At 34.4% G+C, this 72,089-nt stretch overlaps 1 protein-coding gene and 1 long non-coding RNA gene across 2 annotated transcripts; both read left to right on the top strand.

The window, feature by feature from the left end:
* Positions 1-23: 23 nt before the first annotated feature.
* LOC132066682 (uncharacterized) lies at positions 24-1,709 on the top strand. The gene is made up of 3 exons (XR_009416908.1): positions 24-98; positions 457-592; positions 1,501-1,709. It is a non-coding gene; the product is annotated as an uncharacterized LOC132066682 (long non-coding RNA).
* A 27,631-nt stretch (positions 1,710-29,340) lies between these two features.
* On the top strand, positions 29,341-29,925 carry LOC132066099 (uncharacterized). The gene has a single exon (XM_059459484.1). The coding sequence runs from the start codon at positions 29,341-29,343 to the stop codon at positions 29,923-29,925; it is 585 nt and encodes a 194-aa protein (XP_059315467.1).
* Positions 29,926-72,089: the final 42,164 nt, after the last annotated feature.

Here is a 72,089-nt window from a genome sequence, read left to right on the forward strand (position 1 = left end):
GGAGAAACAAAAGAAGAGAAAGGTGACAATGTTGTTAATGTTAAGGCAAGAAAATTGCTAAAGCCAAACGTAATGTGGATGAGGATGATGATGAAAAGGTATATTTTTGTTGTATTTTCGATATTTAGTTCTTTTTTTTTTTGTTCGCTTATTACGGATCTATTAATTAAATGATTTATATTTTGTGTGCATTTTAAGTATATTTTTTCTGTGTTTTTTTTACACTTGTTTCTTCAGTTATTTCGTGCGTATTTTTCTTCACCATAACTGTGATTTTTAAGATTTTTAAGTACATTCAGTTATTTTTGTGTATATTTTGTTGACAGTTATTACAGTGATTTTTAAGATTTTTAAGTACATTCATTATTATTTTGTTGACAGTTATTTTGTGTATATTTTTAAGTACATTTAGTCAATATATGTTAATCATACGTGTTTTTTGGCATGTTGTTTCAGGTATCTAAATTTTTGGTTACCAAGCACCCTGCTGTGGCACCATCTATGTGTAGATACACGAATGTTAATGTAATGCAAGATATTAGAGGCAAACTAACAGATCCACAGATGGATATGTTTAGGAATTCTTGTTTTGGTAAATATCTCAGAATGGCAATTGGATGTACGAAACATTTTTCGGTGCTTTATGGTCAAAGAACTTAGGGGCGAGACATATAGGTGCTTTACATTTGAAATAAATGGTAAAGTTCTGCGTTTTGGCCTTAGAGAATTTGCACCGATCAATCGGGCTAGATTGTGTATCTGATGAAAATGATTTTGTTTATGATAACTCAAAACCGAATAGGCTTATGGTGGACTATTTTGGTAGAAATCAGGAGAATCAATTGCCAGTTAAAAGACACGAGCTTATTGAGTGTTTCAACAAGACTGTTCAGGATGATAAAGGGGATGACGCAATCAAGATGGCAATATTGTATTTCATAAATACGTGGGTACATTGTGGTGAGAGCCGAACTCAACAAACATACCAAGGATCCATTTTGATGTTGTAGAGGACGGGAGATATAATGAGTATCCTTGGGGTAAAGATTCGTTTAGAGAGTTGGTTGTAAGCATCGGCGTAAATATGCTTTGGTTTTAAGAAATATTATAGGATTCATGGTTTGCCGCTTGCTATGCAAGTATGGTTGTATGAATGTTGCTCAAAAGTCCCGTACACCATTGCAGTTAAGACGGGAATTTAATTCCTAGAATTTTGAACCGGCGAACTACGGAAGGAAAACCGAATTCAAGAAATTGATGGATGGCATGTTCGAGACGCTAAAAATCCGTAAAACAGTCTTTTAACGCTTTTGTGTCTTTTACCATTTAACTGTTTTAATATGTTTGTTTTACATGCTATATTTTGATTATATTTTGTCTATATTTATGAAATAAGTCATTTGTGATCAATATATTTTGACTATATTTTCCTCATTTTTTTAGTATGTTACCAATGTAGATATATACGGTAATATAGTTTCTATATTTTGTTGTTCACAGTCCTGTAGATTTGAGGAAGTTGTGCCAACACCCCATGAGTTGGAAACTCTTAAATTGCCTCCTGTTGCACATGACATACCAGACGTCAAACATGGAGTTGATGGTGTACATGATATTGATTTGGTAGACGATGATTACGATGATTTTAGTACCACACCACCGCATCTGTCCAGTGGCAAACAGCAACAAAGGAGTGCCAATTCTGATTCCCCGCGAGGCAAGAAACGGACGCAGTTTCCAGTTTACTCCTCCTTCCAGAAAACAACCATCACGGAAGGAATCTGGGATAAAAGGGACAAGGAAACAAGATGCACCTACAGCACCCCGAACAGATGAGTTTAACCTGATAAGGGAAGAGATTCGGATTTTCAAGAAAGAAGTAGGCGTTTTGTTTTCAATATGTTTTTTTTACTTCATATTGCTTGTGTCAAGTAATTAACGATTCTAATTCTATTTTTTATCTTTCAAAACTCGTAGGTGTTTGACTACATGGATAACTACTTCAAAAAGTTGTTAGATGCAATAAAGGGCAATCAAACACCGGATAAGGTAAAAATCAACACTAAAAATGGAAATTATTTACTTTTTAAGTTATTTTGATATATTTATTGGAAGACTTTATATTTTCTTTTGGAAAATTTTAAAGGTCGGCGACACAATGTTAAAAGTCAATTTACATAGTGATGGTGGGATTTATCAAGGCAATCAAAGTGGCAAGACAAGAAAGCTTTCAACCAAAGAGAATCAAGGTGGTGGTGCCACTTCCGCCAGAGAGTCATCCAAAGGTACTCATTTTTTCTTTCACTTTTCTATATTTGCGATATATTATTCAAAGTGAAAATATTGGATTTTTAGCTGTGTTTTGTATTACCTATAGTGTATTTACATATATAGTTTTCACATGGTGATTTGTTAGTAGTGTCCTTTTTGATGTATCTATTTGTGCTATTTTTGTTATGATTGTGTTTATATATACTAGCAGTTGCTATATTTGTTTTGGATTGATATTTTAATATTAGTTTTTCATATATGTTGTGGCTGTATTTTAATTGTATTTTGATTATTATGTTCATTTTATTTTATTCTCGTTTTGTTTACTATATTTCGACATATTTACCATATATTTTCTCTATATTTAATCGAAACTTTTAACTTTTAAAGCGATTACTATATATGTGTATATATGTATCTGTTTTTCTTTGATGCCTTTAAATTCATTTGAACCATGTTTTTATTGTTTTAGGTTGAGGGAGTTGGGTTGCCAATTAATGATCCGGTTTATTTGTTGATGTGGATAAAGAAACCGGAGTTAAAAGTGATGCACAAATGATGGAGTGCCCATAACACCAATCCATTTAAATTTTGATGTGAAGTACTGAAATGTGGCTTTTAAGTACCGAAATGTCGTTTTGATAAGCAATAATTGACAAACACCGCCGTTTTTTTTCTTGTTTTTTATTTCGGAATCTCGGCAAATCGGCGATATGGAGAATGCTAATCTTTGAATTTACCGCATCGAGGAAATGGTAGCGGACTTGCTAATCAACCGCCCTTTAGCATGTGTTATTCCTCTCGGTCCTCCTCCACCACGCGATGATCAAACCGATTTGTCAAGTTTAAGGACTCTCGCACGTGGACAATAACCCGGAACCATGTCTCGGTGGATGATTCCCGATTCTCGGATACCAATCCAACTTGGAGTACAACCAACAACCGGACAAAGTTCAACTAATGAAATCCGAACAACAAGTTGGAGTACAACCGATAGTTGACCACAGCTCAAGTGATGAAACCGGACAACAAGTTCCCGTACAACCAAATGCGGGCCAAAGCTCAAGTGGTGAGAGATCGCACAGCTTTTCAAACTCGAAAAACGAGATCATTGTCCATCCAGTCTTTGCCCGAGAAAGGAAACCAAGCAAATATAACCCGTCCCCTTATTGTCCCAATTTTAGCTCGGCGGGTTCTTAACAAAAATATCGGTCCTTGCATTTATCGAAAAAACACCCATTTGTTGACCACCCTATAAATGCCCCGTTAGATACTTCGTTTCTTCAAGAATATCAAAAGTGGCTTGAGAACGATCTATTGAAATCGCATGACAAAAGGTACTTATTGTCACAACTTGTTTTTTTATTTTGCCAGAATTCAATTATCAATAAACTTAACGTATGTTCTTTCCATTGTTGATATACAGGAAGCCAAATGAAAATCATTACAGAAAGAACAAGGGAGGACTCGATCTTTTGGATGCCGAACTTCGGTTTCATTTAGGCGTTACAACCGTAGCCGACAAAAACTGGTTCTACTTGTTATCTATGGATGGGCAACTTTGGACCGATGAGGTTTTGATATCTTTCTCGCTTGTTATCTAATTTTTTTATGTTTTATAATAGAATTACAATGTGATGTATCTAGAGTATATTTTTTACAATATTTGACATATATTGTAAAAAATATATTTCAGGCATATTTACCATATATTTTCTCTATATTTAACTGAAACTTTTAACTTTTAAAGCGATATATATATGTGTATATGTGTGTCTTTCTTGATGCCTTTAAATTCATTTGAACCATGTTTTTATAGTTTTAAGTTGAGGGAGTAGGTTGAGGTACTTATTGTCACAACTTGTATTTATAGAATATTGTCATCATTATACTTGCACTATATTTAATATACAGACATTAATTTACTAGTTCGGACAAGATCTTGTCCGTGTATACGAATTGTATTTTTACTATATATAAGAGTATATTACTATATTTACTATATATACGGCAATATTTGTTTTGAACATAGTGTTGATTATAGTCCGAATTGATGTTTTTACAAAAGATATTGATGTTATTTTCTACTACCTACGCAAGAAGGGAAGTATCACAATAACAAAGAACTATAGATTCACCATCGCCACTGTATTTTTCACACTTTAGTTGCTGAAATTTACAAATCTTGGGAAAACCCCCCGATTCATCCACATGTGTCGCCAGTAAGGAAGATGAACTGTGTGAGTACATTAACGGGCACAGGCTGTTGGCTAATGTACCATGGTATACCGTTGACAACGTACTAATTCACCGTCAACATAAAAGAGGAAAATCAGCTGGATTTTGGTTGTGATATCAATCACAAAACCGCTCTCATCCAATGAAAAGATCATTCATTTTTCTACAAATTTTATATGTTTGTTTTTTTCTTATTTTTCTTTTTTACAAACAGGTCCATCTACGTATACAACTCATACCGAGCCGGGGCATGATGTCGTCGTTAGAGTCGGAGTGAAAATGTTGGCTACTCTAGTGACACACAGTCTACAAATGACTGATTTCTATGAGAAGAAGGCGGATATAGATTTTTTCACACATCCTTCTTACAGAAATAGAGAACAAACCGACAACTTTGACATTGTGAATGTAGACAATCTCCGGCAACAAGCTCCATCTAGCATGTAAAAATCTCTTCCAATAAAAAACACAATAAATACATCTTTTTTTTCGTGGTTTTTTGATAAGTAAATTTTTTGATCATTTTTGTTCCAGGGATTGTGGTGTGTATGTGGCCGCCTTCGCTGAATACTTGAGCTCAAGTGCGATCATCCCAACCGAATTCGATGCAAAGTTACTCCGTATGAGATACGGCGCCCTTTATGCGACTATGCATGGGATAAGTCAAACAACAATGCGTCAAGTGATAACGAGCGTCCCAAGACCAATTAGACCGGCAATGATTATGATGCGATTGATAAAGAGGGATCTTGATTAGGCCACCAATTCATTTGTGTTTTTTCATTTTCATGTTGAACAATAGCATAGTTGGTTGCGACTTTTGTTGCTGTTTTTTCATTTTGGACATATTGTTTCATGTGCAGCAATCTTTTTTTTAGGATGATTAATATTGAACACCACCTTATGGTTTTTATATTGTTGTTTCTTTCAAGTATGTTATCTTTCAATGCATAAATTCCATTTTTCATTATCCGTGAAATGTATTAATTTAACAAAGTAGTATATATAACCATTTAAATACAGCCGATATATACAGAAAATATAACTCAGATATATTCCATAAGATCATTTTTAAAATTACAGTTTGTTACAAAATTTAAAATTTCAACTAAATACACTTCAAATATATGTAAAATATATATCAAATATAGTTAACAGTAAACCAGAATAAGTATTATCTACCAGATCATACAAAATACAACTAAAATATAGCCAAAATATATACGAAATACAACTATTAAATCATAAATCCAAAACAAAAGGTCTAATAAGTTAACATAGAGTAGACTTTCCAAATACCATTTAACCACCAATATAGCATTACATTGAAAAACATCTTGTTCAACGATGTGAAATACAATCATACTAGAACGATATGAATTCAAGATGAATTCATTTTTTATTTTTAACTCGAAATTTAAAGTAGAATTGTCTTAACAAATAAAATCAAAATGGACTTATTTATTCTTCTTATTGAGCGGCGGATTATCACACGAACGCCTATTATGACCAAGACGTCCACATTTACCGCACGAAACTGCGTTTACCAGTCATCAACTCCCGTAATGGTCTTGTCCCTCTTCTTTTTGGCCTCCCGGGGTCTCTTATAGATCGGTGGCATAACAACTTCATCTAATATACTTTTAGGAACATTCCACTCGGTCTCATCGAAGAGGATCAACCGGCACATCATATGTGTTCACAACTGTTTCGGCTTGAATAAATCGTAACAATATACATCAAGGTCAAATTTTTATTCTTCAATACGCCCATGTACGAGAACACGGTATCTCGTCTAGTTGGAACATCCTGCACTGCAAGTTTTCTTTTTCAAATCTATTATGAAACGCCTTGGTTCATCATTCACCGTGTACACATATTCAACACGCTTCAACTCTGAGAACCATTTAACAAATAAACAAGCATTACCTGAGCAGTTTTACCATATTAGGAATATATATAAATATACATTACATATAGTAAAAATGTAGATTAAATTTTTGTGTTGCAAACAAAGTTACCCTCATTCGTATTGATTTGTACTCGTTGATCGACAACATCTCGATACCGCCTCATCAGTGTTGTGAATGTATAGGTACCATTTTTTCTATTTGTGTAATTCCATCTACCAAACATCTTCCTCACTTCTTCAAGGAAATCAAAAATATGTAACTCTCTTAAAGCAACCAGTTTTCCATTAATACATTCGGCTATATTCGAAGTCATTGTCCATCCTCTATTAACAGGTGAATAAAGCCTAGACCATTTATCTCTTCTAGCATCTTCTAGGTATCATTTTACCCGAATATCAACATTCCCAATCTTCTCCATCAATTTATCGAACCTCATCCTCCGTCATATGCTTTCGCTAGTGAATAAAATATAGGACTCAACACCTCACTGTTTGTTGTGTATTGCTTTGTCACATTTTTCCACAAATGCCATACACAAGCCAAATGAGGAACAGTAGGATACACCTTAGAAACTGCGTGTATTATGCTTTCATGTCTATCAGACACGACACACATATTTTGCCTAACACCATAAGCCTGCTTGAACAGTTCAAAGAACCACGTCCACGACTTATTATTCTCAGAATCTATCACACCATACGCTAGTGGTAGGATATTACCTACAAAAATCGCCTTTATATTTATATTATATTCAAAACATATTTCAACCGAATTTGATCTCACAATGTATTTTTAGCACCATCATTTATAAAACAACAAGATATATTTACAATATATTTACCTCATATTTACAATTGTATTTCATCATATAATATTCACAAATTTACACCAATACATCCGTAGTATGTTTTTAGCAAATTTTTTATTTGCAAATCAATATGCATAATGTTGTATTTATAAAAAAAAACATTCGTAGAATAGAATTACACATACCCTCCGTCCAAAGTACTTGCCGACACAAATGTACCATTATACGTTGATTTAAGGTGTGCACCATCCACTACAACTATTGGTCTACAACACTCGAATCCCTTTATGAATGCTTTGAGTGCTACAAACAAATACATAAACTCATTTTCTGGTGATTTATGCATTTTAACGAGCGATCCAGATACGTTTTATCAAGTATGTATATATATCACGGCAACTTCTTGTATGAATCAGGGATCACCTCTGAAATCTTTTATAGCCTTCTCTCTAGCTCTCCATGCCATCATATAAGAAACATCTACGCCGAATTCATTCTTAACATCATCTATTATATCCCCAGGTGTGACCTTCCTTTTATGGTTAGTTATTTTCGCCTTCACAACCGCTTCTCCAATAAACCAACTTGTTGCCTGCCTTTGTGAATACACCTTGTCCTTCAACGGACATGTATGTTCGTCATCGAAAGATCTAACCCTGAACATTTCAGAATATTCTCGACGCAATTTCCATTTACATTACGGCGATATAGTGTAGCTACATAATACAATTCAAATAGTACATATTGAATCAATTAAATACATAAATATATATAAAAAATATATCGAATATATTGCATCAAACATTTTTAAAATTAACAAGTGTGCTAAATAAGTTAACAGATATATAAATACGTACAAATATAACAAAAATACATAGTTAATACATTTAGAAAATCATACCTTATAGCATTCGATCTCTCTCGTTTTGAAATTGAATCTTTCACGAATTGCGTATTTCGTCATCGCAATTTTCAAAGTTTCCTTATCCTGGTAAATATGATCGACAAAAACTCCTTTCGCTTCCGGTTTCGAAATTATCAAATTGTTATCATTCCCAAACAAAACAACAGTGTTTACAGTAGAATCACAAACTTTCATATCATCCCGATTCTCGCTATATCCAATTTGCAGCACATCATCTCCAATAATACGATTACCAGTTGCACAATCCTCAACATCCAAATCATGAATACTAACGCACATTGGATACATCCCCAAAACTCTGTTTTCTCTCTTAAGCTCAACGTACACACGAACTCCCATATCGTTGTGTATTTCAATTGGTTGAAAATCGCCTTCAACAGTATATTTTATTGAAATAGTTTTCCTAACGGATCCACGCCTAATTGATTTATAATCGTACAAACTAACTCATCGTAATTGCAATTATCAATGAACACAACAGCATCAATTTTGTAATTCACAAAACAGTTCTGATCGTTTCAAAAGCCAGAATGACGGATCAACGCAGTTACGCTTGTCATTATCCTGTTGTTTTCGAATACAAAGAATGTGTTAAATTCAATTTAGCTAAAACAATTTCGGAAAAGACGAACAAAAAAAAAAAAGTTTGCGTGAAAAAAATCGTTACCTCCTCAATTATGAACTCAACTTGATGAAATCAAATATATATTCGTCAGATAATCAAGCTATGTTCATCGTTTTGATATTGTTATTTTTCAAAGGGTTTTCAACCTTTTTATTTTTGGTTAAAAATATGATTGTCTCGTTTGAATTCAAATTTTTTTGAATTTGTTAGTCATTTGAATGAGATATGGAATCGAGATATGGAATGGGAGGATATTTGCGTGAATCGTGGAACAATATAACCGATTCTAATTAAAATTGAAACGATTTTGTTTCCATAAATATAGCATCACAAGAAAACTCGTTATTCGTATTTCCGCTATATTTATGCTATATTTTGGTATACCCGACTACTAGATAAATATAGGCTCCTCTAGTTACGAATTGTAAATATAGAATATGTAGTTATAGGTTGTTAGAAAGAGTTAAAAGGTAGCTGTTTGTGAAAATTTTACATGTTAAATCGCTGTCAATAAAATTTAGGCTGTTATGTAGTAAGTGGTAAGGTTTAAAGACTATTAGGTCGCGCCAGTTACAACTTACACGTGTTCTTTGACCAACACATAAATTTAGAGATAGAAATTTGCATGGTCACTCAATTTTAAGTGATTGACGCCGTAGTCACTTAAATTTTTTCTGTTTTACAAAAGTCACTTAATTTTGCCTAATTACCTTCAATGGTATCTATTTCATGATGTGACAATTACAAATTTTAAGAAAAAATGTTTAAAAAATTAAAATAAATTTTTAAATTTATTTAGGATCCAATTCATTGTTAATACATAAAAATAATGAACATATAAATATATACTTATACGAGATGTCTCAAGCAATATTGTAATGCATAAATAATAAGAGAATTTATTCTATATAGATAAATTGAATAATCAAAAATTTGGAGCGTGAAGTGCAATTAGATCCATTTTTAAAGGGATTCATATTACTATTCTCAATTAGAATAATTTATGGTTGGCTTGGTTGGACTAAAAAAATGAAGTATTCGTGCTCCATTTGGATTGGTAAGATACCTATGATTACTATTCATATTTTTTCTTTGTAAAGAGATCCTAATTGTCGAGCAAAGTTATCTTAAAGAGATCCTTATTGCCAAGCAAAGTTATCTCAACTCTAATAAATACTTGTATAAAATGAATATGTGTGTGTGTGTATCATGTATGTATATATAATTCTATTATTAAACAACTGAGCCAAATTTGAGTTTAACTGCATAATTACATTTGCATATTTTAGAGGTTGGAATTTTTTTGGTTTATTGGCTCAGTTGTTTAATTTAATAGAATTTTATATTGTTAGAATAAATTCTTGTATTATTATGTCTTACAATATTACTTGAGACATCTCGTACAAGTATATATTTAAATGTTCATTGTTTTATGTATTAAATGACGAATAATATTCTAAAATTTAGTATTATATGCTCTAATTAATTAGTTACTTAACTAATATAGTTTTTTTAATAATGTGTTAAAGTTGCTTTTTCAATCTAAATTTTTATATATATATATTATTTTTTTTTTATGAAGAACCCGCATCGCTACCCTCCGTTCCATGGGAACGAATTTCCGTGTGTAACGACTCGCAAAACCAACAGAGAGATAAACTTCGAAGAAAAAGGCGACGAGCTCAAGAATTTATATATATATATATGTTCATTATTGTTATCTATTTGATGAATAATATTATAAAATTTAGTATTATATGCAATAATTATAATGAATTGAATCCTAAGTAAATTTACATATTAATTTTAATTTAAAATATTTTTTTCTAAAAATTTATAGCTGTCACATCATTAAATAAATACCTTTAGATTTTAAAAACGACCATTAAAGGTCAAAGTTGAGTGACTTTTGAAAGACAAACAAAAGTTGAGTGCCTAGGGTGACCAATTGCCCAAAGTTGTGTGACCATTGAAGCTTCTAACTCAAAGTTGAGTGACTTTTGGAAGACAAAACAAAATTGAATGATTATGATGGTCAATTACCCAAAGTTAAGTGATCATCCAAGCATCTAACTCACCTTGCAATATTATTTATAGGAAAAAGGTTCAAAAATATCTATGAAGTTATTTAAAATAGGTTGAGTTTATCCTCTGTTATGTTTTTAGGTCAAATATGCCTCTGTTGATGTCACCTGAATCAGGGATAACACGGCACTCGTACATCAGCCCCCAAAACCACGTGGCTTAATCATCAGAGGCATAACATGAGCTGAATATAACGTGAATGCATGATGAGCCTTTTATAAAACGCAATAAGTCATAATATTTATCAAAAATACTTGTTTAAACATGAGTGCGAAAATAACATGAATGAGCCAAAATGGCCATACGACTCCGAAAGTCCGACATAACATATGACTTGTCTAGTCTATGAAACCTCAACATAAGTCTAACATGAAAACATACTCGCTGGACAAGGCCCCCGGCATTGATGCATAGTTAATCATAAAATAAGAGAGTTGATTAAACCTCGAATGAGACCTCACCAATAAGCCGATACGAATACCACATTAATCTAGAAGAGTTAAAAATGCGTTATTAACACCCGGCGTACAGGACGTCAAAGACATTAATGTACGGGTATGTAAAGCAATCTAAGAAATAATGGGACATGGGATAACATGATAAGAATCGAAACCCGGAGAACTTACGAGCATGGATACATACATATATTTTGATTTAGATTGTAAATCGACAACATGATATCACCACGTGGTATGTGGAGTCCGGTACTCACACCAAGTGAAGAAAGAGGTAGAAGGATAACGTAGGATCCATTCAAGATAAATTAAGGAATCATCCTAAATGGGCGGGTGATCCTTGTCCCTACGGTTGCTACGTAGTTTCATAGCCTTCCTCGGAATTCATGCAACTCCCAAAAACAAACATGATATAATTGGCTTAAGAAGCCCATAATTTTCGTGAATTAACTTGTACTTGACTTGTAGTCATGATTTCGCTAAATAACTTGTAAACATGGTTTCAAAGAGTTTGTATTTAGCATGTAGTATTTGTATCATGGCACAAAAGTAATTATATAATATAGTTGCATAAAAACTTGTAGACATGTAGGATATTCATGAACTAATCATTTTTATTTAAAAATGCATGAAAGAACCCATGGAATACAAGATATGGGTTTTCATGGATTCTACGTGATTCTCAATAATCATATGGAGTTATTAAGAACACAATGATAGAATAATAGCAATTCATACACAATATAATCATAGACATGGACCTAGAGTTGTCAATGGTATAGAAGAAACCCTAGTTTTCGTAAGGATTCATACTCTATGGATTAAGAGGCGTGGGGAAGAACAATGATGTTCCCACACGTAGATAGCAATCCTACATACTTGGTAATGCTCTAAACTTGTATTAAACATCTGAACTTGAAAGAAGAATTCCAAAGTCTAAGTCTTAAGTCCTTTAAATGGATTTTCTTGAAAACCTTATGTTAAGAACAATGATTTCATTGTTAGATTATGAGAACACATGCTAGAATTCACTGAATGGTCTAGACTTATCTTGGTGTTCTTGGTGATGGAGGGGAGGAATGAAAGGTTTAGAGACTTGTAAAATAAGAACTAGAACTCGAAATCGAGCATTTATAGTTTCTAAGTGAGAGTGAAATACTGGAGCAAAATACGGTCTGTATTTAACCATAAAGGTTTCCTGAGCCAATTTCCAGAATGCTCAGTGGTTTTAGATGTCAACTTATGATTTGAAAGATGGGCCATCTATTGAAATACGGTCCGTCTTCTGGAGCGTAAATCCCCATCTGACAACTGAAGCAAAATTTCCATTTCCCACATTCTCTATCTGGTTTTCTAAGTCTAGGATCATGCCAAAGCTTAAGTTAAAGGTACGGGGTGTTACAATTGACACCTAATTTTAACCCTCATTTCTTCCATTTAATTTCTTTGAGCTTTTTGCCATCGATAATTTAAAAAAAAAAAAACTATATCTTGCCGAGTTTTGTCGACAATTTTTAAAAATAATAATAACTTATTAGTATCTCTTCAAAATCTTGATAGTAAGTTATTAATAGTTAGTCCTTTTATTTTCATATATATATATATACGGCATTATATACATGTTGAAAATAATTTTATCTCAGTCCAAGTTGTAAGACAGGAATCTCAAAGTATTCTTGAATTAAGCTCAAATGCCTTCGCAAAATCTGTCTGCAATTCAACTGAATAAATGGCTCACCTGAGCATCTCTTGAAAAATCAGTCCAAATATGCAGCCTTCATCTCCGTATTGGCTAAATTTTTTCTTTTTTCTCAACTATGAACAAAGGTTGTTCACCCCATTTCTGTGCAAGCTTTGACTTTTTAAATTTATCCCCCTTTTTAATGTATTGATATAGTTTCATTATTCATTATCGTTCAGATGGTACGCTTAGGATTTATTTTTTTTAAAATTAAGTTACAATCATTTAGTGCAAGAGTTAGACATGAAAATGGAAAGCCAGTCTATTAAAAGCCTAAATCTCTTCCTTGATTTTTCTTTACTGTTAAATATGATACACTATTTGGACTATGTATAAGTATAACTAAGCTTTTTTTGTTAAATGTTTAGAAACCATGTTTTAATAAGCTTCTCTTTGTTAATACAAAAATAGCATTGCTATAGGAAATAGATACACTTTATTTTTCTTCTAGTCTATTATAGATCTTCTCTCGACCTTTTGTGTGCAAAGCTTTATTTACTGGATGATGAATGAAACCACTTGGTTTGTTGTACTTTTAAATATTTCGCTATGATTAGGAACATCGGTTGCAAATTTTCCTCATGTTTGGCTTTGAGTGTTTTATTTAAATACCCTTATGAGGTTGTCCCGCTAATATTTATTTCCTCTTCTTTTGGATGTACACTTCCTGAGCAACATGGAGTCTTCATAAAAGACTCTCACTGTTGCATAGCTAGTCTCTTGCCGTCATTATTCTGGTTCACAAATCAAAAAAATTCGATAGAATCAGAAAATGTTAACTTATTGACATTATTCTATTATGTCAACCCCACGATTTATGTCCTTGGTGGTATTGACATGGTATGCCCTTGCTGATATTGATATGGTAGTTAGTGAAATATTCACATAACTCATTCCGTCTTGGTAAGGACTAGTTGATTGAACTACTAATTTGTTGAGGTTGATCATATGTCTTTCATTATAAGTCATGTTCATTAATTTCGTGAACGGATGTCACTTGAAAGGTCGTGACTTTTCATGATAAAATGCATCTGTTGAAAGACAATTCTTTGAAAAGACAAGACAATTCATTGAATGTATAAATTCATTGGTTTATAAATCGCAGAACCAATTGATGATAATGATAAAAATCGACAATGGCTTATTTTTTCACATCGGTGAATGTGCTATCAGTTAGATATTTGAAGAAGTAGACTTATAAGAAGTGGAATGGTTGAGAAATATATATATTTTTAAAAGGTTTTGGCCACAACTGATGTCAACCATCCACGAGTATCATGATGTCACTATAAGTGTAGTCAGCAGTCTGCAATATATCCTATTGTATAAGCTTTATTTTGCATTATAATAAATCTCACGATTATTGAGGGGTATAATGATGAAAATCGGATCCCCGAGTCAACCGCTATAAAATCCGCAAGTGGATATGTTGTTACCATTGGTGGAGGAGCAGTGTCTTGGAAATCGTCCGAACAAACTTGTATCGCCCACTCCATAATGTAGTCTAAGTTCATAGTTTTAGACATGATCGGTGAAGAAGTTGAATGGCTTCCGAATTTCTTAGAAGATATTCCATTCTGGCCTAAACCATTGGCACTAATATGCATACATTGCGATAGCCAAACAACAATAGGAAGGGCAGAGAGGAAATCTCGTCACATACGATGGAGACACAATACCATTCAACAACAACTCTCTAGTGGTGTTATTACAATTGACTATGTAAAGTCAAGAGAAAACGTGTCAAATCCACATACAAAAGGCCTAACTAGAGAGGCGGTTGAAAGATCATCTAAGGGAATGGGGTTAAGGCCTAGGACAGGTCATCATGGTAGTAACTTTACCTAGTAGACTGGAGATCCCAAGAGCTAGGTTTAAAGAGATCAAACAATGTTATGAATGACGCAAAACATTGTCAAATAACTCAACCTATTCTCATGATGAAGACAATGTTCAGAAACAAGGATAAATCATTAAGGCTTTTTAACAAGTTAATAAAGCTTAAGTTTTTTAATGGTTTCTAAGTTTGGCAGGTATGACAAAATAGTGTATCTACGGGATGACACGTTTAGGAATCACCTATGTGAGTGTGAAGTATAAGCTGCTTCAAGGAGTATGTTAGGTAAAGGCCCATGCTCTACGCACTCATGAAACCAGGCGGTGATCATGGTTGAAACGAACACAATAGTGAGAACCAAAGACGGTTAAGGGTTAATTGTGCGACATATGGCTGTCTAGGTATACACCAAATCTCGACGATTCAAAGATATCAAATCTACCGATTGACCAAGTATATCCGACATATGTTCACTACGGAAAGTACAAAGGGAAACTTACTTATCCAGATGCAATTAATCTTTACTTGCAAATCATACACTTGTCTGTGCATTTCTTTATCATAAAGCCATTCCCCATTCACGTGGGGGATTGCTAGGATTTAATGAATAGGTGTGAATGGGAAATGGTCCTTTGCACCTTTTCATGGAAAAGGCTTCACACCTTTTCGGAAAAGGCTTCACACATTTTCATTCCTTTACTTTGTTGGCTATAAATACTTCATTTCCATCAGATTTTCCTAGTGACAAAATGAAAATTCTGATCATCTTCTTCTTTCTTTTTTGTACTTCAATATTTTTCTGTGTGTGATTTTTGCCGTCTTTTGCGTTCGCCGTTCACTGGGTTTTAAGGTACCTCTACGCTGGTGAGTTAATTTTTTCTATCCTGAGAGGATATATTCCTTAACCTCGGGTATTTCGGGGGAATAATTTCCTTACGGACACATTGTGAATTCAGTGGGCTCGAATTTATTTTTCCGTTCTTTCCATATTATGTTTTAGATTGTTTCTTCTCTTTTCTAATTCTGTTTTAGATTATTTTTCGAATACATATTGACAGCAAAAACTGCCCTATTTTAGAATAGTTCAAGGGCAAAAGTGACCCATTTTCTCTTGTTTTAGAGCGATCGTGTAAAAACCCGGTCCATCGTTTTGAGAACCAATGCTCTATTTTACATGTCATATGTTCTAGAAGTTTCGTAATAATAATTTTGACTTGCTTACAAAATTTGAAGTCAAACAGATATCATTTGGTTCACTTTGGGAGAAGGTTTCATTTTGAACATTCCGGTATTTAATTATTTGGATTAAATGATCGTTTGGGGAACACGTGCTCTGGTTGGCGATCTAAAGATTTCATTAGATTTGTAATATTATTTGTGACCTGTAGAAATTGACGGAGCTAATTTTAAAGTTCGCTTGGTTGTTTTTTTGACAACTAAGTCCGTTTTAGTATTTAATATGCCTATTTATGGTGAAAAGATGGTCATAGAAAGCAAGAAGATCCGGATTTAAAAGTTGTTAGTTCGATTAGCTTCGTATTGATGTTTATGACTTGCAGGGATGGGTGACGTGATTCTTGAGGCTTTCAGATGAGTTTTGGGTAAGAAGAATGATATTTTGGAAATTCCTAAGTTAAGAAATGGAGAAGTTTGACCAAAGTCAACATCGGGGGTAAACGAGTATTTTTCAAAGTTTCGTTGATTCCATTAGATCCGGAATGTGATTTATGACTTAATTGAGGAGCTGGTTCGGTTCCCGAGAGGTTCGGGTGTGATTTAGATGGTTGGTTGAGAAACTAGCTTTTGAGATGACTTGGAGTTGACCACGGTGTTACGGTTCACTTTTACGCGAGGCATAAAAGCTACTTCTAGGTTGTGGACTCTATTGGAATTTTGTATTTTTTAGAGTCGCCACCTAATTTATATGGGAAATTAGGAAAACCAAGTAAAAGGGTTTAGTCAAACAAGAGGTAAATCCTTTTTAAACCAGAGTTCGAGGTAAGGGTTCTAGTAATCCCCTAGGGAAGGTTTTAAGCATCCTAGTATTAAGGATCCGTAGAATGCGGTTGACCTTTGAGCTTCAGTGTGTGATTTATTGTAATTATTTGCTAAAATGATTTTCTTTCTTGTATAACTTGTCATGGCATATCATAGAATATTTTGGCAAAATTCATTATTTGAGGATGAAACGAGTTGAATTTTCTTTGGAATTGTGTATAAGGTTTTAAAAGTCATTTCATTTCCGGACCAAACACACTTAAGATTTCTCTTAAATAGAGTTCAACTAACTTGGTCCAATGTAATGCCTTTCAGTCCTTATAGATTTTATTGAAAAAAGTTTTGAGTATATCTCCTTTGTAAGTATGCCACGGGTTTATACAAGTATAATTTTTTTTTTTTTAAAAGGAAATGTATTTGTCCACTTTAGTCATTTTTTAAGGTCAACCATATCCTACTTTCAAACCTTTCCTCAAACTAAGTAGGCGTTTGGCCATAGAAACCAAAAACTTTTTCACTTTTTTTGGAATTTTGGAGTTGGAGTTGTAGTTGTGTTTGGCCATAGTTTTTTAAATTGTATTTTTTGTTGAAATGTAGTTGTTTTGGTTGTGAAAAAAGTGAAAAACTTGAAAAATAAGTTTTTCTTATTTTTCAAATTCCGAATACAACTTCAAGTTGTATTTGGAATTTTCATGGCCAAACGCTGATTCCGGAAAAAAGTGGAAAAAAATTCTGGAAAAAAGTGAATAATTCTTATGGCCAAACGGGCCCTAAAGTTTAAGTGTATTTCCTCTATTTATTTAACTCAAGGTTGGGCTTGGCCCAAAAAAGATTTAAAAAATCATTAAGTTATTTTTCGGTTTAAAAAAAAACATTTTATTTATACAACACTTTGTGATTTTTTCATAAATCAGTTTTCAGCAACTTTAAGTCCAAAAATACTGCAAATTTATCTCAAAACGACTTAACATGCTTTTGTTTTTCTACTGAAAAATCGTCTTTGTTGAAATGTTGACTTATTTTTTAAATACGCAACTGTCTAAAGTTTCCAGTTTTGAATCATAGTTCACAAACTTATTTTTTCCCAAGTCTTGAAAGTGTGATTATTCATCTTTGTTAGGTCTTATTGGCGCGAATGCCCCTCTTTTGGGCTGGTCTTTAGATTTTGCCCCTCAAAATGGTGGTCTTTAATTATTGCCCTTCCGAGCAAAACTAACATAGTAAAAAGACATTACTACCCCTAACCGTTACATATAAAACACAACAAAAATCGTTATTCTCAAATCCTTCTATCGTTAACCTAGCCCAACTTCGTTCCCAAACCAGATTTCTCAATTATTCAAATCGTTGTTTCAAGCCAGATTTCTCCATTGATTTTGCTACAACATCGTCGATCAAAAGGTACAAATCTTAATTCAACTCAATTTAACGATTTTATGGAGTTTAGATTGTTAATATTTGAAAAAGATCATCTTCTACGACGATTATTAAGAAACGGATGACATACAACTCGTATTGAACATTACGCACTATAAAATTATTCAAAGAAATAGAATCGATTGGATTTAATGCTTTGCTCTAATTTTAATTACTTTATACCTTAATTAAATTAGTATACAATGCTTATTTACTTGAAATTGTAATTATAGTAAATTCAATTTAAATCAGGCAATGCTTATCGATTTAAACTTGAATTAAGGTAAACTGTGTGCAAATTTAGAACAAGTATGCCGGAGGAGGCAAAAGTTCAATTTGCAAAAGAGTAGAGTATGCCGTTAACGGCAATGTTTTGAACCAATTTCATAACAAGTATGCCGAGAAGGCAAAAGTTCTGTTTATGTAGAAGTATAAATTAGTCCGAGTTTATCGCATTATCATCAAGAAAACAAAAATTCATTATGCCGGAGGAGGCAAAAGTTCAATTTACAAAAAGAGTAGAGTATGCCGTTAACGGCAATGTTTTGAACCAATTTCATAACAAGTATCCAAAAGTTCTCGTTTATGTAGAAGTATAAATTAGTCCAACAGTAATCCTCTAATTGAATAATCATAGGCATTTGATTTTATTTGGATGAAGGTAGAGGAGGTTTTCATTTTTTTTAATTTTTTTAACCAAAAACAATTATCGCATTATCATCAAGAAACAAAAAGTGCTTATGCCGAGGAGAAAAAGTTCAATTTACAGAAGAGTATGCACGTTAACGGCATTGTTCGAACCACCTTAATAACAAGTATTGCCGAGACTCGCAAAAGTACAATTTACAAAGTAGTAGGCATTTTGGCAAAGTTCTGAACAAACTTCTGAACAAGTATGCCGTAAAAGGCAATATATATATATATATATATATATATATCCACAAAACATAAAATCCTAACTTCATAAGTACCAAACTACCATCATCAGTTCTAATTTCACGTGTACCCATTCCAAATTGCCCCATCGTCAACTTGGCAAGAAGTCCGGAATAACCTCTCGCCTTACAAATCGTAATTCTCTTCGTAGATCATCATTTTCTCTACTTAGAGCACCGTAAAGAGCCCTTTAAAATCTATATCTCTTTTGATATCGCAATTTCATGAGTAATTTGCAAATTTGCAATATTAGGATGGATTTGGTTATGAGGATGGGCATGTTCATGTGCTTGCCCGTGGCCACCATTAACATGTACAATATGTTGATTTTGGTTCATTTTGTATGTGATTATATCTCGTTTTCTGATAAAGTGTTTTTTTTTTCTCTTCAAAGTTGTGTTGGTTTATATAAAGTATAAATTAGTCCATTTTAAATTGAATAACTTCATGGATTTGATTTAAATTGATAAAGACAGAGGAGGTTTTTCGCCATGAAAATAATCAAGTTAATTTCATTGAATAACGCACAGGTACGCCATAATGTCACGTAACTTCACAAATGGTAGAGTATGCCGTTTCAGGCATAAATTTGTCATTGAAGAAATGAGAAGCAGATATGGCTTGCACATTGGTTACCACAAAGCATGGCGTTCCCTCCAACACGCTTATAATGTCATAAGAGGAAGCCCAGAAAATAACTACACACTTCTACCGCAATATCTTCACGATGAAATTAAGAAATCTGGAACAGCTTGCTAACATCAAATGGACCGACAATAAGTTTAAATATGCTTTTTTCGCGTATGGAGCATCAATTGAGGGTTGGAAACACCGGGCATCAAGAATGACGGTGGATGCAACCTTCTTGAAATCAAAATACCGCGGTGTGCTCATGATAGTCAGAGTAAAAGATGGAAACAACATCATATTTCCCTCTCGCATTTGGTATTGCCGACTCGAGAATAATGAATCCTACAGTGGTTCTTCGTACACGTGAAAAAGGTGTTTGGCACGCGCAAAAGACCTATCAATTCTTTCCGATCGCCACTCGCATCAATTGCAACTGCAATCAAAGAACCAGTATCCAGATACCAAAGATGGAATATGCATCTACCACATGGAGAAGAACTTGCAAATATTTCCCATCCGAAGCGATCCTATCACTGCTTCTACAATGCAAAGAACTACCTACAAACAGCAGAGTTTCGTACCTATATGTCACGTATACAACAAATCGACCCAAAAAGTCAGCAATACATAGAAGAAGAACCACCGGAAAGATGGGCACGTTCATTCCACACCAACAGGCGTTACAACATGCTCACAACAAACAATGTCGAGACAATGAATTCGTATCGAGGAAAGCAAGGGAGTTGCCAATAATGGCATGTATTGATTACATCCAACAAGCTCCAAAATTGGTTTTACCAAGAGAAAATTGATGCAACAGACCGTCCCATGACTCGACGTGTCGGGCCGAAAAGATTCGTCAAAAGATAAGTAGAGGCTTCACAATGAAAGTAAGTACATTTTACCAACACACACTTCAATATTAGATTTGGTGAGCAATGAATAGTTTAATTTTAACCAAACACAAAAGTTATGTCAGATAAAGGAAAAACTATCACCCTATTTTTATACTTAGTTCCGCCTAAGGCGTAAACTTATATTAACTAGCATGGAATTATGCCATGAGGGCATAACTATTACATCGTTTTTATGCTCACAATGAAAGTAAGTAGATTTACCAACACACACTTCAATCTTAGTTTTATGAGCAATGGATAGTTTAAAATTAACCAAACACAAAAGTTATGCCGACAAAGGAACAACTATGACCCTATTTTATACTTAGTTCTCATTTTAAGAGGCGTAATATTATTTTCAATGTATGTGAAGTATGCCTAAAGGGCATAACTCTCATATAATCGAAAATTGCCACAAAAATATCACTCATTTATATTGTTAATTTCCACAGTAGAAAACATAACTCCCGTCAAATTTGTTGTGAAAGATGAAGGATATCAATACAATGTAGACCCGAAGAATATGACTTGTGAGTGCTTGAGTTCCAAACCGACGAGTTACCGTGCACACATGCCATGGCAAGTTTATAGACAAAAGAAGTTTGCCAAAATCTACATACCGTGCGGATCGGTTCAAGAAACAAGCCCGCACAAGAGACATACAAAGGTGAAATACTATCGCTGGAAATCAAGACTCATGGATTATTCCACAAAACATTTTGGATATTAAAATAACGCCGCCCGATGTTAAAATAAGACCCGAAGAAAACAAACAAAAAGATATCGCCCAAGCAGAGAATCAACAAAGTACACATACAATGTGGTAGATGCAAGTTCTTTGGACACACCAGGGCAACCCGTAACCACAAATCCCAATCCATATTCAAGAAGATACAGGAAGAGGAAATTGTCATCCTAACATCACACTCTTATACATGGTTTATATGAATTTATCTATGATTCTTGGACGATAATGTACACTCGCCGAAAAGAAATGGCAAAACTTTGGTATTACTAAGACCGAGACTTCAAGCATCTTATCACTCATTTATTCTTCTCACATTATTTCTTTTATTATTTTCTTTTATTAAGTTGTTATCTTCTTTTGTCTTTGTCATTGGGATCGCGGCAAGTTCTCTCAACTTAATTTCTCATCGAACTTCAAAAAGCATAAGTTGTGATGCAAATGGCATAACTTTTGGTTTTCAACAAAATAACAAAGATTACGTCACAAATAATCCCCAATAAATGCATTTGTCCGGTCAATAACTTCAAAGGGTTTGTCTTTGTTGCCGAAAGAAATTATGGAATGTGGCAACTTCTATTTATAAAATGAGAAACTATGCCGACCCCAAGTAAAATTCGATTACACAACCACCATGAAGTTGTGACTAACTTGGATTTTCAACAAAATAACAGCATGAACAAGATAAGTTGAGATTAAAAATGAACACCATCAAATTACAAAAGGGGCTTAAATTTGAAATTTATAACACAAACAAACTATGCAAACTTAATTTATGCCGGAACGGGCGGAACTTCTATTCTTTCTTTTATTATTTTCTTTTACTAAGTTGTTATCTTCTTGTTGTTGATAATAAAAACTATATAAGAGAAAGAGATAAATGTCCCTACATGAAATCTACAATTCTCTACCATAAAACATTGAGGAAAAAGAAAAAAAATCATCAAATTTAATTATCCAGCTTTATAATTTATGCCTCCGTATAGGTGTATACGCTTTTTGTGGGAAATAAAATTGGTATCTCAAATACTACATCCTGGTAAGTTTAATAGATGTATGCCTTGGGACATAACAATATTATTCTCTCGTTGTTTTCATGTTTCACATTTATGCCGGAATCGGCAGTGTCTTTCGCTATAAAATAAATAAGTATGCCGTTAGCGCATACTTATGGGCTTTGTTGCTTATATAACATTTTAAAATGCCGGAAAATTGATAAAACATTCAAGACAATACAATTAACACTAAGTAAAATATTTCATTCATTCATAGCAAAAATTCATTCATACTAAAACAACCATTATGGCGTGCTCAACTAATCCCAATAAAATGCGTTCGATCGCTCGTAAAAGTTAAAAACGTTTTATCTTTGTTGGGTTTATTTCGCGCTTATGGGTGGAACTTCAAGCCATAAAATGAGGAACTATGCCGACCCCGCAAACTCCTATTAAATAACCACCATAAATTTGGTTTTCAACAAAAACAAATTTTCCGTCACAAATAATCCCCAATAAATGCATTTTGGCCGGTCAAATAACTTCAAATGGTTTGTCTTTGTTGTTGGTTATGGCAAGTTTTCTTAACTTAAATTTCACGAATGGGCGGAACTTCTATTTACATAATGAGAAACTATGCCGACCCAAGAACTTATTATATAACAACCATGAAGTTGTGATGGAAACCTGATAACTTGGATTTTCAACAAAATAGCAAATTTTTATGAACAGAGAAGTTGAGATTAAAAATGAACACCATCAAATTACAAAGGTGGTTAAAGTTGAAATTTATAACACAAAACAAATCGTATAATCTTATAACATTTACAAAAAACACAAGGGCGCACCAAAAAAAAACAAAATTACATAGTGCAAAAATAACTAAGACAAACTATTTTTTCCTTTCTTCAAGCGTATCTTGCTCAACTAAAACAATCTATTTTTTTGCTTTCTTCACTGCATCTTGCTCTCTTTTTCATGTCATACTCACAAATACCCGCATAATAGAAGAAAGAACCAAAACACATAAGATTGCATAAAAACAAAAAATTATTAACAAGAAAACACCAAAAAACAAAGACACACATAAATTAACTTAATTCATGAAGTAAGCCGGAACAAATAACTTTATGCCGTAACCGACATAACTTCGCTCTAAAACCAATAATCCCACGACCCGCATATGTTGCCTCTCGCACAAACACAAGCCTTCATGAAAACACAAAAGTTACTAAACAAAAAAAAACACCAAAAATCTTAAACTAAAGCTTATAATCAGAAAACATATAAACTATCATAAAAACCAAAAAATCATAACACATACAAAGTAACTTAAATCACGAAATTATGTCTTAATAGGCATAAATGTAGTTTCAAAAACAAAAATTTCACGTAACAGCATATGCCGCCGCACAAACACATTCTTCACAAAAACCAAACATTATTAAACAAAAACAATCAAAGAACAACATAAAAACTGTTCACAAAACTTCAAAGATTCAACGAAGAGAAAAACCAAAACGCATATCAAAATCAACTAAAACATATTACGACATTCATAATACGACATTCAAAAAATCAAAATATATACGGGCAACGAAAACTAAAGTTCAAAAATCATACAGACACTTTAACAAAACACTATAATTTTAAATCAAAAAAGGATCACTTAAATATAAAAAATGACGAAGACAAAGATATCAATTCAACAAACAACAATTTAACATAAAAACAAATATTGAAACGAGCAAAAGATCCAAATTCGTACCTAAATTTTGGAACAGAGATAAGATAGACACAAAACAAAGGAGGAACAAAGAAGCAAAAAAAGAAAAGAAAAGGGCAAATGACGAAATAGAAAGAGTTTTAATGGGGTAAGGGTAATTTCGTCAAAAACTTTCATTAAACAAAAGCAAAGGGCAAAAATTAAAGAAGGCATAAATGAGGGGCAAAATATAAAGACCAGCCAAAAGAAGGGCACTCCGCGCAAAAAAATGATTTGAAAATCACTTGAAGGTTCCTATTCATTCTAAACGATATATGCATCGTTTTGCCTAATGATCTAAGTTCGTAATCATAGGGGTTTCAATATTTATAAGTATCCTTTACAAATACATTTATACAACACATATATGTAAATAAAAGAGGGAGTTAAGCCGGTGGGCCTACCGAGCCCACCAGTTAGCCATTTTCACTCATGTTTGGGCCTTCAAATCAATTCAGACTCAATGAAAGAGAGGAAGAATGCATTCGGCCCAAATGGCCCACATCGCAATGGAGTCATGCAAAAAAGGGAGGGAAAAGAAAAATACCGATTAGAAGGCATGTATACTTAACAAATTTACACAAGAAGAGAATAAATCATTCATACATAACCATGTAAACAACAATTATATTTCAGTTATATATCTAAGTGTATACTGTCGAGACAGGCCTAAACAGTTTTCAGGAAGAACATGTTGAAAGCCTACATAACTTAAAAAAAAAAAAAAAAAAAAGGAGCACATGGCCCAAATGAAAGTAATACATATGAAACCAAAGCCCATATTAGCTACTAATGACAGCAACACTTAACTTTTTTTTGCGCGGAGTGCCCTTCTTTTGGGCTGGTCTTTATATTTTGCCCTCATTTATGTCTTCTTTAAATTTTGCCCTTGCCGCCTGTTTAATGAAAGTTTTTTGACGAAATTATCCTTACCCCATTAAAATCCTTTTTATTTCGTCATTTGCCCCTTTTTTTTTTTTTTGCTTCTTCTTTCCTCCTCTGTTTTGTGTTTGTCTCATATGTTCTAAAACGTAGGTACGAATTTGGATCTTTTGCTCGTTTCAATATTTATTTTTATGTTAAATTGTTATTTGTTGAATTAATATCTTTGTCTTCATCGTTTTTTATATTTAATTGATCCTTTTTTATTTAAAATGATAATGTCTTGTTATAGTGTTGTATGATTTTTTGAACTTTAGTTTCATTCCCCATGTATATATTTTAGTTTTTTGAATGTCGTATTATGAATGTCGTAATATGTTTTAGTTGATTTTGATATGCGTTTTGGTTTTCTCTTTGTTGAATCATTGAAGTTTTGCTCGTGAACCCCGTTTTATGTTGTTGCTGCTGTTTTTATTTAATAATCTGGTTTTTGTGAAGAATGTGTTTGTTTGAGGCAACATATGCCTGGTCCGGCAGAGTTATTGATTTTTGAAACTGAAGTTATGTTTCTCCGCATAAAGTTATGCTTGTTCCGATAACTTCATGAATTAAGTTAATTTATGTGTGCTTGGTTTTATGGTGTTTTCTTGTTAATAATTTTGATTTTTATGCAATCTTATGTGTTTTTGGTGTTGTTTTGTTAATAATGTTTTGTTTTGGTTATGAAAAATGAAAGTTTGCCTCTCAAGATACTTTGTAATTTTGTAAATCAAGTTATGCTGTTCCAAGATAAAGTTATGCTTGTTCCTAAGATAACTTCATGAATTAAGTTAATTTATGTGTGCTTGATTTTTTTTTGGTGTTGTCTTGTTAATAATGTTTTTGTTTTGTTTATGAAAATGAAAGTTGCCTCTAACAACATACTTTGTTCTTTTGTAAAGTAACTTCTGCTCTCCTCCATACTTTTCTAGTTCTAAACACTTGCGTAAATTTTTATTTTGCTCATGAAAATAAAAGTTTGCCTCTAACAAAGATACTTTGTTCTTTTGTAAATGAACTTCTCGCCCTCCGGCAGACTTGTCTAATTCTTAACGCTTGTGTACTTTTTTTTTTGCTTATGAAAATGAAAGTTGCCTCTAACAAAGATACTTTGTTCTTTTGTAAAGAAACTTCTCGCCTCATCCGCATACTTTTCTAGTTTTTAACACTTGTATACTTGATGTTTTGCTTATGAAAATGAAAGTTTACCTCTAACAGCATAATTTGTTCTTTTGTAAAGTGAACCTTCTGCCCCCTCCGGCAGACTTGTCTAATTCTTAACACTTGTGTACTTTTTTATTTTGCTTATGAAAATGAAAGTTGCCTCTAACAAAGATACTTTGTTCTTTTGTAAAGTAAACTTCTCATCCGATACTTTTCTAGTTATTAACACTTGTATACTTGATGTTTTGCTTATGCAAATGAAAGTTTGCTTCTAACAAAGATAATTTGTTCTTCGTCATTTTTTATATTTAATTGATCCTTTTTTATTTAAAATTATAGTGTTTTGTTATAGTGTCTCTACGATTTTTTCAACTTTAGTTTCGTTCCCCATGTATATATTTTGATTTTTTGAATGTCGTATTATGAATATCGTAATATGTTTAGCCTGATTTTGATATGCGTTTTGGTTTTCTCTTTGTTTAATCTTTGAAGTTTTGCCTGTGAACAACTTTTTATGTTGTTACTGCTGTTTTTGTTTAATAATCTGATTTTTGTGAAGAATGTGTTTGTCTGAGGCAACATATGCCGGTCCTAGAGTTTATGATTTTTGAAACTAAAGTTATGCTTGTTCCGCATAAAGTTATGCTTATTCGGCATAACTTCATGAATTAAGTTAATTTATATGTGTCTTGATTTTTTGGTATTGTCTTGTTAATAATTTTGATTTTTATGCAATCTTATGTGTTATTAGTGTTGTTTTGTTAATAATATTTTGTTTTGGTTATGAAAATGAAAGTTTGCTCTCACGGCATACTTTGTAATTTTTTAAAGTGAACTTCGCCCTCCGACAGACTTGTCTAATTCTTAACACTTGTTTATTTTTTTGTTTTGGTTATGAAAAATGAAAGTTTGCCTCTCACGGCCTACTTTGTAATTTTTTAAAGTGAACTTCTCCTCCCTCCCAGACTTATCTAATTCTTAACACTTGTGTATTTTTTTTTATTTTGCTTATGAAAATGAAAGTTTGCCGCTAACAGCATACTTTGTTCTTTTGTAAAGAGAACTTCTGCCTCCTCCGGCATACTTGTCTAATTCTTAACACTTGTGTACTTTTTTATTTTGCTTATGAAAATGAAAGTTGCCTCTAACAAAGATACTCTGTTCTTTTGTAAAGTGAACTTCGCCTCCTGCATAATTTTCTAGTTCTTAACACTTGCGTAAATTTTTGTTTTGCTCATGAAAATGAAAGTTTGCCTCTAATGATACTTGCCTCTAACAACATACTTTGTTCTTTGTAAAGTGAAATTCTCGCTTCCTCCGCATACTTGTCTAATTCTTAACACTTGTGTAATTTTTTATTTTGCTTATGAAAATGAAAGTTGCCTATAACAAAGATACTTTGTTTTTTGTAAAGTGAACTTCTCCTCCTCCGACATACTTATATAGTTCTTAACACTTGCGTAAATTTTTGTTTTGCTCATAAAAATGAAAGTTTGCCGCTAACAAAGATACTTTGTTCTTTTCCTATGTAAACTTCTGCCTCCTCCGGCATACTTGTCTAATTCTTAATACTTGTGTATTTTTTTTATTTTGCTTATGAAAATGAAAATCAGAACAAAGCAATAAATTTGATCAATTCTATGTTGTTGAGTAAAGTTATGATTCGCAATGTTGAATCTCAACTGCATATCAGTTGTTTAGTTCATAGAAGATGATTTGTTGTTATTTTCAAATATTAACAAATCTAAACTTAATAAAGCATGAAATTGAGTTGAATTACATTCAATTGAAACGCTATATATTATATATTTTATCTTTTTCGATGTTGTAGCAAAGAAATCAATGGAGATTTCTCCTATGAAAAATGTTGGAACGATGGAACGATTGAAAGGTTTGTTGTTGAAATGATGGATAGGTTTAATTGGATGTTTGGGGTTCATTACGTACTTTTAGATTTTTATATGTTATGGGTAGGGATAAGAAAGTCTTTTTCTTATTATCTTTTAAATTTTTAAAGGACAAATATTAAAGACCACGCATTACGGGGCAAAATTAAAGACATCAGCGCATTTGAAGGGCATTCGCGCCAATTGCCCAACACTTAAAAGAAGAAGGCCCAAACCACCCTAATCTACAAACAAAGGCATGATACACGAGGGTACACATGATATAGAACTCTGATATGCCCAGGGGTATATCCAAAACATATACCTTGTATACTTGGTATATTTGTCTCCAATAATATCAAATAAGAAAGAAGGGAAGAAGAAGAAATAAATCGGGCATACATAGTATGTCATTCTCTTCAAAACAGTCACAACGCACCTAGTCACACACATGCCGCATATATACACTTGTATACTCAATATATCCATTCTTTATAACCACTATAATACCTAGAAATGAGGGTCTGGTGCATAGCAGTCTAAATCATTTAAGGGGGAAAGGGGAGAAAAGGGTGGTGCATATTTCATTCCTCTCATATGTTGCAGGAAAAATCTCTCCGGCAGTAGCTCCTATGGTCCACTATGCACAGGGAAGAGAAGATGAAGAAGAAGGTGTGACTTAATACCAATTTTGTTTGAATACAAAATAAGAGACTTAGCTGGCATTTTCCTTTTGTGTCTAAATTCACTAAGACACCTGTATATAAAATTAGTGACCAGCTGTCCCCTTTTAGAATAGTCTATTAGATAATGCCATGTAGATTGTTTTCATTTTCATTTACTTTATTTTCATTCTGTCAAAGTTTCTTCGTGTATATATAGAAGGCAATACACTGTACAAAATATCAATTAAGTAATACAAAGAAAATTTCCACAATATTCTCTTTATTTTATCATGGTATCAGTAGCATTAGCTCACTGCTTTACTTATTTTTCTTGAAGTTTTTTTTTTTTTTTTTTGTCTCTAAGCATTAGCTGACTATTTTACATATTTTTCTTGTAGTTTTTCTATTTCTAAAACACTAGCAAAATGGGTGAAATTGTTCCTTCGAAAGATGATGCTACCAAAATTGATATTTCACATCCCTACTTCCTTTCTCCATCTGATTCACCGGGAATGAGTCTTATCAATACCATTTTCGATGGATCAAGTTATGGAAATTGTAAAAGAGGAATTCTCATCTCCTTGTCAGCCAAAAATAAGTTAGGATTTATAAATGGTACCTGCAAAATACCAGAAAAGGAATCAAATCTCATAATACAGTGGACACGTTGTAATGATATGGTTCTTTCATGGCTTTTAAACTCCTTAAATAAAGAAATTGCTGAGAGTGTTGTTTACTTACAGACTGCTGCAGATTTATGGAAAGAGCTTGAAGAAAGATATGGCCAATCTAATGGTACAAAACTATACCAACTTCAAAGAGAGCTCAACCTGATTAATCAGGGATCCAATGATGTGGCGTCTTATTTCACTAAAATAAAAAGGATCTGGGATCAATTAAGAGAGCTAAACACTTTTACAACTTGTTCATGTGCTTGTACTTGTGAAGCTAAGGAACATAATCACAAAATGGTTGAAGATCAAAAGTTGATTCAATTTTTAATGGGATAGAATGAAGCATATGGTGCAGTGAGAGCAAATGTCCTGATGACGAAACTATTACCAACTGCTTCTCAAGCTTATTCTATTATCCTACATCAAGAGACACAAAGAGAGGTACATTCTACTCATAACATTTCTACTGATTCGTCAGCTTTTATGGCTGGACAGAGATGGAATCCACCAATGAGACCCATGGAAAACAAAGGAACAAACCAATACCAACCAAAGAAAGGAGAATTGTATTTCAGATATTGCAAAAAGATAGGGTATGAAAAGGACCAGTGCTACAAATTAGTAGGCTATCCACAACACTACAAAGTTAATAAACAGGGAAGAAATAATTATCAGCAAAGGAAACTATGGAAATCAGTAGGGAAATTATGGAAACCAGCAAGCAAACATGGCAGAGGCTAATGATCTTGTCAACACAGGGAAGGAGGCAAATAATATATCAAATCTGTTGGCAAATCAGGAGTACTCTAAAGAACAATGTAAGCAGATAACTTACTTGTTTAAAAATGCTCAGGGAGGCAACTCTAATGCTTCAAATTCTGAGCTGAATGCAGCTGCAAACATGGCTGGTATGCACTCTGCTTGTCATATTTTTTCTTCAAAGTCTCCTAGTAAATCTTGGATCATTGACTCAGGAGCAACATAACATATGACCTTTGATGAATCCCTGTTACATGACATAATAGTTCTTAGATCTCCTATAATGGTTCATTTACCATATTCACACAAAGTTCCTGTTACTTGTATAGGAAAAATGCATTTAGCATCCAATATTGTTCTTCATAATGCTCTTTTTGTCCCTACCTTCAAGCATAATCTTCTTTCAGTTAAGAAAATATGTGAGCAATTTAATTGTAGTCTGACATTTACCAAATTTGGGTGTGCTCTACAGGTCCCTTCCTAGAAGAAGGGTCAAGTTTTTGGTGATGCCTCCACTGGTCTATATCTATTGCAGGGAACTTCATTTTCACTGGAAGATAGTCCTGCCAAGTCTATTGCCCCTTTATCTTTTTTCTAGTCAATTATGTCAGTCAAATAGTCTAGTTTCTGTTCCTTTTCCTATTTCAGTTCGTCCAAGAGCCTCAAGCTCCAGTGTTAAGTCTCCTTTTCCTATTTCAGTTTGTCCAAGAGCTTCAAGCTCCAGTGTTAAGAGTCCTGTTTGTTTTAAAGATTCCAAAATTAATGAAAATGCTTCTGTTTGCAATGTTTCTGCTTTGGAAAATTTGTGGCATGGTCGTTTAGGAAATTTGCCTTTTTATGCTATGAAATACATTAAAGGACTGCCTATTAAAATCACAAACAAGAAGGATTTTCCCTGCACCATTTGCCCTCTAGCAAGACAAACCAAGATACCTTCCCTATAAGTTCCATCACCACTAAACATTGTTTCGAATTAATCCATATAGATACTTGGGGGCCATGTAAAACACCTACCTACAAGGGAGAAATATACTTTCTCACCATAGTAGATGATTTTTCAAGAAGCACTTGGACTTATCTTCTTAGCACTAAGTCAAGTGCATTCCCTATTTTGAAGTCATTTCTGGTTTTTGTGGAAAGACAATTCTCTACCAAAGTCAAAATTGTGAGGTCTGATAATGCTTTTGAGTTGGGAACAGGGGTTTTGCCAAAGGAATTTTTCTTATCTCAGGGAATAATTCATCAAACCACTTGTGTGGCAAGTCCACAACAAAATGGAGTTGTAGAGCGTAAGCATAGGCATCTTTTAGAAACATGTAGAGCTCTTTTATTTCATTCTCAATATTGGGTGATTCACTTTTAACTGTAACCTACTTGATAAACCGGTTTCCATTCAAGGTTCTACATAATAAATCACCTTATCAAGTTCTTTTTGACAAGGAACCTGATTATAATTCTTTAAAAACTCTTGGTTGCTTATGTTTTAGTTCTACACTAGCAAGACAGACGGATAAATTAGATCCAAGGGCAGTGCCTGGGATTTTTCTTGGCTATCCTTTTGGTAAAAAAAGGTTACAAAATTTTGAATTTGTTAAATCAACAGATCCTCATTTCTAGGGATGTAAAGTTTATTGAAGATGTTTTCCCATTTTCCTATCCTACACCTTTGACTAAGCTGTTTCCAACTAAATCTCCTCCTGTTTTTGATTCATCTTCCACACTTTACTCACATTTCAACTCAGAGAATTCCAGTTCTCCTCCTCCTGATACCGCTACACCTACTTCACTAATTCAACCTTCACCTACTATTCTTGTTTCACCTTCTACGGTTATTAGACCCTTATCTAGTCATTCTCCTACTTCCACACCATACCATACTTTTTCTGATATCTCTCCTTCTTCAGGTCAACCTATTTCCCCGATTCTATGTTAAAATGATCCTTCAACACCAAGGCCAGTTCAGAGGCAATCACAAAGGGAACATCACAGACCAAGGTTTTTGTCAGACTATATATGTAATGCTTCATTTTTTGATTTTTCTCCTAATCCTCCTTGTGTACCTTTGCATTCTTTTTCCTTTTCTACTCTAACACTAGACAATCAGAGAATAGTAAACTCTATTTGTCAAATCACAGAACCAGTTTCTTACCATCAAGCAGTGTAACATCCAGGTTGGCAAGCTACTATGCAGCAGGAATTTGATGCATTGGAATGTAACCGTACATGGGATGTTGTTCCTTTGCCAAAGGGGAAGAAAGCCTTAGCCTGCAAGTGGGTATACAAGGTTAAGTTAAAGTCAGATGGATCATTAGAACGATTGAAAGCACGACTAGTGATTCGTGGTGACACACAAAGGGAAGGTCTGGATTATACTGAAACATTTTCTCCGGTCGTTAAACATACAACCATAAGATGTAGTCTTACCATTGCTGTGAAAAAAAGGCTGGAACTTGTATCAATTGGACGTCAATAATGCTTTTTTACATGGTGAATTGGATGAAGAGGTTTATGTGCGATTTCCACTAGGTTTGGATCCACCATCTGCCACTCTTATTTGTCGTCTTCGTAAATCTCTATATGGTCTTAAGCAGGATTCACGACAGTGGTATGCACGACTGTCTTCTTCTTTAGGTACATGGGGATTCGTCTCATCTCTCAACGATTATTCATTGTTCTTCAAATCTTCTGGCTTTTTCATCACAATAATTGCAGTATACGTGGATGACATCATTATTACTGGAAACCATGACATTGAGATCTTTGAGATTAAGGCATTCCTTCATACTGAATTCAAAATAAAGGATCTGGGATTGGCACATTATTTTTTGGGTCTAGAACTCATTCGAGAACAGGCTGGTTTGATTATAACACAAAGAAAATTTGCTTTGGATCTCCTTGCTGAGTTTGATTGTCTTAATTCTAGATTTGCTTCATCTCCTCTTGATCCCTCATTGAAGCTCACCTCTGATTGTGGTACTTTGTTACTAGATCCCACTATATACCGCCACTTGATTGGTAAACTCAATTTCTTAACCAACACGCGCCATGATTTATCATTTGCCGTCCAAACTTTAAGTCAATAGATGCAATTGCCCTGCTCTGGCCACCATCAGGCTGCTTTACATACCCTTCGTTACATTGGAAAAGATCCTGGACTTGGGTTGTACATGACACCAGACCCTTCATTTCAACTTCTGGCTTATTGCGATTCTGATTGGGCGGCCTGTTCTGATTCTAGGAGATCGGTAAGTGGTTTCTTTCTTAGCTTAGGAGGTTCTCCTATCTCATGGAAGTCCAAGAAACAACCTGTGGTGGCACTTTCATCTGCCGAGGCAGAGTATAGATCAATGCGTCGGCTTGTTGCTGAAATTGCTTGGATAGTTTGTCTTTTGCAAGATCTTTCTAGTCCTCCTTCTTTACCAATTCTGTTGCACTGTGATAATCAAGCGGCCATCCATATCGCTAAAAACCCGGTCTTTCATGAAAGAACTAAACATATCGAATTGGATTGCCATTTCGTCCGAGAAAAATTGTTGGAAGGATTGATTTCTCTGTCTTTTGTCCCATCTTCATCACAAATCGCAGACATCTTTACCAAGGCCCTTTCCGGCCCACTTTATCGAAATCTTTTGAGCAAGTTGGGAGTCCGCTCAGGGATCTCCAACTTGAGGGGGGGTGTTGCCGGAAAAATCTCTCCGGCAGTAGCTTCGATGGTCCACCATGCACAGGGAAGAGAAGATGAAGAAGAAGGTGTGACTTAATACCAATTTTGTTTGAATACAAAATAAGCGAGTTAGCTGGCATTTTCCTTTTGTGTCTAAATTCACTAAGACACCTGTATATAAAATTAGTGACCAGCTGTCCCCTTCTAGAATAGTCTATTAAATAATATCGTGTAGATTGTTTTCATTTTCATTTACTTTATTTTCATTCTGTCAAAGTTTCTTCGTGTATATATAGAAGTCAATACACTGTACAAAATATCAATTAAGTAATACAAAGAAAATTTCCACAATATTCTCTTTATTTTATCATCATACACATCAAAGTCCCATTATTCTTTCCATCTAAACTGTTCAAACCGGGGGGATGATAGTATGGGTCTTAACAATTCAGAATTCCAAGCAAACTGGACCACACATACTTGTTGATAGGTATTGATACGATTAAAGGGGAATTCCCTCCAAGTCTAATCTTCTGGCACGCCATTTAGCATTTACAGACATGGAGACAAAGGCAGAAACGGAAAGGGAGATGGTCATGAATGGGACTCTTTCAAATTGCCTTAAGCACACATGCGTACTCACCCATTTATGAGAGTCATATTTATACAAGTTCAAAGTGTTCATGCTGGAATCATTATCACAAAAGGGACAAACCACATAGAAGAGTTGGGCTAGACGGGAATTGGAGTGAGGATATCCATGTTAGCAATAACACATTTATAAACAAAAATTCTTCTTTCTAGGGTTGAACTAATATGGTTTTTAACATAGTTTAATGTGTAGACAAGAGATGGGAGGAGGGCAAAAGGATAATCATGCTAGCTTTCATATTTAAGACACTTTAAATCCTAGAGAAATACGCAGGTAGTTCTAGATAGAAGCACAACAAGGCAAAAGGAACTTTTGAACCTAAATCATCATGTAGAAATGCATAATACCATAAATCCTCTAGATTCGTACATAAAGTGATTCAGAAACCAGCCAAAAAAACAACACATCTAGTCAAACAAGTAAAATATGCATAGACAGGTTCATTGTTCCACAAAACAAGCCACCTAACTCTATTTATGGATCATTTATTTGCAATTTTTCTCTTTTACACTTTCAAGGATCAAAAAGGGTCCCATGATATTGCAACCACATGGAAATGAAACCTAGCAGCCTAGGATAAGTAGTACTAGACTAAGTGGGGACTCAAAGTATTTCCTAAACCTTCCTTAGCCCTAGGTAAGTCACTTCTCACGTTAGTGTAAACCATTCTGTCTTCTCAATTAAAATAATCATATTGAGTTATGAACTCTACAAATTATCCAAGTAACATAAGAAATTAAAATGAACAAGTGTAACCATTAAAATAAATCATTTAAAACCTTTCAGGAAATTAGGTCTTGACTCGGTGCCATGTGTAAATACTTTAGGGTATAAAATCCATTGATTAGATAGTGTATTTATTTAGTTTTGAGATATCCAAAAATGGTATTATTTGTCTATGGTATTATTTGTGCTATAACAGTACGGTCGTGGTTGTCCACTTCTTTCACTGAAGCCTAAAGTGGACCTTGTTTCATTTAGACACCCCGGTTGGGTGAATACCTATTCCGTTAGACAATTTTTTTGCACTGCCGTTGGCATGTCGCGTGTTATCAGTCAAAAAACGCGCGTGTAACCTTTTTAATCCTATGTGGCTGCCAACGGTATTATTACTTCCCCTTTTATATATATCATCTTCCCCACTTCAAAATTAAATCCAATTTAGCCACTAAATTTTAGCCCTTTTCACGATCAATTTTTTTCCTCAAATTCAAGCTAATATTTTACTGCTTCTTGCTAATATTTTACGGTTCATCACGTTCGTTCTTCCATTGTTGTTACTATTATGTCGAGCTTATCCGGCTCTTTCATGGAGTTTTTGATGAACATGCCCGATATTGTAGATGTGGTAATGAAGCATTATTGAAGACTTCTTGGACCCAATTAAACCCGGGTCGCATTTTTATGTTGTAAAATACCAAAGGTAAACTTATATCTTCATTCATTCCTTATTTAATTATTTATTAGATGATTAATTGTTGGGTTGAAAATTGGTTTTGTAGAAAATGGGTGGTTGTGATTATTTCTTTTGGATGGAAGATAGGCACCTACAAGCAAATAGGGTGATGTGGGGTTTGTTGAAGAAAGTGAAGGCTTTTGAAGAGAAAAGAATTCGAGCAAGAAATATGCTCATTGTTGCTGCCATTGTTGCTTGTTTTGTGATGCTCGGGATATGGAAAATCAAGCCAAATTGTTAGATGGAGCAGGACAATACATGCTCCTTAAGTAGTTGCCTTTTGCTAAGTTGTGTAGTTGTAATATTGTTAGGATTCTTGGAATGTAATTTGGTTACTGCATTGTTGTGACAATTTTGTATTTTGGCATGGCTGAACTTTGGCCAACAGTCACTCATGTAAACCAGCATTTTGAATGAAATGAAATGAAATGAAATGTTGATTTGTCTATGCTGTATTTGCCAACAATGCTCTGTTTTGAGCTCACACAGTTGCATAAAAACTCCGGCTTTTGCTTCCAATAAGTTTATGCTACATATTATTGCCAACAACAGGTAGGCCAATGTTATTTAACACCAACAGCAGCTATAATTACATTAGCACAACTGTTTAAACACCAACAACAGGTAACCCCAAATAGTAGCTAATATATTAACATACTTCAAGAATGAGCTCAAAGTTAGCATACAAGTAGCCAAAAGCAAACATTAAAATACTGCAAATTGTTTATTGCTACATACAAGTATCGGATTGCCAAAATAACCATCCAAAAAGAGAAATTGTTTGGTGCCATATTACATTGCCAATTAAGTACTACATCCTATCCTAATACTACCGGTTCTTCTTCTTCTTCTTGTTTGCCATCCTTCTAATTTGGGGGGCAAAGGTGACAACTTCCTTGTTTTTCCATCTCAATCCTCTAGCTTTATAACCAAGGTCTATGCACAGTTGGACTTGCATCCTTGTAAGCTGAACCAGTTTCTAGAATCCTTTGGCTTGATGTTCCTGGCTGCATTTTAGCAGAAAAATGAAGCATAGTCAGTTTTGTTACATGTAGTTGTGTTTTAGAGACCAAAGTTAGAATTGACTTACATTTAGTATTTGAGTTCCACTTGTACTTGTGTATATGCCAAATCTAACATTAACGCCTCTTGTGTCCCCTACTTGCAGGTTCCTCTCCAGTTGCAACCTTGGCTCTCTTCTGTCCAGCAACTTGTCTTCTTCTAGGAGGTAGTTGACTTGTTATTCCTCTTATAATAGGAATACTTGTATCAGATGGAGCGGGGCTGGTCAAGCTTGGAGCTTCTAACTCTTTTTGATTGATTCACCCTCCTAACTCTAGTTGTATCATCACAACCGCCGGAAGGTGTAGGGCCGGCTTAAGCTTGTAGGTGCGGTTGGCTAGGTGCTTCACAGGGTCTTGTAAACTTTGGCTAGGTGCTTCGCACTGCACAACCTCGCATATTTAAAGAAGCAAAGAACCAACTTAAAAACCCAAAATACATGATAAACAAGTTAACCAACTCAAAGAAAACTATTTTACCTTGCAATATTTCTTGTTATGTCCTTGTTGATGACACTTTGAACAAGTTATTTTCCCCCTTTTCTCGCACACCTTTCCATACCTCATCTTTTTTGGTTCATCTTTGCCTTTTGTTCTTTTCTTCTTCGACTGCCCGCTGTTCGTTTAGGTGCGGGAGGCTTAATCTTTGGATTGTTTGTTTCGGGCCACATCTTCATATTTGGAATTGGTTGGATGAAATGACTATATGCCTTTAAGAATGTATCCTTCCTATACCAATGCTCCACAAAGTGTTCGAGGCTCTAGTTCTATGTGGTAGTATGCACAACAAAGATGTTGGCATGGAATTCCTCTCAGTTGCCAAGCTCTACAACTACAACTCTTAGTACTCATGTTAACTGTATGCCTATACTCACCCTCTCCAATCTCAAATCCAACATCGATTTCAAAGAACCTTGCAGCCCCTAGCCATTTCCTTATTATCCTCTAAGGTAAGTCTAGCCATAGGTGAAATCTCAGATATCCATGTGTTGGCAAACTTAATCATATCACATTGTCTAGTCATTATCTTTCTCCTAATTTCCTCTAATATGGTTATAATTGATTTGTGTCTACAAGACAAGATCCATGAATTGAAGGTTTCACACATGTTATTCTCAACAACATCACACTTAGAATGCTCTTTAAAGTATGCCCTCACCCATGATTTTTACTGATAATGCAATAAATCGGCCAAATATCTTTACCAAGTTTGCTCATTTTATCAAGCTCGACTTCGAATTTCACTTCAAAACTGGCCTTAGAACATCTCCAAAATTGTTTTCTTCTCTCTTCACCCTTCCATTCTTGATGCCAATTGGACCGGATGTGTCTTGCACATCTCCTATGCTCGACATCGGGTAACAATTCTTCTACGGCACATGAAAACCCTTCAAAGAAAAGAAATTATTAAATAAGCACTCAACAAGAAGAAACGAAGTGAGAAATTAAACAAGTTACTATGTACATTACCTTTTGCATGTCCGCCATCACGAAGACCTTCTCCGGTACCCAACCGTAGATCCTCTTTCAAGTAATTAATGAAAAAACTCCAACTATGCTTAGTTTCGAGTCAACAATCGCCTTCGTGCTATAGGAAACATCCGATTGTTTCCATTCTTGCCAAGCTGCTACTAACGAGTTCACCTTTACAAGCACCCTTTAAAAACACCCATCAAAATCTATTATTCTCCTACAACCTTCCATCCACCCCTTCTTCAATGCATCCAAGCGACATAGAAGTACACAAACAAATTCTTCCCCGGACAACTTTCTCTCGTCCATCCTCACCCAAACGAACTACCGGGATTTGTCTGTTTTATCATATCGAATAGTCACACAATCTTGCAAACTCTAAATTCCAATCACCCATAGACTCTCTTAGTATCTGCATTTTAGCTCTGTAGCAAATTGTCCTACCAACATAAAGTCCTAACTTATCCCTGCACATGTCTTGTATTTCCCATATTCTCAAAGATGGCTGCTTAATTATTTCATCCTTAAATCTAGCAGCAAGCCATTTGGTGTTGCACATTTTGTTCTTGTTAGAAGTTGTACACTTGTGTACGGGATGGTAGCTCTTAATCATAAAGTCACGAGAATCTCTATACAAGATAACACAACCACTTGCTTGTTTGTTACCCTTACACCGAGCCCTTACTTTACCGGGTTGATTAGGCCTTAACTTAAGACTAACTTTGTATTCTATTGCATAATCAGCCAATGCTTTCCTATTCAAAAATAGCAACTACACAAGCTGGATCATACCTGACCTTTGTGCTCTTCCTTCTTGATGGTAGATCAACACCCCTTACAACATGACATCTAACTCATCATTCTTGTGATCACTACCACAATCCGAACTCGAATATAATCCTCATCTCCACCTAATCTTCCCACATACCTAGCGACTTATTTCTACCAATATCTTCGAAGCCTCTATCAACACCAAATTTCACCTAATGGTATTTCCTCTCGTGTTATTTTTTTCTTTCTAGGATCGGGGTTCCTTTTACTCCTCTTTTCGGCTTAAGGTTTCTCAATTCTTCATCAACATCTGAATCATCAAGATCTGGAAAATCGATTCGAACTACTAAGCAACATCCGATTGATCCCCATTTGTCATTGCCCCATTCAGATCTTTCAAGCACCATTCATTCAGATCTGTTTCACCCCCATTCAAATTTGTTTCACCCTCATTTGGATCTGTTTCACCACCATTAGGATCTGTTTCACCCCTATTTGGATCTGTTTCACCCACATTTGGAGTTGGAAATGCTTGACCTCCTTTGGAGGTGTTTCGACCTCCTTTGGAAATGTTTCATTGTATCCGGAACATTTACATCGCATTTATACCCTCCCCCACCCACATGTGTTGCCCTAGCTTCATCGATGCCATATGGGTTATTAATACGATCATCACCCTCTCGGCCCTACCAACAAACCAATTGGTTGTGGCAACTCATCCACCTCATCAATGCCATGGACCACAAACACATCAAACTCATCACCATATTTTAAATCATTCACAAGCCCCAGTAACGCTTCATCGAAGTAAGCTGAACAAAGGCACTATCATCAACCTTTTTGCAGTAGAATCCAAGGACATTTGTGTACCCAAGATCTCTAGTGTATGCTTCCAACTCAACAAGACTAAAATGGTCTTTGTCGATAGCAGCACCAAAGACCTCTAATTCCCCTTTGTACGTGGGACCCACTACAGGGTCTTCCACGACTGTACCCCCATGGTGAAAACAAGTAAGAATATAGTCGTCCATTTTATTCCCCAACAACCCACAACACACAAGCAATAGGAAATACCCAAAAAAACCCTAACTTTGACACTGAAATTCCCAAATAAACCCTAGTAAACAAATAAAGTGATAACAACCAGTTTCGTACCAAAACACCCTAATTTAAACACAATATAGCATACAAATACGAGAAAAGTTCAGTAGAACCTTAAATTTCTCCAATGTCGCAAATGAAGTTGAAACGAACAAAGTCCAAAGGGTCGATTTCCAGACTAAAACCTACAAATAAATGAAAATAATACCTTATGAGTGATTATTAACTAAGAATTAACTGAAAATGGAGAAGATATTGAACGAAATCGACGAAAATTTTACCTCGATTTTCGTGGAAATCGCCTGATCGTTTGCACCTGAAGTGTGCATATGGAAATGGGTAATTTTGAGCCCTAATTTGGTCTTTAGTTGATTTGCCCGCGTGTGCAGTGATGTGGCCAATTAAAATGAGTTGGCATATGAGTTGGCACATCATTAATTGAGTTGGCAAATGAGTTGGCACATTATTAATTGAGTTGGAAAAATTTAAATGAGCTGGCACAATGTAATTGGTCACTTAATCCACTTAGGATACAATTGATATACACGCGCTTGGGATTTAAAAAAATGCAATGCAAAAATTGTCTAATCGAACGGTATTGCCACGGGGTGTCTAAATGAAACAAGGTCCACTTTAGGTGCTCAAGTGAAAGAAGTGGACGACCACAGATGTCTGCCGATGGGTTTGGCCAAAAATCATTACAAAATTTTCAATGTAGAGGAAACCACATTGAATTAGCGGTTACCATAGTCTGATTTATTTGCTAAATACACTGAATTCAGGATCAAAAACAAAAAAGTTCACATAGCAATATAAAGGCATAATACATAAACATACACTCAAACTTGGCATCAGCTGGCAAGTATGCCCTCCAACATTGGAAGTGAACAAGTAGGCACTTCAACTTGTATTAAGTTGAACACATAAAGACAATGCTGACTTGACACATAAATTTTGGAGGTGCCACATCAGTACCATATCAACATTTGTGTTTACGTGTTCAACTTTATACAAGTTGAGGCGCTTACTTGTGCACACCTAAAGTTGGAGGGCATATATGTCACGCCCCGAACCATGGCCTGGGCGAAAGACGGTACTCGATGCCATACTGCACGTGACCGAGCGAACCACATGGTTTGCTGAATCATCATGAGGCATACATGAGCGGAAATATAGCATGAACATGATGAGCTTTTATAAAACATGAGATGTCATAATAATTTAATGAAATACTTGTTTAAATCATAAATGCGGAAATAACATGAGTTGAGCCAAAGATGGCTAAACACCTTGCATGTCTAACATAACTAAACTGACTAGTCTATGAAACCTCTAATCGTGAATCTTGGTGAAAACGTACTTTGGGACAAGGCCCCCCGGCAAAGATACCTTTAAATGCATGACTAGTAAAATAAAGATAACCGACTAAACCCCGAATGAGATGGGGCTCACCAATGAGCCGATACGAGCAAATCCTACTAGCGGACGCGGCGTCCCGTAAATACGTACTGCGCATCGTGAAATACGAGCCCCTGCAATAAAAGGGGACGTCAGCACATTGAATGTACTGGTATGTAAAGCAACTGAATGAAATAACATGGAACATGAAATAATAATGATAGGAACTGAAACCTGGTCATGAACATGAATACATATATATATATATAACATGGTAAAAATATCATAAGTAGGGAGAGCAATAACTTATAACCGATCCATGGTCTGGTGCTTGCGTCCCGCCAGCAGAACACTCAGTCCTTGCCAGGGAGCATGGGATTTAATAAAATATGAAAGGATCCAGTCATTATAAGAGATTGTCCGGGACATGGGTGGAGCGATCCTCATCCTGCGGTGGCTACGTAGTTTCAGGCTATACGAAGCCTTCTTCGGTAATTAAAGCAACTCCCAAAATTTGAACATGTAAAATAAGTGGCACTTGTCGCCCATGGTTTTCATGAATATAACTTGCTTGTACATGGATATCATGAATTATAGCTTGTTTGCATGAACTTGTAAAACATGTATAGTATTTTCTTGAAAATAGTATAATATATCATAAATTAGCATGCATGAACCCATGGAATGAGATATATGAGTTTTCATGGATTACGGACGGATTCTCAATAATCATAAAGAAATATTAAGAACTCAATGATGGAATTATAACAATTCATACATAGATAATCATGAACATGGACCTAGGGTTATCATGAGCATGGTATAGAGACCTAGTTTTAGTAGAGAATCATAATTTATGGATTATGAGGCGTGGGGAAGAAACAATGATGTTCCCACACGTAGATAGTAACTCTACATACCTGGTAATGCTTCAAAACTTGAATTAAAGAGTTGAACTTTGAAGAAGATTTCCAAAATCTTGAATCTTGAACCTTGAGATGGGTTTTCTTGAAAACCCTAGTTTAGGAATGATGATTTCTTGTTTAGATTACAAGGATATGTATTAGAATTGATTTGGAATAATTAGAGTAGGCTTACGTTGGTGTTCTTGATGATGGGAGACGGTGGGAGGTCGTTCTAGGGCTTGAAAGAATGAAAAATAATGATTTGAATTGATATGGATGAATATATACTGTTCTGGAAAATTGAATTTTACGTCTAGCAAAATACTGGCCGTATTTTGAAAGACGGACCGTATTTTGAAATACGGTCAGTATTCCGTATGGACTGCACTCTCTTGATAAAATGGCCATAACTCTTTGCACAGATGTCCGTTTGACCCCCATAATATACCGTTGGAAAGGTATTTCAAAGCTCTACAACTTTCATCAAGGAAGTTTTTTCAAATACCAAAATATGTTTTGAAATACGGGCCGTATTTTGAAATACGATTCGTATTTAACAATGTAACTTCTAAGTGTCAAATTCCAGAATGCTCACAAATCTTTGGTACCAGTTTACGACCTGAAATACGAACCATATACTGAAATACGGTCACTGTTCATGGGCGTAAACTACCATCTTACAACTGAAGAGGAAATTTCCAATTCCCACATTCTTTATCGGGTTTTCTAAGTCTAGGATCATGGTCAAAGCTTAGGTTAAAGGTACGGGGTGTTACAATATCTCCCCCTTGGGATCATTCGTCCTCGAATGATGGGTCATGGTTAAGAACATGGCTGGACATGGCTTGAATACATGAACATGAAAGAAGCATGCCGTAAAACATAAGAGCTTGACATGGTTATGTAGGAACATGGTCATGGATAATCAGAACTGAATACGTGATTACATGGAAACATGTACATGGGGAACATGAAACTGAGTTGCACCTACATGAATGAGAATCATGAAACATTTGTCCTCAATTTATGACTAGTGGTTAAGAATCGCTACAAACTCTGGAATCTACAAAATTTATGGCAGGACTTCCTTCATAATTCGACCTCACGACATTTCTCAAATGCTTGTCAGCTAACTAAAGTACCAACCCACAACTCACAGGGTATCTTAATACGCATGATGTGACATAACGTGATTACTGCATCTTGAATATAGCTAACATAAATACTGAGCTGGCTTGAACACACGAATATTGGTTGAATGATTACATGATTACTATACATGGGGTTTGGAAGAAAGTCCGTAGGCACGAATGACATGAGTACTGGAAATAGGCACGAACATGACATGATTACCTGGGCGTGAGACGCATGACGTGGGACATATACATGAAGACTGGATGACATGAATACATGGGTGCTAAACTGTCATGAGATACGAATACGTGTAAACATGGATATTGTAACATGGGATCTGAATGTCGAAAACATGATTGTTACAACATGAGGGTTGAATGCTAAGCGTGGGTAGGATTTGGATACTTAGAGACTTGATCATAGACGTTTGTATGTCACCATGGTAATATGAGATAGGAGTAGGACTTAGGCTTTGAATGTAAGCCCAATTCGATGTGAATGCGACAGACTTGAGTCGTATAGCATGAATATGATCCTAACATAGGTATTCATAAATCTCTAGCATAGGCATGACATGAATAAGTCGAATCAGAGTATAATACTCCTGAGATAAGTACCACAGGGTACATGAAAAGATATCTATTTGAATATAGGAATGCACCTTACTTCTGATTATCTTATTAGCTGTCACTCATGATTATGAATACCTTAGCTCATCTTGCTCATTCTCGTGAGTGAATTATAGAGGACTGAGAGAAAAGGAATTATTGGTACTATTCATATGAGATACTTAGCTTTAGAGAACAGACATGACATTGTGCATTGTACATGGAGGACGTAACATGGAACATGCGTATATGGGAACGTGATTCATATGGCATGAAACGTGAATAGCATGACATGGGGCATGGGACCATGAGCAACCTGACATTTACATGAGTACATCATCGATGCATATCGTGGCATCTGGACCTGATTTCATGAGTATTGAGCTAATAATAAGGCATAAGTGTGACTTGCATGGAGTACAATTGTAGGCTAACTCTTGGGTACTCATAGACGTAAGGCATGGATACAGTATTACCTTTAGAACTTAGATATACTGAAATGATGGATCATGATTCAACATAGCTTACTCTTATCACCGTGAGTAATTGCCCTTGTTATAAATAAGGCTCATGAAAAAATAGATTATAGGCATGAATAATTCGTTCCTCGAGCATCTAAGACATGGGTAGAAAGTCACTTTGAACGTAAGAATGACATAGGTACTTCGGAAAAGATAAGGGCATCCTTTGTGCCAAGCTACGAGATGGTTTAAAACATTAGTTAAAGAAACATAAGCGCAAATTACATAGAATCATGGGTAGGACATCCATCTTGGTTCACCTTCATTATCATCTAACAACATCATTGTTACGATACCACTATAAGTGGGATGCATAACAAAATGGATTGGGGTACGAGTATGTGGTAACATGGATAACATAATCATAGGGGTCAAGATTATTATCAGATTTGAAAAGCACTTAGATGCTAGAACATGGAGATGAGTATAAAAGCATGATAGATACGTGAGACCTGAATGCGGTTTTTAACTTTAGACATAAGCACACCTGATGTGCGAAACATGAAAGGACATTTCCTTGCATAGCTTACTATCGTATGAAGTCTTAATTCTTATATCTTAAGCATAGTGTGTAAAGCTCTAACATGGGTATGAAAGGCATGAGTAGAGTACGTCTGGGCATTAGTACCACATAGTACATGAACTACTCTGGAATTGGAACCGTTATACCCTTAAAACCCGCTATTCGATCTAGAACCTTATCTCATAACATAATTACCTGGTACTTGATCTCAACAACATGACAAAAATCACATTCTATGCACCTTATCTTGGCTACATGAAACTGTGACCCTCTGACATAATCTCCTTAACACCTATCAACTTACAAAATGCATAATTTATATCGGCACCTTATCGCACGATCTCCCTCTTAGTTCAAAAACTGACGTTTAAAGCCTGTGGATCCCTTGAGTTAGCGATAAGTGGTCATCTAGTGGTTCTGCTAATTTTCTCTACATACTGACGACTAATTTCTTCGGCTTACTTCAAGTAAGTCTTACTTACTGGGAAAACTGGATTACTTAAATGAATGAGTTTCTAATGTACATAACTGGCATACTAGCTTTGTCAGTCTTGAGGAAAACTCTTTTCTGATAACACTTAAAGGCTCTTCTTCTGTAGCTTGCTCTCTTACTGCTTAGATGGTTTTCTTCTTTCACCAATTTCTATACCTCAAATTTAACTTAAACCCTTTGGTATCTAACACGCCTTCGGTGTATTCAGACAGTTACCTACTTAGTAGTGCTAACTTGACTAAGTACTCAAATCGTAGTTCTACCAACTCTACTGAAAATTTCTAATTCACTGTATCTGTTCAAACTTACTTGCTATGCTTCTGTTAACCACTTGCTAGCATCATATTCTCTAATTCTTCTCTGAGTACTAAAGTGAAGCATAAGGTTATTTCTAACTTTTCCTCCTTATCTGACTCTATTCTGGGGTTGTATACTATCTTTCTGAACTATAGACATGGATCACACTTAGGGAAATTTCATCTGTCTCAAATAAGGAATTGGAACAACTAACCCCAAACTCCCTATACACTTTCAAAATTATATCATACTATACACATCAGGGATAAATACTTAATCACATAACCTAAGAGGTAATTATCATATCTTTCATCTCATAGTAATACCTACTTCTTGTAGTGACTTACTCACGTCATACTCTCTAAGTCTGATCTGAATAAGCTGAAATAATTTGAAACTAATACTTAAAAAAAATTCAATATCGTCTGCTCATGGTTTTCTTATCGCATCAGTCCCTTCCTAGTAATGTGCATAGTTCATATGGCAAAAATATATATATCCTTGAAAAAGTCGAGACTTTCTAGTATTACAAGTGGTTGGCTCTTAGGCTATTCCCCTGCTCAAAACTACCGTGGACAATTTATGTCTGCTGTGGTTAACTTCGTAACATGTTACCTCGTGGGGTCTTAAATATGAACCATCACCCTTATACTATAGCTTCATGGTCAAAGAGTCCAAATAAACTTACTCTATAGGGTATATAACCTACGTGTACTACTATACCAAAACTTGTCTTTCAAATGGTACTTAACACATGATAAATACACCACGCAGTATTTGGCAAGTCGTGGGTCTCGAATTTTCTTCTTGCCGCTTACACATTTGATACCTTCAGAATTCGATGGAAAAAGAATGTTACTTACTGCTTTAAACTTCATGGCACGAATTAGAATAATTCCTGATGACTCCATCTGAAAGCAAAACATCGATAATGATTAGATTTACATATCCTTATCCATTGAGACGAGGCGTATTCGGTAGAATGGGAAACAACACACGAGTACGAGTGATTTCTGAGAACATAGCTCTATTGCACGATCTAGAGTTGAATGAAGTGAGACAATCTTAAATGTCTTGGTGGTTAACTATTTATATGTGTGGGCACCACACATATATAAAAGTGACCCCACTGGACACGGTTTTATAGACTCCCTAAGACACTTGACCCTAGAGCTCTGATACCAAGCTTTGTCACGCCCCGAACCATGGCCTGGACGAAAGACGGCACTCGATGCCATACTGCACGTGACCGAGCGAACCACATGGCTTGCTGAATCATCATGAGGCATACATGAGCGGAAATATAGCATGAACATGATGAGCTTTTATAAAACATGAGATGTCATAATAATTTAATGAAATACTTGTTTAAATCATAAATGCGGAAATAACATGAGTTGAGCCAAAGATGGCTAAACACCTTGCATGTCTAACATAACTAAACTGACTAGTCTATGAAACCTCTAATCGTGAATCTTGACTGGAAAACGTACTTGCTGGGACAAGTCCCCCCAGCATACCTTTAAATGCATGACTAGTAAAATAAAGATAACTGACTAAACCCCGAATGAGATGGGGATCACCAATGAGCTGATACGAGCAAATCCTACTAAGCAGATGCGGCGTCTTGTAAATACGTACCTGCATCGTGAAATGCGAGTTCCCGGCAATAAAGGGGACGTCGCACATTGAATGTACTGGTATGTAAAGCAACTGAATGAAATAGCATGGAACATGAAATAATAATGATAGGAGCTGAAACCTGGTCATGAACATGAATACATGTATATATATATATATATATATATATATATATATATATATAAACATGGTAAAAATATCATAAGTAGGAGAGCAAGAACTTATAACCGATCCATGGTTCGGTGCTTGCGTCCCGCCAGAGAACACTCGATCCTTGCCGGAAGCATGAGATTTAATAAAATATGAAAGGATTCAGTCATTATAAGAGATCGTCCGGCACATGGGTGGAGCGATCCTCATCCTACGGTGGCTACGTAGTTTCAGGCTATCTGCAGCCTTTCTCGGTAATTAAAGCAACTCCCAAAAATTTGAACATGTAAAATAAGTGGCACTTGCTGCCCATGGTTTTCATGAATATAACTTGCTTGTACATGGATATCATGAATTATAGCTTGCTTGCATGAACTTGTAAAACATGTATAGTATTTTCTTGAAAATAGCATAATATATCATAAATTAGCATGCATGAACCCATGGAATGAGATATATGGGTTTTCATGGATTACGGACGGATTCTCAATAATCATAAAGAAATATTAAGAACTCAATGATGGAATTATAACAATTCATACATAGTATAATCATGGACATGGACGTAGGGTTATCATGAGCATGGTATAGAGACCCTAGTTTTAGTAGAGAATCATAATTTATGGATTATGAGGCGTGGGGAAGAAACAATGATGTTCCCACACGTAGATAGTAACTCTACATACCTGGTAATGCTTCAAAACTTGAATTAAAGAGTTGAACTTTGAAGAAGATTTTCAAAATCTTGAACCTTGAACCTTGAACCTTGAGATGGGTTTTCTTGAAAACCCTAGTTTAGGAATGATGATTTCTTGTTTAGATTACAAGGATATGTATTAGAATTGATTTGGAATAATTAGAGTAGGCTTACGTTGGTGTTCTTGATGATGGGAGAGGGTGGAAGGTCGTTCTAGGGCTTGAAGGAATGAAAAATAATGATTTGAACTGATATGGATGAATATATACTGTTCTGAAAAATTGAATTTTACGTCCAGCAAAATACTGGCCGTATTCTGAAAGACGGGCCATATTTTGAAATACGGTCAAGATTCCGTATGGACTGCCTTGCGTCTCTTCGGAAATGGCCATAACTCTTTGCACAGATGTCCGTTTGACCCCCATAATATATCGTTGGAAAGGTATTTCAAAGCTCTACAATTTCATTAAGGAAGTTTTCCCAAATTCCAAAATATGTTTTGAAATATGGGTCATATTTTGAAATACGGTTCGTATTTAACAATGTAACCTCTAAGTGTCAAATTTCAGAATGCTCAGAAATCTTTGGTACCGGTTTATGACGTGAAATACGAGCCATATACTGAAATACGGTCACTGTTCATGGGCGTAAACTACCATCTTACAATTGAAGAGGAAATTTTCAATTCCCACATTCTTTATCAGGTTTTCTAATTCTAGGATTATGATCAAAGCTTAGGTTAAAAGTACGGGGTGTCACAATACATGCTAGCTGAGTCAAGTTTGAGGGCATGTTTATGTATTATGCCGCAATATAAACAATGTTGGTGTTACATACATTTTCCTCATTGCTCAACTTCAATGTTATTTACAGTTTTTATTATCTGCAGAATACTGATTTTCTTCCAAACTCAACCTAGTATCTGGTGGAGCCGAGGTACGTAAGGTTTTTTTTTTTAAATTTTTCTTTAAATCTTTGGAATTTAATTTTGTAGAATTACTCAATATATCTAAGGCTACTTGTACTTCTCTCTCTCTTTTGATTGTGTAATGTTTCTATTTTCTATTTTCTATATTTGATGATGTGAAATAGGTGAATGCTTGGAAAATGTAACAAATTTGAGTCAATCATGTCTATTATAGATTAAATTCTCCTTTAGTGTTTTCGTGAACTTTTATTTTAAATAGATGGAAATATGAAAAATGTCGTCTCTCCTTTCTAATAGCTTGAACAATATCAATTTGATTTCTGTAGCATGACTCATTACGTCTTAGGGACAAAAATTCTCATTTTGTTTTATTTTTATGTTCTTTCTTAGTTTTTTAGATGGCTAAGGCTAGATCTAGGTGCAATAGATCAATTCGTCGATTTATTAAAAAAAAAAAAATATGGTATTGCCTTCTATTGTACCCTATTACTAGAGTATAGACTGGTATCCAAATAAATTTTCCCAATCTGTGTACTCAATTAAAAAAATCATATTGAGTAATTAACTCTACAAATTATCCAAGTAACATAAGAAATTAAAATGAATAAGAGTAACCATCAAAATAAATCATTTTAAACCTTTCAGGAAAATATGTCTTGACTCGATACCAAGTGTAAATACTTAGGATATAAAATCCATTGATTAGATAGTTTATTTATTTAGTTTTGAGATATCAAAAAACGGTATTATTTTTCTTGTTGCACTGATGAAAGAACTAATAAAAAAATCTTTACAAAATTTTCGACTGTAGAGCAAATCACATTAAATAAGCGATTACCATAATACGAGTTATTTGCTAAATACATTGAATTCAGGATAAAAAACAAAAAGTTCACATAGCAATATAAAGGAATAATACATAAACAGGCTCTCAAACTTGGCATCAGCTGGCAAGTATGCTTTCCAACTTTGGGTGTGCACAAGTAGGCACCTCAACTTGTATTAAGTTGTAACACCTCAAACCTTCAACTAATCTTTGACCAGGATTCTAGACTTAGAAAGTCAGATAGAAGTGTTGGAGCTGGAAACTGGAGATTTCAGGTCAAGTACAAGTTGTACTTCAAATACGGGATCCAAGTGCGGGACGTACTTGGAAGGACGGGACGTATTCCTGTCCCATTCTGAAAAATAGTTACTCACTAGAATTTGACATTCCAGGCACGGGCCACAAGGTGCGGCTCGTACTTCAAAGTATGGGACGTACTTGGTGCCCACACTTCGCCAGGGAAATTAGCTACTTACTGAAATTTCACATTCTAGGTATGGGCCACAAGTTGTAGCCCGTACTTCAAAGTACGGGACATACTTGGTGTCCGTACTTCGTCCGCTTTAGTGAACAGTATAAATACTCAGACTCAACCTTATTTTATTATTTTTCAAATTCCTGAACCCTAGAATGACCTGCCCTCTTCCTCCATCACCAAGAAGTAAGCAATCCTATTCAATTCCAAGTGGATTCTAACATATATTTATGAACATTAAGCAAGAATTCATTGTTCTTAACCTAGGGTTTTCTAGAAAACCCATATAAGGGTTCAAGACTTAAGCTTTTGGGATTCTTCTCAAAGACCAGACTTTTCTTGCAAATTTTAGAGCATATATAGGTATGTGAGGCTAACTATCTACATTAGAGAATGTTTATGATTCTCCCTATGCCTCGTTCTTCATACTTATCAGTAAATTAACTCAGAATGCAATTTAGCCCTAGTTTATTGAATAGTTGTAGAACTGCTATCTTCTAGGGTTATAGTTTCATAATTCATTCATGGTGATCATTTTGAATATCATGAATTCAATATGTAATCATTATAGACTCGTGTATTGACACCCCATGAGTCTCAGTAATTATATAATAAGTTATTGGCTTAAGTTCCATAATCAGAAACAGTTATCATGCTATCAGCTATAGCCAGTCTCAGTCTTGTAAATTGTTTAATGTTGAACACCTGTATCTGTATTTTTGCGCCCTAGGCCACATTTTATGCATACATATTGCTTGGGCCTGAGGCCACAGTTTTGTGCACATTATTTGGGCCCTAGGCCACAGTCTATATTTACAGTTATACATGTGATTCTTCATTCAGAACGGGGAGTACTTCAGATTCTTACTTTCCCGTATAGTTCAGTTTCAGTACTTACATTTCTTCTTTCAGTTGCTTTACATACCAGTACAATTCAAATATGCTGATGTCCTTTTTTATTGCTTGGGGCCTTGCATCTCATGATGGAGGCAATGATATACAGGTTGACGATCCAGCTAGCTAGGACTACTCGTATCATCTGCTTGCTGATCCCCAGTTCCTCCGGGGCGTTATCCTGCTTTCAGTCTTTTCAGTTTTAGACAGTATCTTTCAGTATTCTTTAGAGGCTTCATAGACATAGATTAGTCAGTCAGATAGTAGCAAACTTTGATGTGTTAGCCTTGTTGGCATTGATTTCAGATGTTTTAGACTTAAACAGTAATTCTGCATTTTTAATATATTTTCAGTCAGACTTTTAGTAGATCAGCATGTGTTAGTCTTATTTCCTTATTATTGCATGTTTTGATATCACATGTTGATTTAGCCAGCCTATGGGTTCGCTCGGTCACATGCAGTTAGGCACCAAATGCCGTGTTACGCCTAGGCCATGGTTCGGGGCGTGACATAAGTTGAACACGTAAACACAATGCTGATGTGGCACATAAATTTTTGAGGTGCCACGTCGGTGCCACGTCAGTACCATGTCAGCATTTGTGTTTACGTGTTCAACTTTATACAAGTTGAGGTGCCTACTTGTGCACACCTAAAGTTGTAGGCCATACATGCCCGCTGAGACAAGTTTGAGGGCATGTTTATGTATTATGCCGCAATATAAACAGTGTTGGTGTTACATACATTTTCCCCATTTCTCAACTTCATTGTTATTTATAGTTTTTATAATTTGCAGAGTACTGATTTTCTTCCAAACTCAACCTAGTATCTAGTGGAGCCGAGGTACATAAGGGTTTTTTTTTTTCCGGTTAAATATTTGGAATTTCATTTTGTAGAATTACTCAATATATCTAAGGTTACTTATATTTGTTTTTCTTTCTTTTGATTATGTAATGTTTCTATTTTCTATTTTTGATGATGTTGGAATAGGTGAATGCTTTGAAAATGTAACAAATTTGAGTGAATCATGTCTAGTATAGATTAAATTCTCCTTTAATGTTTTCGTGAAGTTTTATTTTAAATATATTGAGAAAAGAAAAATGTTGTCTCTCCTTTCTAATAGCTTGAAAATATCGATTTGATTTCTATAGCATGACCTAGGTCGTCTTAGGGACAAAACTTCTCATTTTGTTTTATTTTTTATATTCTTTCTTAGTATTTTAGATTGCTAAGGCTAGATCTAGGTGGCAATAGATCAATTCGTCAATTTAAGCAAAAACAAATATATGGTATTGCATTTTATTGTACCCTACTACTAGAGTATAGATTAATCCAAATTAATTTTCGCATTCCATCTTCTCTATTAAAAAATCATATTGAGTTATGAACTCTACAAATTATCCAAGTAACATAAGAAATTAAAACTAACAAGTGTAACCATCAAAATAAATCATTTAAAACCTTTCAGGAAATTATGTCTTGACTCGGTGCCATGTGTAAATACTTAGGTTATAAAATCCATTGATTAGATAGTGTATTTATTTAGTTTTGAGATATCCAAAAACGGTATTAGTTTCTACTGTTGCACTGATGAAAGAACTAATAAAAAAATCTTTACAAAATTTTTAAATGTAGAGGAAATCACATTAAATAAGCGATTACCATACTACGAGTTATTTGCTAAATACAATGAATTCAAGATCAAAACAAAAAGTTCACATAGCAATATAAAAGCATAATACATAAACATGCCCTCAATCATGGCATCAGTGGTAAAATATGCCCTCCGACTTTAGGTGTGTATAAGTAGGCACCTCAACTTGTATTAAGCTGAACACGTAAACACAATGCTGACGTGGCACATAAATTTTGGAGGTAGCACGTCCGTGCAATGTCAGTGCCATGTCAGCATTAGTGTTCACGTGTTCAACTTGAGGTGCCTACTCGTGCACACCCAACGTTGGAGAGCATACATGCCAGCTAAGGCAAGTTTGAGGGCATGTTTATGTATTATGCCGCAATATAAAAGTGTTGGTGTTACATACATTTTCCCCATTTCTCAACTTCATTGTTCTTTACAGTTAGAATACTGATTTTCTTCCAAACTAGATCGAGTATCTGGTGGAGCCGAGGTACGTAAGGCTTTTTTTTTTTTTCTTTTCCCTTTAGATCTTTGGAATTTCATATTTTAGAATTACTCAATATATCTAAGGCTACTTGTATTTGTTTTTGAAATGTTTCTATTTTCTATTTTCTATTTCGATGATGTTGAAATAGGTGAATGCTTGAAAATTTTAACAAATTTGAGTCAATCATGTCTAGTATAGATAAAATTCTCCTTTAATGTTTTCGTGATTTTTTATTTTAAATAGATGGAGAAAAGAAAAATGTTGTCTCTCCTTTCTAATAGCTTGAAGAATATCGATTTGATTTCTGTAGCATGACCTAGGTCGTCTTAGGGACAAAACTTCTCATTTTGTTTTATTTTTTATGTTCTTTCTTAGTTTGATTGCTAAGGCTAGATCTAGGTGGCAATAGATCGATTCGTCGATTTAAGCAAAAACAAATATATGATATTGCATTTTATTGTAACCTACTACTAGAGTATAGACTAGTATCCAAATTAACTTTTCAATCTTATCTTCTTAATTAAAAAAATCATATTGAGTTATGAACTCTACAAATTATCCAAGTAACGTAAGAAATTAAAATGAACAAGTGTAACCATCAAAATAAATAATTTAAAACCTTTTAGGAAATTATGTCATGACTAGGTGCCATGTGTAAATACGTAGGGTATAAAATCCATCGATTAGATAGTGTATTTATTTAGTTTTGAGATATTCAAAAAGGGTATTATTTTCTACTGTTGCACTGATGAAAGAACTAATAAGAAATCAATACAAAATTTTCAAATGTAGAGGAAATCACATCAAATAAGCGATTACCATAATATGAGTTATTTTCTAAATACGCGGAAATCAGGATCAAAAACAAAAAGTTCACATAGCAGTATAAAGGCATATTACATAAACAGGCCCTCAAACTTAGCATCATCTAGCATGTATGCGCTCCAACTTTGGGTGTGCACAAGTAGACACCTCAACTTGTATAAAGTTAAAAACGTAAACACAAATGTTGACATGGCACTGACGTGGAACCTCCAAAATTTATGTGCCATATCAATGCCACATAAATTGAGGTGTTCAATTTATGTGGGGCCTACTTGTGCACACCCAAAATTCTAGGGCATACATGTCAGCTGAGGCAAGTTTGAGGGCATATTTGTGTATTATACCGTAATATAAACACTGTTGGTATTACATACATTTTCCCGATTTCTCAACTTCATTGTTCTTTACAGTTCTTATTATTTGCACAATACTGATTTTCTTCCAAACTCAACCTAGTATCTGGTGGAGCCAAGGTTCGTAAGTTTTTGTTTTCTTTAAATCTTTGGAATTTCTCTTTGTAGAATTACTCAATATATCTAAGGCTACTTGTATTTTTTTTTCTCTTTTGATTATGTAATGTTTCTATTTTCTATTTTCTATATTTGATGATGTGAAATAGGTGAATGCTTGGAAAACGTAATAAATTTGAGTCAATCAAGTCTAGTATAGATTAAATTCTCCTTTAATATTTTCGTGAATTTTTATTTTAAATAGATGGAGATATGAAAAATGTTGTCTCTCCTTTCTAATAGCTTGAAGAATATCGATTTGATTTCTGTAGCATGACCCATGTCATCTTAGGGACAACTTCTCATTTTGTTATATTTTTTATATTCTTTCTTAGTTTTTAGATGGCTAAGGCTAGATCTAGGTGGCAATAGATCGATTTGTCGATTCACTCAAAAGAAAATATATGGTATTGCATTTTATTGTACCCTCCTACTAGAGTATAGAATAGTATCCAAATTAATTTTCCTATTCCGTCTTCTCAATTAAAAAAATCATATTGAGTTATGAACTCTACAAAAAACATAAGAAATTAAAATGAACAAGTCTAACCATCAAAATAAATCATTTAAATCTTTCAGGAAATTATGTCTTGACTAGGTGCCCTGTGTAAATACTTAGGGGTCGTTTGGTGTGAAGGATAAGCAAAAATAGTCCCGGGATAAAATTTTAGTGCCTCCTTATCCCATGTTTGGTTGGAATAACTAATCCTGAGATTAGTTATCCCGGGATTGTAGCCTTATTCTATCCCACCTTGAGGGTGGAATAACTAATCCCGGGATAAGTTGTTTCCCAACCAAACGAGCCCTTAGGGTATAAAATCCATTGATTAGATAGTGTATTTATTTAGTTTTGATATGTCCAAAAACATTATTATTTTCTACTGTTTCACTGATGAAAGAACAAATAAAAAAATCTTTACAAATTTTTTAAATGTAGAGGAAATCACATAAAATAAGCGATTACCATAATCAGAGTTATTTGCTCACTGAATTCAGGATAAAAAACAAAAAGTTCATATAGCAATATAAATGCATAATACATAAACAAGTCCTCAAATTTGACATCAGCTGGCAAATATGCCCTCCAACTTTGGGTGTATAACTATAACTTTGTCGTACAAGGTGAGATGACTATTTTATTTTTTCTTTTATTACTAAATTCATCTATCAGACTTTCACCTTTTGTGGTGGTGAGATTTTTTGGCCCGAACCCCTACCTTATATTATGGAATAAAAGGATTACAAATACGATGACACAAATCTAACCTCCAAAAAAACATACAACAGACTTTAGGAGAAGAACTAAGAAAGAGCAAAGCCCCGACTTCCTTATACAAAAGTAGGGATGTAAGAACTACACCTTTTTTATTTGTCGGTCACAAACCTTAAAAGTAGGTAATTATAGGCAACTTTGTAAGTCTTGGGCTTATGACTTTGTACGCACTTCCAAAGATTGTAGATAAACAGTCTTAGTATAAATAGGAGAATGCCTACTTTAGTGTTTCGGATTGTGTTATTTTTACAAAAAGAAATTATCAAACCTATTTTAATTTTAAAAATGTAAATGTATGATAATTCAGCATTTGCAAAATAGCATATATATTTCAAGTATACTGTAAAGTTTCTTTTTATTTTGAATCTGAATGTCAATTTCAAGTTTAATGGCATTGTATTACAACTTCATACTATTCGGGTTAGTTTGATACATAGGAATTACACCATGTAGCCAATTTTCATCCTGTCATTTAAGTTATTCAGTTTTTTTTTTCTAAATTATTTAATTGGTAACTTATAGTGTTGACAAACTTTTTAAAGTATAATGCTTGAATTAAAGCTTATCAAAACCATAAAAGATATAATTGCAACAGTTCCTATATGCAAGAAAACTTAAAATAAATTAAAACACCATCTAAAAGTTATTATTATTAATATTATAAACTTGAAGAATGAGTTCAAATATCGAATATGAAAAGTAAGTTTAAATCAATTCGCTTAAAATAGCTTTTTTTTTTTTTTTCAAAAAGAAAACCTATAGGATAGGGATTTGAAAAAGAACCAAAGGTAGAAAATGTGCAGGTGGCGCATAAACAATACAAGAAAATATTAATTGTACCGTTAATTTTAGGGGTTATGACCAACGGTGTTCACTTTTTACATATATTAAGGACAATTCCCATAAGTGATAAGCCTAAAAGTTGAACTTATATACATTATATAAGGAACCATTTTGATAATTTTCTCCTCAATACCCGTTCTTATATCCATGCACAGACTCATCGACATTTCTTTTGTTCGAAAAATTTGAAGAAATTCTTGGCAGTTTAAGGTCATTTCATATCGTTTTTTTTTTGTTTACTTTAAATGACCTAATGGAATGATTTGATCTTCGTGACATATTATTGATTCATTTGTTTTACCTGATTGAAAGTGAAAATTATTACGTAATTGCAGAGTAGGATCCAGGATTTGAAGTTTATGATTTCCTACAACGATTTCAATTTAACATACATAATAATGAGTTAATTTCTTAGATGGTCACTTTCAGAAAGTCACTCTCTTTGTCGAAGAAACTTGGAATCAAGAAGAAAGGTGATTTTATGAGATAAAAACTATTAGTTGAATGTCCATCTGAGAAATCAATCCCATAATAATTGGATTCACAGTCAAATATTTGTAGATATTTAGTGAATATTTTAATACATATATAGAGATTGAGCAAAAGTTACTGTGTTTCCGTGAACCCGCACACAATATGTTGGATCCGCCCCAGCTTATTTGGTTTGGGGTGTCTGGCAGTTATTTGACCAAATTGATAATGTTTTAAGAATTTGGGGAATATGTTTTAGATGGTGTTGAGCTCTACTTAGTGAATGATTCATGAATTGTAACATGGTCTGAAGAAAAGATTTAGGCATAGTGATAGGAATGTAGTGTAATTTAGTTAAACGGAAACGGGCTATTTGGACTTCTTCCAGTTGTTTAGGTTCCTTTATTGAATTAGAGATTGAATTGTTAAAGGGTGTTCATGCAATTTGGATCCTGAATTTTTTGTTGGAATTTTTAAGAGAAAATAAAAGGAATGGGCAAAAAGGAAAAAGTACTTTTCTGTACATCTCTTCCTTAAACAATGTATCTCTTCCCTAAAGGTCCGTAGTTTCAGTTTCAAGGGTTAAGACATCCTCTATAAATAGAGGAACATCCTGGAAATATTTTGATCATATGAAATATTCTAAGTACCAACATCTTCCTGAAGAAAAACTGGACAAGTTTAGTGATTGAAGCATTAATTCTTGTGTGTTCAGAGGCTTGTTTTCATTATTTCTTGGCTTTGCTTCATTCTATCCCGGGAGTATTTGTGAGGGACAAATAATTCTCTTTGGAAAGTGATTCAAGAAAGGTACACGGCTTGAAGTATATCCAGATTTCACACCACAAACACACATTTTTCTAACAGTCAAAGAGAATTATTTGTCCCTTACAAATACTAACATTTTTAGAAAGAATTAATTCTCGAGGTCAAAATTAGTCACTTCACAGGTCAAATTAGTCTGTTTGGAGCTGCATATAAATGTAAGGGTCTTATTAATTGAATTGTATAAGTGCGCCATTCCATGTTTTGATCATCATTTACTGATGTTTTATTTTTGGCTTTGATTTTTAACCTGAGTGCTGGATAATTGAGTTGTTTGCTTGCTGAGTTTTGAAATGGAAAAACAAGATTGTTAAGTAGTTGAGTAAAAGAAGTGAAGTTTTGAGAGCATTCATTGATTTCAGGGCCGTGGGTTGATGTTTTAAATTCCTCGTTGTTTTTTCTTTCGACGTCATGGCAGCAGGAACATGGAAAGAGTTCTCAAAAAATTGATCAAGTTTGCAATTACTACCTCAAAAAGATCAACAAAAAGCATTCAGAAAAGATGCGGTCGACGACAGAAGAAGAAGCATGGTTTTCAGGAAGTACTTGGTACTAAGATCATTGGCGGAACATACCAAATCCCGATTTCAGGGTTCAACTTGGAGATGACAGTGTGAAGAAGAAGCATCGTTTTAGGGTTCAAGCTGGAGATGACATAGTATTTGAGATACTAACGTGGCTTCCTTTCAAGTCTATCATGCGATTCAAGTGTATTTCCAAAGCTTGGAATTCTTTGGCACGACATGATCCCAACTTTGTCAAGTTCCACATTGCTCGTTCTCATGCCCGTGGTCCCTCAGCCACCCACCTCCTTTTTTACCTAGATATTCATCGCGAAGGAATGCCATCGACTTCTACGGAGCCACACATTTCTTTCCCACGGACACACCACCTAGAAAATTTTTCTTTACAACTCGCGCCTCATCATTATTTAGAAACAAGATCAATAATCTATACCTGCTCAAATCAATGCAATGGCCTTGTTTGTATTTTTAAACTTACTCACGTTTACTTATATAATGTCACCACAGGAGAGATGAAACCTTTGAAGTTCTCTCTAAATTGTCCCCGGGGGTTCCTGCATTGTTTCTGGGATTTGATAAGGTCATCGAAAAATACAAGTTGCTTCATGTTTCTTACGACAAAGGTCTACCAAAGATCGAGATTCTAACTCTAGGAGCCAATTCTTGGAGAGAAATTGCTGAAAAATCTTCTCCCGAATCATTTTCGAGGGAGCGTTGTATTTTCCTCAATAGGATACTTTATTGGACTAATCATTCATCCAATAATCCAATTGTCTACTTCGACTTCATTGAGGAGGAGTTTGGGATTCTTTCACCCCCAGAAGGCAGGAATAAAATGCCAATTATATTGTGGCAAAAGCTGGTTAGGTACTGGTTTCCATTCTTCCAAAACACATACGATAAATGCTTTTCGATATCGGATAGTGACATTTTCATGAATTTTAACGCGTATGATCACAATTTGAAGAAGGTTGCCAGCTCACTTGAAGAAAATTGAGTGACAAGACAGTCTGTTTTAGCTACAACGACCTTGATTAGTTCCCCAGCTTCTTTGGTGTTCCCCGGTCGTTTTCGGTTAAGAAATGCTAGCAGTTTTGTTGAGAACATTATCCCATTAACACTTATTAGGGTCTAGTTTGAAAATGAAACGAGAGAATTAATGGATTTAGTTTCTAGTTTATTTGAAGTAAACATTATTTTCTGGGTATATATGTCTACCGAATTTATGTGTCGTGCATTGTTGTCTTTCGACCATGTTTAATATATTCATTGCTTATCAAACCAAATCAATTGGTACATGAAGTTCTAAATATCTATATGGTGATATTAGTAATACAATCCTCCTTTCCTCTTGCATATTACTGCGCTACAGATATTAGCAAGATCATGACTTGCTGCGTTAAAGTTGTATGTGTTTTGAAGTCTACAAGGTCAATATTGTTTTTTATGTAAATATAGTAGATGTTGAATCCCCTGACTTCTTCGTATATTTACTTCTTTATATTTTGAATCCCCTTAATGAAAATTTTGGCTTCACCACTGGTCATGAGCTTTTATGTTAGGTGTTTCAATTGATAACCATCGGGAGACTAGCACCAATATTCTAAATCAGATTCAGCTGAACTAAGGCAGTAGTAGTTTAACAAGTGGAGAAGTGCAAAATTATGCTTCTCCATTCAAGTATAGTTCATCATGGAATATGCATAAACAGTTTGGTTTGCAATTGCAGCATTCGTTTGAATGTGATCCATTTTGACGTATTCCTCCTTTTCATCATTGTGTTTATGTGAAGCCCATGAAGCACTTGATGCGGCTAAGTGGCAACTGTCCAGCGGAAACTTGCAGAATGAATTCCCATGCCCCTTCGAAACTCGTAATATGAGACTAAATAAAGCTTCAGGATGGTAGGTTGACAGCTTGCTTAAAGCTAGTTAATATATGATCTCCGATGAGATCATTTTGAGAAATTTAGTCCTGATTAGCTACATTTCAAGACACACAAGTAGTCATCCAGAAAAAAATTCTTGTGCTTCGATTTCTGCTACTATCTTTTATTTCCTGTACTTTGATTATCTTATTTTATCTGTGATAGCTACCGCCCCTTTGCAAACTGCTTCATCATGGCTTAGTCGCTTTCGTTATTTTCATTTCCATATCGCTTTGAATTTCTTGGCCATATCTGACCTCTTTTTATGCTTTCTATTGAGCCGAGGGTCTTTCGGAAACAACCGTCCTATCTTGGTAGGAGTAAGGTCTGCATACACTCTACCCTCACCAGACCCCACGTTGTGGGATTTCACTGGGTGGTTGTTGTTATTGTTGTTGTTGTTGTAATCTATACTAAACGCCCTGGTGTATGAACATTTACTGTCGACCAACTCCACATCATGTAACATAACTCCTTTTCATAGCGTCTAGGATGATAAACATACCTGGGTTGTTGAAGATATCTTAGGATCCATAAGGAAATCTATCTTTTTTGCATTTGGTTATACTTGTTAGAATAACTAAGTAGTGTGCTGTTCTGCCACATGCTTCTGTCGAAAACTTTGAGGCTGCAATCTATAACATGCAGCTAAAATAAATATGTCAGCGTACATATATTATTTCAAACTTCTTACTGCCTATGTGGAATGTAGTTCCAAATAGAATTTGAAGATGTATTCTTGCAAGAAAGATTTGTTGATTGAAAAGGTGTCCTATGGCCGAATTTGCTAAAATATCGTGTATGGAAGACTCTCCTTTTATCACTGCAGTTAGATTGTATGGAAGACTCTCCTTTTATCACTGCAGTTAGATATTTTAACTCTGAAAGAAGAAAGACTTGCGGACTCAATTGCCAGTTTTAAGTGGTTTTCTCCCATTTTAAAGTTGTAAGTTCTTGTGCTTTTTCATACCAGTATTAAATGTGTTCTGTAAGTTTTTGCTCTATTCTTTCCCCTAAATGCAGTAGTGTTTTATCTCAGCAAATGAGAAAGCATGTGAATTTATCAGAAGACTGCAGTTTTCATGGCTAGTATACTGAAAGCCTATTCGGGTTTCCTTTGTTCCAATTTACTTGGCTCATATACTTGTTGATGAAGCTTCTCATTAACAGGAACTCCAATCGACATTGAAAATTAACACCTTGTAGCAGTGACCTTGCCAGATAATATTTTCACGAATCGAACTCTTAAGAATATAGGCCTAGATTTAGTAACTAGTTGTTCAGATAGAACTGTCAACGCGAAATCATTGTGTTTTCTGTTTATCCTCCTTTTCACCCTGTCACGACAAGCAACATGATAGAGGCAGATACAATTTGCAGGAATTATGAATTTACTACTATTTCTCATTTTGATTATTTGACATGCTATATGCAAAATACCAGTAGTACAAATGAACATACAAATTTAGGAGTCTACACTCTGCAAAGTATTTGGCCTTTTCATGATCCAACTATTGCAGCTTTGGCCTCAAAATTTGCAAGAACATGCAGCTTGTGAGGAACTATGTCATGTCAATTGAGACCTGCATAATTTTTCTTATAGCCTAAGCTGCTGCTTAAATGATTCCAGGCACGCTGAGCAAGTCTATTTACTTTCTTTAACGGGTACGATTTTGACCATCGTCAAAAAAGCACGAGCTGACTTGAGATATGGGGTCTTGGATTAGAAATGAATGTTGAGGTCCCTAATCAATCACTCTTTGGAAAAAGAAATGATCGGGCAACGGCAACCAGGAAGTGGACTTGGCGCGTGGTAGCTTAATTCGTATTCCATTAATTCCTATTTTGAAATAAATGGTCGAACCAGTAGTTGAGGATACATTAGGCCTATTCTGAACCATCAAGGAGGTTAATTGTTCCGCATTTTGATTCTGTCTTTCTTTTTTCTTCGACCACAGTTCTGTCAGGATAGATAGTTTACATACAAGGCAATAATTGTCAACTTATATGTGTTGTATGATTGCACTTATCATCAAAAGCAACGCGTTATCGTCTGGGGTCCTGGATTATTCAATTTTCCTAGAACTAGTGGTAAGCACAACAATTGGTCCTATATGATGTGTGACTGGAAGCGTAGAAGTGAAAGAGTTTACCAGAAAGGCAGTATAAGTCTCAGATGATAGTAGAAATATTCTGAAAAACATTCTTTGCTGGAACAGTGAGTTGCATATGTTGGGGGCAAAGACTAACCCAACTGTATCCTATTTTTGCATCAGTTGTTACCATGAAATTGCAAAATTGTTAAGTGATAATTTGACTTATAAGAGACTTTAATGATGATACTCCTAGTTCTTTTACTAATGTCAGTAAATGTCAGGTCCTACTGATGTTAGCTTTATAGTTCAGAAGTGATTTGTCATTAGCATTCTACTTTTAGTGTTAACTATGTGCATCTGTTTCTTGGAAGATCTCAAATTACATATTCAAATTCTTCTATTTGGGAACAAGAGACAATTGCAAAAAGAAATTGTACCAATAAAAGGTAGACAAAATTTGAAGAAGCAGCCAGTGGAAGGGTGTGTGCTCTGGGCAGATAGATATAAATCAGATTATGCACAATGGTGACATCCAAGTTATGACAAAATTGATAGGATTTTTATGTTATATTCAATAAATTTGTGTGGTCGGGTTACTCACAAACTCTATCGAATCGTTCTGATTTCTCTGTTGACTCAGACCGTAACTTGTTAGAGAACTTGTAATATGCTGGATTTTAGTTCAAGGAAACATATGTCATTTTGCCTTGCCTATAAAACCAATCATGCATGTTTTATTTTAGCAACATATACAAAAACGGGGACAAAAAATGAAGGGAAAATTACAGCCAAACTACCATTCGGTAATCTAGTTTACAAAATATGCGCACAGTATGTAGGTAATGTATAGTTCATACTAAATATACATATAATATACATGCCTATACATATAATATACATAACTACAACATATACAGCCGAATTACATAGGCATATATACTTCGGCCATATTTGATAAACTACGCTAAAGGCTATATTTACACAGGGGACAGCTAGCCCAAGCAGTTTCTTGCTTGGACACACGCAAGTACGTCTCATTTGGGCCCTCTAGGCCTTTGGCATCTCTGGCTTACCAGAAATGTTATGTTTCGGACAAAAACAATATTAACTCGGTAACCCAAACATCACATTAGCAATTAACCTTTATACTTCTCCTTCACAATAGAGTTATACTTTTTCTTTTACTAACTCTGCTGGTCATGTAGGTAACTGCCCACTACAATGTTTCATTTTATCTTGATTTATCTTCTAGTGTTTATTTTAATTTTTTAGTCGTAAGTAAATAATTGTGTCAATCAGAAAGAAGAGAGAGAGAGAGACAAATAACACAATTTGTAAGGACTAGTTCCTGTATCCTAAACTGGAGATCTCGGTTTCGAGCTTTGAGTATGTAATTGCCTTTGTTAGAAAGCATTTTACCCCAGTATGGAACTTTTCGGGCACAAATCCAATTTTGTCATCGTAATACAGGTCCCGGATACTGGAAGGTTAAAAAAGAGACGCAGGTAAGTAAGCTTAGATTTCTTTTTTAATATATGGTCCATTCAGTACTTAGAATCTAATGCTGATTAACTAAGATTTGATTTATGAAATTTTGACAATTGACATACAGTATCCCTATAAACCGGGATGTGGGGTTGAAAAGAACAATAACCCGCGACAAATAGTCACTTTCAGATATTCATAGTTTTCTATAGAGCATGAACAATCACTTCAATTGCAATTGGTATTTTGCAACCTAAATTATGGTAGGTGGTACTATCACAGTTCTAGGGGCCATATGGAAAGGGTTCGTCTCTTTCAACTAAATGACCCTTTCCCTTTTCCAAACAAGAAGATATTTTTCTATTACCCTATGTGTTTAATTATATTGACATAAAATAATTTTAAACTGTTAAGTTAAGTTAGAAGTCAATTATAATCATTTAAAGGTTTATACAGTGGCATGGAATGGATAAAACCCCTTCATTCTTAACCAAATGTCTCTGATTTGAGTTATTCTAATGAAGCAACCCTAGTAAGGGGAGCTTCTCCATTTATTAAATCTTACGCAATGCAAATCTAGATTAATCGAGCTAGTAGTTTTCAGAACAAACCGCCTGTTGTGAATTTGTTTTTGTAATCTATAAATTAAAGAAAAAAAATAAAAGCAAGTAATATGTTACAATCCAGTCAAACAAATCACTATTTAATTATAACTTGAATTCATACACACAATACGAACAAGAAATTCCATCTTTTATGGTGTAGAAAGAAACAACACAATCATTGCCATTAATAGTGGAACGAGCGTAGCAATTATCAGCTCATCATCGGATGGATGGAAGATCATCTTCGTTATTTAATTAAATATTTCAAGTTCGAGCCTGTTAATAATAGAGGGTATTTTTTTTTTTTACTAGGTCTCACAAGATGCAAATTTGAATTAATCGGGCCAATAAATTCTGAAAAAACTGTCTGTTGCGAGTTTATTTTCGTAATCTAAAGAATAGAAAAAAGTACGTTAAAGTAATTAGTAATATGTTATAACCAGGCAGACAAATCACTATTTAAACTTGAAATCATACACACAATGTACAAAAGAAAATCCATATTTTTATGGCGTTTGTCATGAAGAAAAAAATAACGACACAATCGTTGTCATTAAAATTGGAAAACATGCGGAGCAATTATGAGCCTTATCATGTGAACGCCCTGATCTACCAAGCATATTATGATTGCCACTTTTTCAAGGGATTGTTTTCAGGAAATCAAATAAGAAAACCAGAAAAAGACACAATAACAGTCAAAAAATTTAATGAAATTTGATATTGACATATACTCAACAGTGACTAATAACCAAAAAAAAAAAAACTTTCGAAGATCTCATTTTAATTTCAGTGGTCCAAGTTAGAATGAAACTTGAAAGCCACTGCAAAAGAATTCCAATTTTATTGGTTAGTTATGAAGTGGGGCGGCTCTAATTGTCTCCCCCCCCCCCCCCCCCCCCCCCCCTTTTTTTTTTTTTTTTTTTTTTTGTGTAGTTTGAGAGTTCAAGTTAGAAACGTAGGTTTGGGAAGAATATTTTGGAATCACTTATAGTGCCAAATGCAATAAACAAAATCACATCTTTCAATGAAACCAAAGCATTATGATTTTAGAGGATACGTTTTCTAAGTTGAACAGACTTGAGATGTTGATCCAAATATTATTACTATTTCTTTATTTTCTGGTTTAATCATTCGATATTTGAAATTTAGCACTGACCCTGTTCACTTTTAATTACGTGTCCTAAATATTTAAAATACATTTCACATAAAACCTAGAAGAATATAGAGCGAAATTAATTCACACAAAATATAAAAAGAAGTTACAAAAATTATGTAATAGTTTTGAAAAATATCACAAAGCAAGTAAATAGAAAATCGACAATATTTAATTTCATGTTGATATATACTACTAATTAGTAGAATAAGTTGAGCGTCTAAGCCAAAACTTTAATAAAAGATTAATTAAGTATAGTTCAAGAATATTCTTTACATGTCCTTAAATATGTACTTTGATATGAGATACTATGTAACTTAAGTTTCTTAATTGCATGTGTAACATGATTCTGGAATTCCCATAAAAACTCTCAAATATGAGCTTGCATGTGTGCGAATGTATTCAATAATTAATTACCAAAAGTTACCTCTAATGTTATGAAAAGCATCTAAATATCAAGAGCAATATAATTTAAATTAACTGATAGAATAACCTAGAACGTTAATAAGGTCCTTAATTAGGACATCTTTATATATATGCTGATGTGAGATATATATGATGCATATATAACTCAATGGTAACGTAGCTCTTACTTCTACAGTTGTCGGTAATAATTCAAAGCACATTCATTGTTGCAAATGCAAAGTGAAACTGTACGTGTTTAGGTAATATGAGAAGTCAAAGCGGAAATAAATTTGTAAAAAGAAAGTGTACTATGGAAGAGAGAGCAGTCAAATGTGGTTAGGAGTCGACAGCAAATTCTGGCTGTGGGAGGTTAATGGCGCAATATTGAACTAAGAAATGTTGTGAATTTTGAAGAGTTACTGTAAAGTACAAACGGAAAAGGCTCAAATATGCCATCGAACTATCGCAAATCGCTTATTTATGACACTTGTCAATAGTTTAGCTCATTTATGCCATCGAACTATCGAAAATGGCTCATTTATGCCACTCATCATTTTTCATTAATAATGATCTTATAATACCAGATATCACACGTGACCTCAAATTAGAGGTTTACGTCATTTAATTCAACCAACTCAATTTTAAATCCCAAATTAATAAAAAATCCGAGTCATACACCCGACCCACCCAACACCATAATCTAGTTGGAGGCCACGTGTCATATCTGGTATTGTAAAATTGGCGTTAATGAAAAATTGACATGGATGAGTCATTTTGGAAACGACGATGGCATAAATGAGCCAAACTATCGATGAGTGGTATTATTGAGCCATTTCCGATAGTTCGATGGCATAAATGAGCCAAACTATTGACGAGTGACATAAATGAGCCATTTCCGATAGTTCAATAAAGATATTTGAGCCTTTTCCGAAGTACAAATTAAGTTGATCAGATGTAAACACGCTTGCCAATAATTTTAATTTATTTGTATTCCACCTAGCACCAGGCATTCAGTATTCCTCTTTGAGATTTCAATTAATTTGAATTCACGTCCGTCGTGTAAAGTCCATAGAAAAATAATTTCTATTAGGATTTTGTCATTTTCGAAACTCGATCGAACCCGAAATTTCTAATTAAAAATGGAGAGATCATATCGATATGACCATAGCCTTTAGTGATAACGCATGCCAATATCTTTACATAGTGCGGTAAACAGACAACTATTGAATAGTGATTGTCTCATTCATGTGAAATTTGGCCTGGATACACATCAAGATAGCATCTAAAGTTATTATTAATCCATTTAATATGAACACGACGTTCTAATTTACCTTAATTGGTTGCACATCAGCATATGTAAAGAAATTTGGCAAGTTGTTTCTGGTTAAGAAATGTGACTTTGTCACTGCTGAGTCTTACAAGTTGTTTTGTTTTATATGTGCCTTTCAAGTGTGAAACCTTATCCAACGTACTCGAGTGAGGAAGACAAATCCAATTTTTCAAGACATTAGACAAAAAATAGTAGTAATTTTTTTTTAGTTTTTAGTTTTTTGTTTTTTTTGTTTTTTTTTTTTTTAAATCAAAACATGTGGTAGCATACTTTTGTTCTTGGGTCTTCATATTAAAAAGTGACATTAGTTAATATGTTTATATTATATGTACTTTCTTAGGGCAGTTAGCCAGAAGGTCACTTTTAAAACCTATTTTGCCAAAAGGTCACAAGTCTCAAAAAATTGGTGGAACAGCCACCATTTATGACGGCAACATGTCAGTTAGTTTTTTGTCAAATTCTAGCTCCAAAGTTTTGAAAACTACACTTTGGCCCCCAACTTCCAACATTTTAATTACCCCAAAAAAGAAAAACTAAATATTTCCCTCCAAAAGCTCCGGATTTGTCCACTTTTCAGATCCCGTATCCGGCAAAAATTTTGACTTTTCATTGGAAAATCAGTCCCCAACAATTTAGTATGGCGTCGCTTGCAATCATAGACCATAGCCATAGTCTATTATAGATTTATTATGGCGTCGATTGCAGAATATATTATAGTAGGTGGTGATTACATAGGTGAATGGGAGGAAACCTCAAAATGTTTGAATTGGATTTCTATGAGCAATGTGACAGGATGATCCTGATAGTGATGACGAAGAGTGTACTGACGAAAAAATAAAACCCCAAAACCCAAATTGCACAAATCTAAGGGATTGTGGATAGGTATACCATAAACCGACCGTCGTCAATAACTAATAGTTATAATTTTGGCTCGACTTCATGCATGGTCAATAATTTTTCACATGTTATGTATAGAACAAGGACAATATTTGTCTAAAAAGCCAAAAATAAAAAAATAATAATAATAAAAAAAAGAAATGCCACTATTTAAATATTATAATAACACTTTAATACACCGTATGAGATTCTCCATCCATTGAACACATGATCAAAAAATTTAGGACAAGTAATGGTACTTAAAAGGCCAATATTTGTCTAAATAGCCATAAATAGATAAATAAAAAAGGACATACCACTATTTAAACATTATAATAACACTTTAATACGTCATTCCATCCATTAAACACATGATCAAAAGAGTTTTAGGACAACTAATGGTACTTAAAAGGCCAATATTTGTCTAAAAAGAGCCACAAATGAATAAAATAAAGTAAAAAAGGACATGCCACTATTTAAAAATTATAATAAAATTTTAACAAATCATATGAGAGTCCCCATCCATTGAACACACGATCATAAAAGTTTTAGGACAAATAATGATACTTAAAGGAACAATATTTATCTAGAAAGGCCATAAATAAATAAAATAAAATTAACAAAAGGACATGTCACTATTTAAACATTATAATAACATTTTAATACATCATATAAGAGTCTCCGTTCATTGAACACATGATCAAAAGAGTTTTAGGACAAGTAATGATACTTAAAATGCCAATATTTATCTAAAAAAGTCATAAATTAATAAAATAAAATAAAATAAAAAGACTTGAAAGTGGCCTCCTTCACAAATCTTCTCTACTTTCTTCGTTAAAATTCAATTCAGCTTAAACACCTTTCACATACACTTACCAATTTGATCACTTAATTTTTTTAAGTGCAGTCATACAACAATTGGTAAAATTAAGATTTCTAAATATAACGGTCTAAAAATTACAATTATAATTCTATACCTTAGCAAATTTTACACTTAATTTATAATTTTGTACTCAAAACTTGTTATTCTTTGAAATGGGTCGAGAAAGAAAAAAGAAAAAAAAAGGAACGTTCTTTATCCTATTCCTAGGTGAGTGGGAAATGACTGATCAGGCAACACAAAAGATCAAATCAATCAATTATTGTTGCAATGATAGTTGAAAATAACTGAGCAATTTTCTACACAACAATAACTCTCGCCACATGCTTATCTAAATTAGTGGCTCTGAAATTTTAAGTCCCATTACAAGTTCAATTTATCCTAAAACACAAAAAAATAAAATAAAAAAAAATCCACCAAAATTCCATCCCTCTTGTCTCCAGAGTGTTGGAATATTACTAGTATTTAACATTAAAATAATAATAATAATAATAATAATAGTAGTAGTAGTATCTTAACTGTCATAATTGGTAAGTGTGACGTAAATAAATGCAAAAACTTAGCATTATTACGGATCATATTTTTTTATTTACTTAATTATATTCTCAAGACCCCCTGATATGCTGGCCTGATCCTTTTTTCATGAGTCAAACACGTGAAAATTCTTTTTGATAATGAGTTGCGTGTAGTGAGATTCAATCCCGAACTTTTGCCTGCTCTAGTATCATGTTAAAGTGTGTGACCATCTCATATAAAGACTTGAACTATTAAAGAGAGCATTTTATTTAATTAATTTTATTCTCAACAAAAATATTTTATAATCCGTTATCCATGATCTAGAAATAGATTTTGTAGATAGAAAGTATAGTACTATGAAATACTGAGCAGTCAATGTGGTTAGTACTTTACTGCCAATTCTGGTTGTGGCTGGTTCCACGGGAGGCTAATGGGGCACTGAACTAAGAAATGGCGTGAACTTGAAAAAGTGTACTAAGTACAAATTTGATATGATGAGATATCGAAGCATGCATGCCAACATATATCTTCTCTTCACTTTGTCTGGTACAATTAAAGGGGAGAAAATTTTAAAGGTAATAGTGATTGTCTCAATCATGTGCAATTTGGCCTCGATGCACATTAAGATTGCATCTAAAGTGTCATTACTCATTAGTCACCTCAGCAACGATTGTAGTGGCATGAACAAAATTTCTATAACCTTAATTAGAGATCACGATTTTGAATTTGGGAATAGAAAAATTTCTGACAAAAAGCGCTTCCTCCATCAATGAGCTTTACACGGAACCAGGTGGAAATTTGGATTAGTTAAGAGCCTCAAAGCAAATATCTAATACTAAGTGGGAAACCAAAAAAAGTGCCATTAATTCTGGTGCACATGAAAAAAACAAAAATGCATTTGGCAAGTTTTTTCTGGCCAAGACTTGTGAGTTGTCACTTGTGGGTCTTACAAATTTGTTTTTATCTTAATGTACTTATTCAAGTGTGAATATTAGTTTCAACGCACAAGCATGAGGAAGACCAATCCAATTTTACAGGACATTTGAAAACAAAATGGATTTCCTCATCATTTTTTAACCAATTCTCGTTTTGGTAGCATATTATAGCTTCTTATTGCTTCTGGATTGATCTGTATTTGAAATAAAAATTTGGTAAACTGAGGAAAAGTTAGTGTACTTATTTAGTTAAGTACGTCGATATAAGTTTAAGAAACTCAACATCTTTTACGGGCGCTTTACCAATTTGTATACTTAATTATATAATTTAGTCATAAAACTTAGTGAAGTTAATATTTCTAACAACTAAGTTTTAAAATTACCATTTAGATTTTATGCATACCACTTTCTACACTTGAATTAATACTATTTTATACTTAATATTCTTTATTAATACTACTTTATACTT

The sequence above is a fragment of the Lycium ferocissimum genome, chromosome 8, assembly GCF_029784015.1.
Source record: "Lycium ferocissimum isolate CSIRO_LF1 chromosome 8, AGI_CSIRO_Lferr_CH_V1, whole genome shotgun sequence".
In the NCBI taxonomy this organism is placed as follows: Eukaryota; Viridiplantae; Streptophyta; class Magnoliopsida; order Solanales; family Solanaceae; genus Lycium; species Lycium ferocissimum.

Excerpts from the sequence above, each read along its gene's own strand:
- LOC132066099 (XM_059459484.1), top strand. The coding sequence starts at position 29,341 with ATGGGTGAAATTGTTCCTTCGAAAGATGATGCTACCAAAATTGATATT.